Source organism: Mesoplodon densirostris, chromosome 10 (genome assembly GCF_025265405.1).
Source record: "Mesoplodon densirostris isolate mMesDen1 chromosome 10, mMesDen1 primary haplotype, whole genome shotgun sequence".
NCBI lineage: Eukaryota > Metazoa > Chordata > Mammalia > Artiodactyla > Ziphiidae > Mesoplodon > Mesoplodon densirostris.
In genome coordinates this window covers 65537024-65607443 of record NC_082670.1, presented here as the reverse complement: position 1 = coordinate 65607443, position 70420 = coordinate 65537024, and the positions used below count along the sequence as shown (strand labels likewise).

At 44.9% G+C, this 70420-nt stretch overlaps 4 protein-coding genes across 7 annotated transcripts in view; all 4 read left to right on the top strand.

The window, feature by feature from the left end:
* RPL14 (ribosomal protein L14) overlaps positions 1–2161 on the top strand; it is a 3708-nt gene extending 1547 nt beyond the window's left edge. Inside the window, exons 4-6 of the mRNA XM_060109574.1 lie at positions 1367–1466; positions 1558–1611; positions 1825–2161. Of these exons, the coding sequence (XP_059965557.1) occupies positions 1367–1466; positions 1558–1611; positions 1825–2106 (436 nt within the window). The 3' untranslated portion in view covers positions 2107–2161. The remainder of the gene's footprint in view (positions 1–1366; positions 1467–1557; positions 1612–1824) is intronic.
* Positions 2162–5486: 3325 nt separating this feature from the next.
* Positions 5487–16819, top strand: ZNF619 (zinc finger protein 619). Its single transcript, XM_060110184.1, is given in 6 exon segments — positions 5487–5688; positions 6240–6322; positions 10191–10317; positions 11277–11390; positions 15239–15889; positions 15892–16819. Coding segments are annotated over 5 exon segments (1764 nt in total). The 5' UTR covers positions 5487–5688; positions 6240–6241; the 3' UTR covers positions 16683–16819.
* Positions 16820–21289: 4470 nt separating this feature from the next.
* On the top strand, positions 21290–32194 carry ZNF620 (zinc finger protein 620). The gene is given in 5 exon segments (XM_060111063.1): positions 21290–21777; positions 22455–22539; positions 26336–26462; positions 26935–27048; positions 29297–32194. Coding segments are annotated over 4 exon segments (1269 nt in total). The 5' UTR covers positions 21290–21777; positions 22455–22515; the 3' UTR covers positions 30301–32194.
* A 3058-nt stretch (positions 32195–35252) lies between these two features.
* On the top strand, positions 35253–53961 carry ZNF621 (zinc finger protein 621). 4 transcript variants are annotated; one of them, XM_060110837.1, is made up of 5 exons: positions 35253–35393; positions 36093–36178; positions 48311–48437; positions 49017–49124; positions 50673–53961. In XM_060110837.1, exons 2-5 carry the CDS (start codon positions 36155–36157, stop codon positions 51728–51730), a joined length of 1317 nt encoding a protein of 438 aa, XP_059966820.1. In that variant the 5' UTR covers positions 35253–35393; positions 36093–36154; the 3' UTR covers positions 51731–53961. The 4 variants fall into 4 exon arrangements, with proteins under 4 accessions (XP_059966820.1, XP_059966821.1, XP_059966819.1 ...); XM_060110838.1 differs by having other exon boundaries at positions 35253–35627; XM_060110836.1 differs by having other exon boundaries at positions 35253–36178; positions 49020–49124.
* The last annotated feature ends 16459 nt before the right edge of the window (positions 53962–70420 follow it).

Sequence of the window (70420 nt, the reverse complement as noted above, 5' to 3'; positions counted from 1 at the left end):
AAGTGGACAGGCATTATTTACTTCTAAAATTCCCTGCGGTCCAGTAGTTCTCTGGCTTTCCCTTTATCCAGATTTCCCATCCTTTTTCTCTTGTTCCCCTTTCTTTGAGGTTTTACACAACAAAAGCCTCCCTATATATGTGGTTCCCACAACATATGTTAGTCCATTTTAGCTTCAGAACAAAACTACCGATTGTCTCTTGGAACTCTATCATTAGTTGAGCTTTTCATATGTGTCGGCTATTAAATATTTAATATACATCATCTCCTTATGACAGCCACAAAGAGGTTCTATTCCCAGTTTATAAGGGATTAAGGCAGTCATTCTGTGATTCTTGACATGATTTAGGTTATAGAAGTTAAACACTATGGTGTGTTGCTGTGCAGTGACAGTTGTTTGCAATGGAACATGCGCTGTGACATATTACTAGTTTATTTTCTAAGCATACTGGGTTTTGATATTTGAAAGGAATTTCAAAATGATTATAATTCCATTTTATATGGTGTTTGAACACATCTTTATAAGCGTTATTGTACAAAATAAAGGCATAAGGCATAAGGATTTACTTTATGTCATTTATGAAAAGGAAAATGCTTTCTACACATCCACTATTTGAGTGATATTGTATACATGATCAGGTGATTTTTAAACCCAGAAAGTGGAATGGTTTGCATATTTTTATTAAAATTGTGTGGGGCTTCCCTGGTGGCGCAGTGGTTGAGAGTCCGCCTGCCGATGCAGGGGACACGGGTTTGTGCCCCGGTCCGGGAAGATCCCACGTGCCGCGGAGCGGCTGGGCCTGTGAGCCATGGTCACTGAGCCTGTGTGTCTGGAGCCTGCGCGTCCGGAGCCTGTGCTCCGCAACGGGAGAGGCCACAACAGTGAAAGGCCCACGTACCGCAAAATAAATAAATAAATAAAATTTAAAAATAAATAAATAAAAGTGTGTGTTTGAGATTATAAGACATCCTGGCTTAGTGAACACCGTTCAAACAAGTAAAAGATATTGATACATTGTGCCAGGTGGTGTGTTTTCTATGGAGACAACTAGAGCTGGAAGTAGAAAAAATGAGAAGGGTTCTTCTGGCATTTTCCTTATGCTTTTTTAATTTGAGGGGTATAAATTGTGCTTTTTCAGAGGATGAAAAGCTGTCCTTGGATCTATGTGGCTTCAAAGATGATATCTGTTTGTTTATTTATTTTTTGGCTATACCAGGTGTTAGCTGTGGCATGCGTGTGGGATCTAGTTCCCTGAGCAGGAATCGAACCTGGGCCCCCCTGCATTGGGAGCACGGAGACTTAGCCACTGGGCCACCAGGAATGTCCCAAAGATGGTTTCTTAATCTGTGGTCTTGGCTCTTTCTAGTGCCCGCCAGAAGTATGTCCGAAAAGCCTGGGAGAAGGCAGATATCAATGCAAAGTGGGCAGCCACAAGGTGGGCCAAGAAGATTGAAGCCAGAGAAAAGGTAATGATTTAGAGTCATTTGAATTTGGACCTTTTCTGGGGAGGATTAGAAGGTGGTATGACAGAGGTTGTTTTATTTATTTTTTAAACAGAAAGCCAAGATGACAGATTTTGATCGTTATAAAGTCATGAAGGCAAGGAAAATGGTAAGTTTTTAATTAATTCAGGATTGTTGTATTCCAACCCTAAACTTGTTTGTCTGGTTAATTCTGCTTGCCTAAGCTTATAGACCAAAGTTGACTTCATAGGAGTCTTAGACATCATAAGGGTTGTCTTCTGTACATATATATTCCATACATATAAGATAGACATGTGTTTTGTATGCATATATGATAAACATTTCTATTGAAATTTTTCAGAGGAACAGACTAATCAAGCTTGAAGTTAAGAAACTTCAAAAGGCAGCTCTCCTGAAGGCTTCTCCCAAGAAAGCACTTGCTACTAAGGGGGCAGCTACAGCAGCTGCTGCAAAGGTTCCAGCAAAAAAGATGACTGCTACGGGTAAGAAGGCTCCAGCCCAGAAGGTTCCTGCCCAGAAAGCTGCAGGCCAGAAGGCAGCACCTCCTCCAAAGGCTCAGAAGGGTCAGAAAGCTCCAGCCCAGAAAGCACCTGCTCCAAAGGCATCTGGCAAGAAAGCATGAGAGCATAAGAGGCTGTTATAAACAGAATAAAGGTTCTTTTTGACATGCTGGCAAATCTGTTTAATGTATGGATTAAAGTCTTACTGGGGGGCCTCCCTGGTGGCGCAAGTGGTTGAGAGTCCGCCTGCCGATGCAGGGGATACGGGTTCGTGCCCCGGTCTGGGAGGATCCCATATGCCGCGGAGCGGCTGGGCCCGTGAGCCATGGCCGCTGAGCCTGCGCGTCCGGAGCCTGTGCTCCGCAACGGGGGAGGCCACAACAGTGAGAGGCCCGCATACCGCAAAAAAAAAAAAAAAAAAAAAAAAAAGTCTTACTGGGGCCGGGATTATGAGGCAGATGATGGTAGGGCTGTTAATGTTGTCATTGGAGAATCAGTTCCTTAGTCCCACTCTGCCCAGACTCAGAGTCATCACACAAAAGTTGTAAGTAATGTTCTCATGGGAAATCATGATAATTAGACCACTGGGTTAATTTTTTTTTCCCTTGTACAAATATATTTCCCATAAATAAGTAAAATCCCAGCTGCTTTTGATGCTCGAGTTTAGTAAATTTTCTTATAAAAATAAACTAGGAAAACAAATACATTATACATTGGTTCCTTAAAGTTTCTGGTCCACAATCATTTCTAATCAAAAGCTGGCTTCTGGGCTTCCCTGGTGGCGCAGTGGTTGAGAGTCTGTCTGCTGATGCAGGGGACACGGGTTCATGACCCGGTCCGGGAAGATCCCACATGCTGCGGAGCAACTGGGCCCGTGAGCCATGGCCGCTGAGCCTGCATGTCCGGAGCCTGTGCTCCGCAACGGGAGAGGCCACAACAGTGAGAGGCCCGCGTACCGCAAAAAAAAAAAAAAAGGCTGGCTTCTGAGCCTCACTGGGACAAGGAGGACAACTCATTTTTGCTTGGTATTAATAGGCAGGTGATACAGTGTAATAGTTTCTGTGATAGAGGAAATGCAGGCAATTTTGGGTTACCTGCCCTTGTCTGAGGGGTTTTTCTAAAGTGGAATCTTCAGCTTCCACCCAAAAGAAAGATTGTGTAAGGAGAAGGGTGGTATGAACCTCAGGAATATAGAGGACTGGCCAGAGACCACTGGACCCAGAAGCCAGTTGTTGGGTCTGTGTTGGGCAGGTGGGGTGTAAGAAGCCATAGGGTGTTTTTAAATGGAGTGATACCTGAGATTCAGATCGTGTGCTGTTGAACTGAATGAAACGAGGGAACAAGAGTGGGAAGGTCAGATGGTGTCAAGCTTGGCCGTATTCCTTACCTTGACAAGAGTCCAAAACAAAGTGGCAGTGGTGATGCCATTTGGTAGTCTTGATAATTAAATAAGTGATGTCTTCTACTAGTCTCTTGGTTTACCACTGGTGCTTCTGTCCCACCTTTTCTTCTTGGATTGATTTTTTTTTTTTTTAAGTTTCATGAACTGCATTCTCTAGTATTCCAGGTAGCGTTCATGAGTAATAAACTTTTGAATTCTTGTCAAAGTTTTTTTTTTTTTTTTTGCGGTACGTGGGCCTCTCACTGTTGTGGCCTCTCCCGTTGTGGAGCACAGGCTCCGGATGCGCAGGCCCAGCGGCCATGGCTCACGGGCCCAGCCGCTCCGCGGCATGTGGGATCCTCCTGGACCGGGACACGAACCCGTGTCGCCTGCATCGGCGGGCGGACTCTCAACCACTACGCCACCAGGGAAGCCCCCAAAGTATTTTTATTGTGTGCTTACGAGTTTTTACAGCACATCTGAGAGTGAATGTATGGGGTTTTTTTGTTTTGTTTTTTCCCCCACACTATTTCTGTAACTCTCCATGCTTCAGTTAAATTCTGGCCCTTAACTACCCAGGTGAGCCTCAGGTTAAGGGGTCTGCCCAGACTTCAGACGTCAATTGCAAGTCCCAGGCCTCCTGTACTTCTCACTGTGCAGCTGAAAATTGGAGTTCCCATGACTCCTTCCTTAGGTTTAACAGTTTATTAGAGCTAAGGCTCATTGCAGAACTGGGAAATACTTTGTTACCAGTTTGTCACGAAAGATAAAACTAGGGAACAGCCAAGTGAAGTGTATGGGTCAAGATGTGGGGGGAGGGGGCATACAGCTTCCGTGTCCTCACTAGCTTACCACCCTGCCAGCACCTTCATGTATTCATCCTGGAAGCTCTCTGAGCCCCCCATCCCTTGAGAGTTTTTATGGAGGGTCATTAGGTAGGCATGTTTGTTAAAATATTGGCCATTGGTGATTAGCTGGATCTCCAACCCCTCTCTCCTCCAGGCGGTGGGGGTTAGCATTCAAGCCACGTGGTCCCAATCCCCTTGTGGATTCCTCTGGTGATGAGGCCCCCCCCAACTGTCACCCCCGAAGTTAGGAGCCCCCAGCTGCTGACTTATCAGAAAACACAAAGTCAGTCTCACTACTACGGAGACTCCAAGGATTTTAGAAACTTTTGTCAGAAAGAAGTGAAGACCAAACTTTTTTTTTTTAATTTGTTTAATTTTTAAATTTTTTGTCCGCGTGGCATGTATTTTAGTTCCCCAACCAGGGATGAACCTGCGCCCCCTGCAGTGGAAGCGAGGAGTCGTAACCACTGGACCACCAGGGAATTCCCCAAATATGTATTTCTTTTTTTTTTTTTTTTTTTTTGCTGTACGCGGGCCTCTCACTGCTGTGGCCTCCCCCATTGCGGAGCACAGGCTCCGGACGCACAGGCCCAGCGGCCATGGCTCACGGGCCCAGCCTCTTCGCGGCATGTGGGATCCTCCCAGACCGGGGCACGAACCCGTATCCCCTGCATCGGCAGGCGGACTCCCAACCACTGCGCCACCAGGGAAGCCCCAAATATGTATTTCTTAATTCACAGTATTACAGCCTGTATCTGTGTGATAGTTTAGAATCAGAAGTTGTTATAAGTGCTTTGCATGAATTGACTTGAGTCAGTTAATCCATTGAATTTATGAGTTTGAAACTATTACCATTCTCAACTGAAAAACTGAGGAAAAGGTTGGTAATTAGCACAAGGCCATACAGTGAATAAATGGTGGAGACAGGATTTGAACCTGGATAGTCAGACCCCTGACTTCATGATTTTAGGTCACGGTCCAGGCCATCAGCCACTAAGCGGGAGAATGGGGCTTTATATTCATTAGGTTAAGTTGCTGCTAGCAAACCTTAGCGCCAGAACTCGAAGCATCACAAGAAGTATAACGTGGTAACTGTCCTTGAGGAAGTGATCGTCAACTTGGGGTGAGCAGCCATAGGGAAGAGCCGGTGCGGGAGCAGTAGTCTGGCTTGGGGGAACCATGGAGAAGGGCCAGCCTCCCGGCTTCCTAGAGAGGCGCCCAGGGCGCCGGCCGGGAGCGCTTCCGCCTTGTTCGGCTGGGCTGCCGGCACTCAGGGAGCGGCTGGGGATTCCGCGACCCTGCTCCCCAGTGGCCCACCCCTCCCCATCCGGAGCTCGGGCGTCAGGGCCTGGCACTCGCTGCGGAGGGGCCCTCGGGGCGCCACGAGCCTGGTCCCAGCCTTCTGCCGGCGAAGCGCGAGAGACCTTCCTGCCTCGAAGAGCCGGCCGGATCTCCTCTGATTCGCGGTACTCAAGGTGGGGTCAGGTGACGTTTGGGGCCGCCTACTTCCCAGGGTTGAGTGTTCAGATGTGGATGTGGTCTCCGGTCCGCATCGCCCACTGGGACGTTGAGCGTCTTACCTTTTCCTCCCGGGGTCAGAACACCCCTTGCATTTTTTTCTGCAGCCGGTGCAGAGGTCCATGGACCCCTTTTACCCTACTTTCTCTCGAGAAGCTTGTTTAGAGTCTGCCATTCATGATCAGTAGAAGCATTCAGTGCAGACTACTTAGTAATGCATTCACAGTGGGTCAGGGATTTTCTTAAAAACCACGAATACACTGCAGTCCTTGACTCTTGCTTCAGAGATTCTTTCTAGGAATTTACATCCTCACCAGGCACATTTGTAGAGTGTACAAAGGAGCAGTTGCAGCACACAATGAATCCCTAGCGAGGGTGCAGTGAGGCCATCCACAGTGTCCTAAGAGTATGTTTCCAAGGATAGTGGCGAGGAGACTGATGGAGGAAGAGCTGGCAAGTGTGGGAAACAAGACAGGGTCAGTCTCATTGTGGTTCTTTCTCCTCTTAGCTATGAAGGTTGTTGCTTTTCCAAACAAAGAGGGCACCGCGCGAAGCCAGGGGTCATCAGCCATGCTCCAGACATGGTCCCAGGTGAGCTGAGCTTTCTTCCAGCTTTCCATATTCAAAACAGATATGAAAGGGCTTTACAGGACCCGTAGCCTGCCTTGGACAGTCCTGTGCTTAGCTTTGCATCCATCAAAGAGTATGGCAAAGGAGTGTGTTAGGGGAGTTGATGAGGGAGAGTAGGATAAACTTGGGAGGATCAGGTTGGGAAAGAGGGGAGCACCAGCCAATAAATTCTCCTAGAAGCTGAGAATCTATGTCCATGCAAACTGCAAGTACGGTGCACAGATGAGCAGCTTTGGTCTCACTAGGGGGCTCATTAGAAAGGCAGAACCTCAGATCTCCTGAATCAGAAGATACATTTGTACAATATCTGGGGAATTAATGGGCAAGTTAAAATTTGGGGAGTGCTAGTCTGCGTGACAATACACAGAGGAAGGCTGCCACCTAAGATTAAACAGGCACGCCCATAGGAGGAGTTTACTCTGCAGACCACGGAGTCAGGGTACAATGAAGCCCAAACAGGGAGCATTGGAGGGTGTGGATTGATGAAGGAGGTGAATTCTTGGAGAAATGCTGAGTTTGGAGCTGAAGCCAGTGCCTCTAGCCCATTGCAAAGACTGCAGCTTAACCTGTGTAAGAGGCTGTATGCATTGTTGGCACAAATTCATGCAGTATTGGAGGAAGTTTTCCCTCCAGAGTTTTCTTAGTGGTACAGGATAATTTCAGTAAATTTTTCTCCAGAGTCCTACATCATGTAATGAGAAAGCTGGGTATATCATGTAATGGATGTATCATATAATGAGAAAGGTCCATCCCAGAAACTTAAGAGCAATGTGTACTTGGTTCATTTTTCTGGACACTGGACCATGCACTTCTGTTTCAGCACTTAAGCCAACATTAGTTCTGTGTCAGGAAATGTTTAAACATCTTTGGGGACAGTCTGTTCTCTCCAAGTGCTTTGCCTGGACTATAGTAGTCATGGGGGATTATGTTCCACTAAGAGAACCCAAGCGACAGTAGCTTAAACAAGATAGAAGCTTCTCTCTCACAGCAAAGAAGTCTGGGAGAAGCAGCCTAGGGCTAGTGTGGCAGCTCCACTGTCATCACACATCCAGGTCCTTTCTTTTTTTAATAAATTACTTTCGTTTTTAAAATTAATTGTTTATTTATTTTTCGGTTATGTTGGGTCTTCGTTGCTGCGTGCGGGCTTTCTCTAGTTGCAGTGAGCGGGGACTACTCTTTGTTGCGGTGCGCGAGCTTCTCATTGTGGTGGCTTCTCTTGTTGTGGAGCACGGGCTCTAGGCACGTGGGCTTCAGTAGTTGTGGCACGTAGGTTCAGTAGTTGTGGCTCACAGGCTCTAGAGCGCAGGCTCAGTAGTCGTGGCTCACGGGCTTAGTTGCTCCGCAGCAGGTGGGATCTTCCCAGACCAGGGCTCGAGGGCTCGAACCCATGTCCCCTGCATTGGCAGGTGGATTCTTAACCACTGGGCCACCAGGGAAGTCCTCCATGTTCCTTCCGTCTTTCTGCTCCACTGTCCTAGCACTGGCACTCATACCAAAGGTTACTTCATGATCCAAGGTGGCCGCTTGATTTCCAGCTGTCATGTGCATTCCAGCTAGAAGAGATGCTAAAAACTCAAACCTCTCAGCTGAGTTGCTCTCTTTTAGGACCTCTCAGAAGTGAGATAGATAGATAGATAGATAGATATAACTGTCAGCCTTTGCTCCAGTCTCTATGAGGAACTTTTGTTATTTGGAATGTTTTAGGAAGTTCCCCTAATCTCATCTGTGGTTGTAATAAGTGCTGAGATTTATATAACATCATGTGCCAGGTGATGTTTGCTTTACACATATTAATGCATTCCATCCTTACAAGAGCCCCATAAGCTAGGTACTGCTGTTATCCCAGTTTTCCAAATGAAGAAACTGAGGCACAGAAAGTTAAGTGTCTCATCCAAGTTCATACAGCTAATGGCTATAGGGATGGGATTTGAACCTAGGGAGTCTGGCTCTAGAGCTGGGTTTGTCAACCTCAGCACTGTTGACATTTTGGGCCAGGTAACCCTTTGCTGTGGGGGACCCTCCTGTGTCCCCCACAGTAACATCCGTCCCTGGCCTCTACCCACTAGGTGCCAGTATTATCACCACCACTCGACAGTTGTGACAACTAAAACCATCTCCAGGCATTGCTACATATTCCCTGTTGAGCACAGTGTCTCCCCCCGCCCCACCCCCCATTGAGAACCACAGCTCTAAAGTCTGTGCTGTTAGCCATTATGCTGTGCTGCTCTGTTATCTGCTTCCCACATAGAGGAATCTACGACGCTGTTGATTTAATAACGGAGAAGGAGGAAGTACTAGCAAAGGACCAAAGCAGAGTGATGAGAGATGGAGCCGGATGTTGAGAAGCTGAATGTTGCAGAGAACAAAGAACGAAGGACGCATCGATAATTAGAGAGGAGAGGAGGGTGGAAGCCATAATGTGAAGGAGGAAGGTCAGGACCATGGTCTCAGCTGGTGACTCTCAAGGAAGTAAAGACAGAATATTACATTCAGGATCCGCAAAGTGTCTGTTCTCTCCACTGTTCAGTAAGGGAGCCACTAGCTACAGGTGCCTATTTAAATTAAAATTAGAAATCCAGTTCATCAGTCACACTAGCCATGTTTAGATTTCCTGGTCAAGGTGTTATCTGATTTCTTCACTGTATAGTTATTATTTTCCCCTTGCAACTGATAAATCTGTTGGGAAACATTTAAGAGCATGCACATATCCTGCTCCTCATCAAAATTTCCGCCTAGATTTAGCATCCAGCGATGGTTCTTGTCTGAACCAATCTTTACAATGATGGCTACAACCCTCCGATACTTCTTCGGTTATTTCTTCCACCCATAAGGGACTAAGCACAAAGAGACAGTTGTTGACCTGACAGACTGGGATAGGGGACAGTGTGATTCAGGGAGAGATATAGTAGGACTAATTTATGTAAGTGGTCAGTTCATTTTGAAATTTTTGCTTCCTTATTCAACCTTGTAATAAATACTCAGATAAAGAGGTCTCACTTTTGTCTATTGGAAAGTGCTTACTATCACTGATCCCCATCACCTAGAAATGGGAATAATAATTCTTACTTCACAGATGTGTTCTAAGGATTGAGCTAATTGATGTGAAAGTAACTGACACGGTACAAGGCACAATGGCCTAAACAAACTATGACTTTCCTTCTCCCTTGGGAAGGTGGAAACGGCCCCAGTGGGAGGCAGGAAGAGACACACCTGGTGAAGAGGACAGTGTTGGCAGGTCAGACAGAGCTTAGGTGATCAGGGACAGGTCCATGTTGAAGAATGGAGACTGCCTTTCTGTCTCTGGAGTCAGATGTGTTAGGAAAGGAGGAGGTGACATTGCCTTCATAGGACAAACAGCTTTCTGATAAGGCAAGATGTTGGGAAGAGGAAGAATCGCCCCTCTGTCTACACTAAAAGATATGGAGGGGGCTGTCCAGAGAGGAGCTGAGTGGGAGGCCCTGATGGGGACTTCAGAATGGGTGGAGCCTGGACAAAAGATACCTGCTGTGGTCATTTTAGAAAACATGCCAGAAAGATGGACCCAGCCCATGGAACCAGACCCAGGGTTGCTGTGATCACCAGGCAGACAACAGTAGGTGCTGCACTGTGTGCTTGGGATGACGGTAGTGGGGCCCCAGAGGCAAGCACATTGAAAATGGGGATGCTGGCTGAGGGCTGTGCCTGACTGGGGTGCTGTGTGGCTCTTCTTTCCAGTACACACCCTCCCTGGGGCTCAGAGCCATGGACTCCAGGAGATTCCTCCCTTTCCTGGAGTTCAAGCCGCTCCCTCTGCCCCATCCAGGGCTTGAGCAGGAACCTGTTGTTTCAGGAATCAGTGAGCTTTGAGGACATGGCCATGTACTTCACCCAGAACCAATGGGCCAGCCTGGACTCTGCTCAGAGGACCCTGTATAGGGAGGTGATGCTGGAGAATTATGCAAACGTAACTTCCTTGGGTGAGTCCTCCTTCCTTCCTAAAACTCGGCTTTTGCCATTGTGAGCTCCTGGTTTCCTCCTTAATGGATCTGGGATCTCTAATACTACCAGGATTGATGCTCCATGAGCTGAGCTCCCCAATCCCGAGTTGCAGGAGTAGCTGCTGGAGAAAGATCTGGGTTTGCTTTGTTTTTTGTTTTTTGTTTTTTTTAAATTATTATTTATTTGTCTGTGCCAGGTCTTAGTTGCGGCGTGCGAGATCTTCAGTTGTGGCATGCAGGATCTTTAGTTGCAGCATGCGTGATCTCTAGTTGCATGTGAAATCTTTAGTTGTGGCACGTGAACTCTTAGTTACAGCACGTGGGATCTAGTTCCCTGAGCAGGGACTGAACCCGGGCCCCCTGCATTGGGAGCGTGGAGTCTTAGCTACTGGACCACCAGGGAAGTCGCCACTTTGGTTTTAAACGAGACTTCTCGGGAATTCCCTGGCGGTCCAGTGGTTAGGACTCCACGCTTTTACTGTCGAGGGCACGGGTTCAGCCCCTGGTCAGGGAACTAAGATTTCCACAAGCTGCAAGGTGTGGCCAAAAAAAGCCTTCCCCTCTTTCCCTGTGGGAACTCACCTGGGAGGGGCTTTGCTCTGGGCACAGAGCACTGAGAAGGTTCCATGTTTGTTCCTTCACTCTTTCAATTCCCTGGAGGAGACTCTGGCCCCATCTCCTCTGTGTGAGAGTCTCCTGGGGCTCCCCCATACACACTTCCAATGACAGTGGGAACTTTCTTTGTTCTCAGAGCCAGAATAAACTTCCTCCTGAGCAAAACAGTTTGAGCCCTCCTTACACCCCAGAGTCTCTCCATTCTGGCCTCACTTCATCTCCTAGGACATCACTTCTTTTTCCACCTGGCAAAGCAGAGGGTGGGCTGAGAGGGGTCAGAGGAGACTCTCCTCAGCTTCCTGTTCCTTTTCTTTCTCCTTCAGTATCATTTCCATTCCCCAAACCAGATCTGATATTCCAGCTAGAGCGAGGGGAAGCACCAAGGGTCCTGGATCCCTGGACACCCATCAGGAGAGAGGTGAGAGGTGTCTGCACAGGTAAGCAGGAGAACCTACCATGTTCCTCTTCAGCTTTCCCTCCTTTGGTCTTTTAATGATTTAACATGAAAAAGGTTCCCTTGCTGGAGCTTCAGACCCAAACTGGAAAAGACGAGTCCAAACATTTCATTTTCTGTCATTTTTCTTTGTAAAACTAAAGGATTTCAAACCTTTTGTAGTGAAAATAGATTTCTGTTGGTCAACTTAAGAATATAGACAGAATATAGTAAGAACTTTTTTCTGTAAGAATATTTTATATGGGTGTGTGTGAAACTGTACAGGAGAACGGAATGTTTATGAATTCCTGAACACTAATTTATAAATTAGCTTTTGGAAGAAACCCTGTTTATTTTGGGGAGTGTTTTTTCTACTTCTGTAAAAAATGCTTTTGGCATCTTGTTAGGGATTGCATTGAGTCTATAGATGACTTTTGGTAGTATTGACATTTTAACAATATTAGTTCTTCCAATTCATGAACACGGGATATCTTTCCATTTATTTGTGTCTTCTTTGATTTTTTTTTCCCTCAATATCTTGTAGTTTTCCGAGTAGATATCTTTCACTCCCTTGGTTAAATTTGTTCCTAAGTATTTTATTGTTTTTGATGCTGTTGTAAATGGGATCAATTTCATTATTTCTCAGAAAACTCATTGTTAGTGTATAGAAAGTGTTCAGATTTTTGTATGTTAATTTTATATCCTGCAACTTTACTGAATTCATTGATTAGATCTAACAGTTTTTTGTTGAGTCTTTAGAATTTTCTATATATAAAATCATGTTATCTGCAAATAGAGACAATTTTATTTTTTCCTTTCCGTTTCTGGTACCTTTTATTTCTTTTTCTTGCCTGTTTTCTCTAGCTAGGATTTCCAGTATTGTATTGAATAGGAGTGGTGAGAGTGGGCACCCTTGTCTTGTTCCTGATCTTAGAGGAAAAGCTTTCAACGTTTCACCCTTGAGTATGATGTTAGCTGTGGGCATGTCATTTATGGCATTTATTATGTTGAGATATGTTCTTTCTATGCCTAATTTGTTAAGAGTTTTTATCGTGTATGGATGTTGAATTTTGCGAAATGCTTTTTCTGTATCTATTGAGATGATCATACAATTCTCTTCTTTCATTCTATTAATGTGAAGTATTGGTTGGTTTGCAGAAAGCATGATTGGGAATGAGTGGTTTCCTTTTTTGAAAGATATTGAATTGAAGTAAATGTAAAGAACCATCCAGAGATTTGGTGTATAGCCTTTCTCATTTAATTGGCCCTGTTCTTATACTCTCTGGATCGCTAATGCTATTCAGAACCTCTGTAAACCAAATACCCCTTTATTATTCACCTACACTCTGTTTTCATCGGTACCTTTAGGTTGGCTCCAGTACTTCAGGTCACCTTGATGAAACCCTTTCCCAGGGACCCACCTGCAATTGTCAGTGTCTCCCTTTGCCACAGCTACACATTGTTTAGTTAGCCTGCCAACAGCTTTAAACCAGCATTGTCCAGTAAAGCTTTCTACAGTGATGGAAGTGTTACATATCTGCACTCTCCAATATGGTAGCCATTAGCCACATGAGCACCTGAAATATGGCTAATGCAGCTGAGGAACTGAATTTTTAATTTCGTTCCATTTTAATTAATTTAAATTTAGATAGCCACATGTGGCTAGTGACCACCTAATCAGACAGTGCAGCCTAAAACCATGAAAAAACAGCCTCCAACTGCCTCTTTTAGTTTCTAGATCAGTGGGTTTCAAACCCTAGTGTGCATCAGAATCACTTGCAGGGCTTGTTAAAACACAGACTGCTGGACACCACCTCCAGAGAGCCTAATTTGGCAGATTGGGGTAGGGCCTGAGAATCTGAATTTCTAACAAGCTCCCAGATAATGATGGTCCTGGAACCACACTTTGAGGACCACTGTTCTTGAGAATCTTGAACTGTGTTTTTAAAATTCTGGGTTGCAACTCCTCAATGAGTTGTGCTCAGCATTTAAAAATTAGACTAGACTGTGCTAGGCTTAAATAAAATAGACCAAACTTGTATAAAATCTGTCATATGTTCATCACTCTTATTAAGGGTATCATTCTGTGAAACTTTTGTTTCCGTTTCAGTTTTGTATGAGTGTATACGTTTTTGTGTGGAAGCATGTGTGTACTGAGTGAGTCATGGTCAAAATAACTCAAGAAAAACTAAGCTAGAAATTTCACTTTTGGTGCCTGAAAAGGCAAAAACGGCTTCCCTGTTGTCGTGCCACCAGTGAGAGTGTGGGTCCCCCTTGCCCGCCAGTTGCCATCTCCAGTCCTAGAAGGGTCTTGACTAGCCATGTCTTTTTTCCTTTCGTGGGTAAGTCTCTCTCCCAGGGGACAGCCATAGGTTTTGAAATTGAGGTCCTTTTATGAACCCCTCATAACCGGCAGTGTTACAAACCATTTTTTCCCCAGTCAGACTTGCTATAGAGCACATCTCTTTAAAGATTACAGAATACTCTAAAGCATTTGGACAGTTTCTTGCCTTGACATGGCCTTGAGATCCACTGTTGCGGACAGCATCTCCCAGCCCTCTGGACGCTGTGTGACATGAGAGCTGCTTACCTAGCTCTCTTTGCTGTAGTTCAGAGATCTCCTTCCTCTACCTCAGCTCCCTCTGCTTTCCCCTTTTTTTTTTTTTTGGCTGCTCTGTGTGGCTTGCAGGATCTTAGTTCCCCAACCAGGGATTGAACCCAGGCCCACAGCAGTGAAAGCGCTGAGTCCTAACTACTGAACCACCAGGGAATTCCCTCCCTCTACTCTTCTTAATTCCTTTCCATTCCAGCAATTTCTCCACCCCATACCCATTTTTCTTCTTCCATTTGTCTCCATTAACAGTTTCTGCTGCCTGCACTGGTTTTGTTTTCTTAATGGCATTGCTTTCCTTCTCCACCTCCAGTATTTTTAACTGTTCCTTCAGGGCACCATCAGGAGGCTATGTCTCCCTCCAAAAAGTACATATGTCCCGGGCAAGCTAGTACTGCTTAATCCCTTTCTCCTTCTAGCATAAATAGGTGACTGTTATGTTTTCTTTTTTCTTTTCCTTTTTTTTTTCTTTGATACCTTTATCTTTATGTAATGCCCTTCTTTGTTTTTTTTGTTACAGTCTTTGTTTTAAACTATATTCTGGGGCTTCCATGGTGGCGCAGTGGTTGAGAGTCCGCCTGCCGATGCAGGGGACACGGGTTCGTGCCCCGATCCCGGAAGATCCCACATGCCGCGGAGCGGCTGGGCCCGCGAGCCATGGCCGCGGGGCCTGTGTGTCCGGAGCCTGTGCTCCGCAACGGGAGAGGCCACAGCAGTGAGAGGCCCGCGTACAGCAAAAATAAATAAATAAATAAATAAATAAACTATATTCTGTCTGGTATGAGTATTGCTACTCCAGCTGGTATGAGTATTGCTACTCCAGCTTTCTTTTTGTTTCCATTTGCATGGAATATCTTTTTTTTTTTTTTTTTTTTTTTTTTGCGGTATGCGGGCCTCTCACTGTTGTGGCCTCCCCCGTTGCGGAGCACAGGCTCCGGACGCGCAGGCTCAGCGGCCATGGCTCACGGGCCCAGCCGCTCCGCGGCATATGGGATCCTCCCAGACCGGGGCACGAACCCGTATCCCCTGCATCGGCAGGCGGACTCTCAACCACTTGCGCCGCCAGGGAGGCCCTGCATGGAATATCTTTTTCTGTCCCTTCACTTTCTCTGTGTGTGTGTGTGTTTATTTATTTTAATTTTTACTTTATATTGAAGTATAGTTGATTAACAATGTTGTGTTAGTTTCAGGTGTACAGCAATGTGATTCAGTTATATTGTGTTTTCTTTTCATCATGCTAGGTGGTAAAACCAAGACTGAGAGTGGAGGGCAAACTCCAGAGCTGAGCATTTCTAAAGGACCAGAGTCACGCAGACCGATAATGGAGGTACTGCTGGTGGACATTCTCCAGCACCCTCACTTTGAGAACAGCTTAGCGAAGCTGAACCTGTATGACATGGGGAAGAAAACAAACTCAAAGAATGGCGATTTCACAGATTTGCCAGTCCAGGATCATACATCTTCCACCATTGAAAGAGAAGAGATAGCTAGACAACTGGAAGGAAGATGTGGTGTCCACACACATCTCATTGCAAAGCAGGGCCTCCCTAGAGAACAGGTATTTTGTAAATGTGGTGAGTGTGGCAGATATTTCAACCAACATTCAGACCTTCACCAGCATCAGAGAATTCACACGGATGAGAAGCCCTACATATGTAAAGAATGTGGGAAAGCCTTCAGATATAACTCAAAACTGTCACGGCACCAGAAAATCCACACTGGGGAGAAACCGTACCCGTGCCAGGAATGTGGACAAGCCTTCAGTCAAAACTCCCACCTTCTTCAGCATCAGAAACTCCATGGGGGAGAGAAACCCTATGAATGTAGGGACTGTGGGAAAACCTTCAGCTACAACTCAAAACTTATCCGGCATCATCGAATCCACACTGGGGAGAACCCCTTAAATGTAAGGAATGTGGGAGGGCCTTTCAGTGTAGCTATGACTGCGTCATCCATAAGCGAATCCACACTGGGGAGAAGCCATACAAATGTAAGGAGTGTGGGAAAAGCTTCAGCTCGAATTCAGTCCTGATTCAGCATCAGAGAATCCACACTGGGGAGAAACCTTACGAGTGTAAAGAGTGCGGCAAGGCTTTCTGCCGGAGTTCAGTATTTCTCCAGCACCAGAGGTTCCACACTGGGGAAAAACTCTATAAGTGTCATGAATGTTGGAAAACTTTCAGTTGTAGCTCATGCTTTATAATACATCAGAGAATCCACACCGGGGAGAAACCTTATGAATGCCAGGAGTCTGGGAAGGCGTTCAATCAGAAAATCACCCTGGTTCAGCACCAGCGAGTACACACTGGGGAGAAACCTTACGAGTGTAAGGTGTGCAGGAAATCATTCAAATAGAGCACAGGTTTCATTCAGCATCAGAAACTGCATACTAGGAAGAAATCTGCCCAAGTTACAGGGCCGTCCCTGGTTAAGCCCCACTGCCCCACTTCAGTGCTCTCCCCTCCGCCTCCCCAACATGTGAGCCCTGCCCCAGCCATGCCAGGGTCTCCCCCATCTTCTCCACATGCAGTGCTGCTTCCCGCCTCTGTGCCTCTCTTCGTGCTGCTCCCCTCATCTGAAATGGCCAAGTCTTCACCTGTCCAAATCATGCATTTCTTTCAGGATCTTGCTTCTCCTGGGAAGTCATCCCCTCATAGCCTGAACCCTTTATCTCATTCCCCATGAGCTCCCTCACGTTCTCAACTCCATTGTCCCTAGGGTAGCAGACTTTCTTCTGGTCTCCTGGTCATGTCTTTAATGATACTCTTCTGGTCTTCCATAAGTAAATCATTATTGTTTTTCCAGCTCCATTTAAGTTTCACGCTTAAGGACCGTGTTTGATTACCCTCTTCTATCCCCCGGGTAGCAAACGGTAGTATTTTTTTGGGGGGGGGCCATGCCTCGCAGTTTTCAGGATCTCAGTTCCCTGACCAGGGATTGAACCCGGGCCACAGCAGTGAAAGCCGGGAATCCTAACCACTAGCCCACCAGGGAACTCCCTGTAGTATTTGCTCTTTATCATGCCCAGTTTTGGCCTACCATCAGTCTGCTCCTGCCTTCTGGGGCTACTAGAGTTGGAAGAGTTGGCAGAACATTTTGGGCTTTAGGGCGATGGCATTACAATGAGATGGGCCATAGTAATTCAACAAGTAGGGAAAACGCGAAGTCTGTGGGAGGAAGTAATCAGAAAAAGTATTCAATGATTACCTTCAGGATTTAAGGAGGGCCATTTGGTGGGGCCAGTAGCAAATTTCATCGTGGGGAATCTGAGCCTTGGATTTTCTATTACCTTGATAATGACCATTATGAGGATCTTGTGTAACTAAGCTATAGTGCAAGGAAATAATCAGTGATAAGAATATGATTGAAAGGGGATATGCTTTTTCTGTTTGGGTTTCTTTGCTGTTCCCATCCATATCATTGTTTACTTTTAGTGCCCACTCAACTATGTAAGTACAAAAAGTGACTTGGGCTTGTGCAGTTGAGGGCAGATGCCTGGGTGTATATCTAAATTATACATGGGGTGATGCTGTTGGCATCACACTGGGGAACACCAGAGGGAAGGAGAAGAGAAACCCAACAGTGACTTGCTGTAGCTCCTGCCTTAGAAGAGAGCTCATTCCTGATCAGTTACCATACGTGCCTCAGCCTGTTATCACACCTACTCCATGTCCCCTATCATTCATTTGTGAGGGGTGGTGCGTTTGAATTAATTTCCTAATGAACGACTTTGGTAACACCAAAGAGGAGAGCTTAAAGGACGCTAATCTTACCAGATGTTATGATCTCACTGGCTTGGCCACACTGTCCATCCAGTGGTTAGAGGCCCTGACCTTTCTCAGAATCACTGCTTCAGGACAGTGTAGTGACATGGAAGGGTACTTTAAATAATTACATGGGGATAAGTACTAAGAAAAGGATACATATATTGTCATTATAACACCATAAAATTGTCTGTAAGGGAAGGCAAAGAAAGGTGGTTTGGTTTTGTTTTTCGTCAGGCTTATTGAGATATACTTTATAGACAGTAAAATTCACCCTTTTAAAGTATACAGTTTGGTGAGTTTTGACAAATGAATACATTTGTGTAACCAAGATACAGAAAAGTTCTATTACCCCAAAAAGCTCCCTCAGCACAGGGAGAAATTTAAAAGGTTGGCAGGATGTTAAGGATATTTTCTTTATTTTCATTCTTTGATAAAGTTTGTGCAATACATAGAATTCAGGGGACTAAAAGGCAGAAACCAAACTTACTTACCCAGCTGTGGTCAGAGCTTCCAGAATATGCAAAGATGCCTCATCCAAAATCATTGTTAAGAAAAGCAGTCAAAATACAGGAAAATGACAATAACTGGTTTCTTTATCATACATATTTCTGACACATGCACACCTATATATGTGTGTGTCAAAAACTATATATATGTAATATGTGTGTATCTATATATATGTGTGTGTATATATATGTAACTATATAAATTTTGTCCTATGTATTTTCCTAAAACACCATTAAAGAGGAAGGGGCTCAGGGCACCTGGGAGGATTATAGCAAGGAAGGGTGGGGGTGAGAGACTCTAAACTAGCCAGACTTCAGAAAAGGGGAACTTCTAAATATAGTTTGGAAGGGAGCAGATTATACCATGAGAAGAAAGCAAGGAGTGAGGGAAAAGTAAACAGATCTACTCTGGGCTGAAAGTGGCTCTTGAGTGCTCACAACCAAGAGATTTATGGGTTTCTGACTTTGGTGACTTTTATTTTCTCATTTATTTCTTCCTTTATTCATTAATTCAACAGGCATTTAGAGTTTTTTCCTGTTGTTAATTGAATGTTATTACACAGCCTCCACAGCACCTACTAGGTGCTGAAAGGTGAGCGACGTGCCATCCTTTCTGATGCAGGGGCCAGCATTGCCAGGTGTCTGGCACTTAATTAGACACTTAAGAGCTTTTTTGAAAAGGGCCATAATGTAGCTCACAGAAGGGACACGTGTAAAAATAAACTCACACATAACTTAGTGTTCTGGGGCTTCCCTGGTGGTGCAGTGGTTAAGAATCCGCCTGCCAATGCAGGGGACACAGGTTCGAGCCCTGGTCCGGGAAGATCCCACATGCCGCGGAGCAACTAAGCCCGTGCACCACAGCTACTGAGGCTGTGTGCCTAGAGCCCATGCTCCACAAGAGAAGTCACCGCACTGAGAAACCCGCACAGCGCAACGAAAAGTAGACCCCCTCACTGCAACTAGAGAAAGCCCATGTGCAGCAATGAAGACCCAATGCAGCCAAAAGTAAATTAAATAAATAAAATAACAGTGTTCTTTCAGAAGTTTCTATTTTCTCTGAAAGTGAAATAACAATATAACCAGCTGATCGCCCCTCGCCCCCCAATTTGCATGAGGACTGCCTGCTTCCCTCTGGAAAGGTATGTGGGTGTCATTTAACCTGAGTTATTCAGTTTTGAGACTTTTGCCTTTACCAGTGACTTGGCTTAGTACATTATGTAGGACTCTGTTTCAGAAGAGCAGAGACCTACTTGAATTAACTAACATATACTTAATTTATTATAAGGACTCCTGTGTGCATCCTGACGCCCAAGGGCAAGATTGCAGCCGGGAGGTCTGGAGGCTGGAAACCCAAGCAATCAGAACCACAGGCGGCACAGTCGGGCTCAGTATCAGCAGGCTCCTCGCTTCCCATCTCCTCTCCCCTCTTTGAATTCCTGTTTTCTTCATCCCCAGGCACAAGGCAGAAGTTGCCACAGGTCCCCCAGTTTACAACTCCACTCCAGGGACCAGCCCGAATTGAGACTCTCCCAGACTTAATTCCAAATTCCTAGGAGAGAGAGTCTGAATTGCCCAGTTTTGGTGTTCACTCCTGGCCTACTCTCCTCTGGTGGGGGGTTGGGGGGTGGTTCATACAGTGTAATGAGGCTGCTGGGGCCCCACCCTGTGGTAAGGGGGCAAATATCCAAAAGATATCTGTTGCTGACTTCTTCGATTACAATCTTTTCCCTCATTTCTATTGCTCCATGTCTCCTGGCAACGAAGATAACTTCAGGATATTTTTCTCCCTACTGCCTGGAAACTTTGGGCAATTTATCTTTGATAGTCTTCCATTGGATGTGTTGATCATCCTCCATTAACGTTTCCTGGCTCACAGTAAGCTCGGTCTGTGCATTCAGACTTTCGTTTGTTGTTGGCTTGTGACTGGCTGGTTTGGGGGTAGATTTGCTGGTGGGGTTATGTGAAGTGATAACCCCTCTGATTTCCTCTGTGCTCTGTGTTTGGGGTAGACAGGTACTCCTGGCCATGGGTTGAGTGAGGGTGAATCTCTGTGGCTCTTGGGCCTTTTCCTTTGGGGTGTATGTGTGTAGTTGACCCAGCAGTGGCAAGCCTGGATCCCTGGTTATAGCTCTCCATCTAGTTCATTTCTGGTTATAGTTCTCCCACTTCTCCTTCTCTGTTCACAGTCACTCCAAAGTGGAAGCTGGGTTGTTGATGAGAAAAACAATGTGGCTGCATGATTTCTCCCTTAATCTAGCTGCCACTGCCACACCTCCTGAAGGAATAAGCCTCCAGCAGGGTATTCCCTGCATCTCCCTTAACTGCCCCCGCCCCTGCCCTCATCCCGCCAAGCTGAGACTTCTAAGCAGCACCTTCAGGGAGATCTCATTCTGTGCACTCCCTGTACCCTACACATAACAGAGATTAGGCAAGCTGTGAGGCAGACTTCTGTCTGCTCCTACCGTTCAGTTTAAATTGTAATGCGCTCCGCTGACAGTCCTCAGCATTTACTAGTGTGAAATCGAGCTAATTCTCTAGTTTCTAGCCTTCTCCGGGAAAGTTAGCACTTAGTATGTGAAATTTTGCCTTGTTAACACGTTTGAAGGAACAGCGATTGAGCCAACTTCCGACTGTTAGGTTAATCTTTACCAGTCCACCCTTGGACTCTGTCCCAGGAATAGGGAGGGATTAAGAAGAGATACAAACATTTGTTTCCATATATGATGTCACATCCTGGAGGTCAAGAATCCCCGCTTTTCGATCAAAGTTGCACCAGCCCTGCTGCGGCCCCATCTGCAGCCAGCGGCTGAGATCTAGGTAGGCAGGGTTGCCACAAAACCGTCGCTGCCGCCACTGGCCATCTCCAACTTGCGGAGATACGGCCCGGCGAAGCGGGAGGGTCACGTGAGCGCCCTGGACCGGCACCACCGAGAGGAAACCTCCGGGCTTCCTAGAGCGGACGGTGAGCTTCCGCCATCCTTCCGGCTCGGCGCTGGCTGAGGGAGCCCGCCCTCCGGCGGCAGAGTGGAACGTTGTGTTGGCCGGCCACTGGGGTGAGCCCGGCCTCGGAGGCGAGGTGGCTCGGCGCATTCGTGGTCTTGGCTGGCTTGAGAGCCTTGACCTGGAAGAGCCTGGCCGAGGAGGCCCGCTCCCCTGCCCGCGGTGGCGGGTCCGTTCGTCTTCCTCCGAAGGGCTTTCTGTGCCCGCTTTCTTTGTTGGCGTCTGGAGATGTCGGCGTCGCCTGCTTCCCGCCGCTCCGAGCGGGCGTGCGCCCAGCACCACCCACCGGTCCACTTGAGCATCTCTTTTTCCTGTTTTGACCCGCTGCCAAGCCTCCACCTGCATTTTGTGCTGTAGCCCCTCTCGGTCCAGGCGCCCTCTTTCTCTCCAGAGGAGACCTGTCTTGGTCATCGTGTCAAAGTGTCCAGGGTGAACTGAACTCAGCTTCGACTTGTACAGAGGTGACCCGGTCTTTGAAAGGGAGAATGAGAGAGTAGAGAGAGGGTGAGTGGAGACTCAGTAAAGCAGGGAAGTCAAGTGAAACCCATCTGGGTTTGCTAACTGGCGCTTATGGAAGTTAGGCTCCTACCCCCTCCCACAGAGACTGGGAGACAGAGGCCCTATCTTCAGGAGTTGGGTGGAACAAGCACTACATTCTTTAGACAACCTTGAATTTTCTCAAGCAGACCCTCTAAGAGGGGGTAGGGTCATCCTAGGGATGTGGCCTTGAACTGTTAGAGATGATGTTAATGTCTTGTTCATGTCTTCATAAGCCAGGGTTTGAAGGCCTAGCTGAGAAAGGGCTCAGGGGAGCCTGCCAAGAGTCTGGTCAAGGACAGAATCTTTGTCACTGGTCAGGGTCACAGGACATACTCAGTAAAAATTTTCTGTTCCAACCCAAGCAGTCACTGAGGCCAGGATTCTCCTCTAGCCGAGACTCAGTTCTGGATAATGTAGTGTTGTGGCATATTTTGAGAAGCCTTGTGCCTTGCCAGCAAGGGGATGGAGCAGTTATAACTCTGTGGGTGAGGGGAGGGGCCGGGCTGCCATGGAGTGGTAGGGCAGTCATTGTCCTAAGAGTTAAGGGAGTCCAGGGATGGTGGTGAGAGATGTGAAGGGGAGTAATGCACATACGGGCTGCGAGAGAGGGGCAGTTTCACTTGGAGCTCTTTTCTCCTTAGATCTGAGACTCTTCCTCTTCCCAAATCAGAGAGCAGTGCAGGAAGCCAGGGGACGGCAGCCATGCTTCAGACAACATGGTCCCAGGTGAGCTGGCTTCCTGACAGCTTTTCTTAGATCAGCTCTCAGAGAAGTCTACGCAGACTCGGGCGTGACTTGGGTTCCCCTTTGCCAGGCAGCTGTGGATGTGTGTCTATGCGGGTGAGGGTGTGTTCGGGGAAAAGTGGTTTGAGGTGAGATGAGATTATCCCCAGTGGGAGATACCTTTGTCTACAGAGAGGACATGATTTTCAGAAGATCCATATAATTGCATGAGGTGGAAGCACTACCAGTAAAATTTTCTGGGAGCTAGAAATCCACTTCAGTTTCTACAGATGAAGTCTACCAAGAGGCAGGTCTCCTGTGCCAGTAGTTTGCACCTGTCCTTGGAGGCCATGGAACTTAGAAGAATTTGGAAGACACCCTCGGGATGCTAGATGAGTAAAGCATGAATCTAGGAGAGGCAGGAGGAGGACTGCAAAACCAATGACATTAGGCAGTTCAGACAATTATTGGGGAAATACAGGAGGACTGAGTAGTGCAGCAGAGGCTGTGGGGTGTGGAGCCAGAGAATTCTGTGTCATGTTTCCATGGTGTTTAAAATGCTTCCCAGCTCCCAGGAGAAACTGCACGGGTATTGGTTAATGGTCTTTCCTAGCTGTGTGGCCTCGGATTACTTCTAAACCTCTTTGGCTTCAGTTTCCTCAGTTGTAAAATGAGGAACGTAACAGTACCAATCTCAGAAGTGAAAATGAAAATTGATGATGCTTATGAAGCCTTAGCACAGTTTCTAGCACCTATTAAGCTCCCATAAATCTTAGCTATTATATAAAGACCATTCAAGTGACTAGTGCAAGGAAGTTTAATTAATGAATATGAATTGATTGCAACAAAGTAATACACTTGTTTAATGTATTTTAAAAAATATGAGTTCTTCCTTTTGGATTGCGGTTGCGGTCTAGATGATTCTGTTTGGTTTCAATATCTATTTATATGTGTAGTTACAAAAGGGAGCTGGGCTGGAGCAATATGCAGCAGATGCCTAAGTACAGGAGACTGGTTACACGGTGCGTGAAAGGCCCCCATCATTGGGCATTGAGACAGCAGAGGAAAAGTCTCTGGATACTGTAGCACCTGTGGTCACTGAAGAGAAGCCATTCCTGTTACTGTGCAGGCCCTCTGTCATGTAGTTGAACTAACTGAAGATGCCTTTGTAATTAAAACCTTTCTGGGTAGAAGCACTGAATTTCTCCAGGTTGGGCCTGGAACACATCCGGGTATACGGTGGGAAAGGGCTCTAAGGCTAAATGTTAATAGCTGTTTCCCTACACTGTGTCACACATTGGAGCCCAAGCAGCACTTGTATCTCTAAAAACAACACAAACTTGTAAGCACTTATTACATGCCAGGCACTACTGTAAACACTTTGCCAATCCATGAATTCATTTAATTATTATCCTTCAACAGCCCTTTGTGGTTGGTACCACCATCATACCCATTTAACAATGAAACAGGCAAGGCAACTTGCTGCTGGTTCCACAGCCAGTAAGTGGTACAGCAGCCAGGTTTTTGGACCAGGTGCTCTATGCTCTCAACCCATACACATCTGGCGGTTGAAGTGATGGGCTCCACTCTTCCAATTTCCAATCCTCCCACATTGGTGTAGCCACAGAACCCAGGCCTCTTGGGCACATGTGGAGCAATGGTCCCCTCAGTACCTGGAAGGGCAATCAGAAGTAGTGAACGCCAGAGAACCCTGGGTAATTCCCAGGATTGAAACCATTCTGTGGCTTGAGCCAGCCGGCCTACATCCCCCGGCGGACCTACCGAGTGGGGGCGCTGCGGGACCCGACCCTCCGGCCAGCAGCTCTGTCCTTTGCCGTGTCCCAAAGTAGGGACAGGACGGCTGCGGCTGCGATAGGGAACCACAGAGATGGGAAACATCCCAGGTTCCTAGAGAGGAGGAGAGACCGTTAACGCACTTGCCACTGAACCTGCTGGAAGCTTTCCCAGAGGCTGGCTGCAGTCCCATGCTTTCTCTTCGCTTGCACCGCGCGGGGTTAGTGGCTTCCTGGGATGCGGGTGCCGGTGTCCGGGTAACAGATTCGCTTTCCCCGGGTGTAGTACCGGGTTCTCCAAACCCTTTGCCTTTGAGGTGAGGGGGTAGCGGAATGGAAAGGGGCCAAGGAGGACAGAAGGTATTTGCAGGGTGCGAGCCAGCATCACTCTTACGCGTGCCTCTGTAGTTTCCTTTCGGTGTCACATCTCAGGACCTGGGGGGCAGTGTGCGAAGCAGAGACGCCTGCCATGCTCCAGAGCACCTGGCGCCCGGTGAGCGAGCATCCTTTCAGCCTCTGTGGCTCCCCTTCCCTGCCCTCGAGAGCAGGTGTCCGCTCTGCATCCAGATCCAGGTCCAGGCCTGTGGCTTCCGTTGTGCATCTGTCATTGTCGGGTGTGTTTGGGGAAGGGGAGGAGTTAAGGGGAGTGGAGAAATGAGAATTCCCAAACTAAGACGTAATCAGGATGGAAAAAACAAGTGAGTGTGGGGGATTGATTGGGATAGATTTGGCAGTTTGGGCTGAAAAATGGAAATGCACTAAAAAGTGGAAATCTGCATCACAGCATACAAGGAAGACCCTTTTCACTTCTGTCCACAAGATTGAAAAAGTCTTTACTTGGATAAAGCAATTCTAGTAGTGTTTTTTGTAGAATCCCAGGGCTTACCTCTCTGCTTCCCATCTCTCAGGAATTGGTGTCCTTCATTGCCTGATACCCAGTATCTAGAAAACCATTGTTTTATGTAACTTGTCTTATTTTGGTTCAGGCAGGAGGATAAATCTGTTCCCTTTGACTCCATCTAGATAAGAAGTGCAAGTTTTTCCTCAGCATTTAAAAAACATGACTCCTTTTACTTTGCCATCACGACTCCCAAGTCTTCATGTGTGTGTTGTTTTCCTTCTCTGAAAGCCTTTAGGATCTTGTTTTAAGTCTCTTTTTCTGAGGCTTCTCAGTGATGTGCTTTTGTGTAGGTATTTTTCATTCATTCCCTATATACTCTGGGGGTCCTCTCTCCTCCCTGGTGCTTTGAAACCAAATGTGTTACCAAGTTATAAATCAACTATACTTCAATCAGAAAACATAAAAACCCCAAAAACAAAAAAACAAACTTCCTTTTAAATAAATAAAAACTCAAAAAAAGAGAGAATATTTTACCAAGTTACAAAAAGCAGTTCACACTTTAAAAATATCCAGAGCTCATCCTTTGTTCTGTGGTGTGAATCAGGCTCCTTTTTGTTTGCTTCCTCCTCCACCAGCAGTTAAGATTCAGCTTTCCCTTCTCTTCTGTGTCAGTTACGATTTATCCTTTTTCTGCCTTTCAAAATTCTGTTAATACCTCTAGTCTGATTTGACTCTTCTCCTGTTGGGCCTTTGTGTTCCAGTGACCTAAGCGGGATTAGAGAGGGAGTAGAGATCAGTACAAAAGTTCTGTGGGCTGTGTTTATACAGATTTCCCTTGTGCATGTTCACACAAAACCCACGTAGGGGACAGTAGCCAGAGGGACCCATAGGCACACGGAGCAGGACACAGCAGAGTCGACACAGAGATCAGCAGGTGAAGGAAGGGCTGTTTGCTGGGGATGACCACAAAGGATGCAGTGAGTCTGGGGCTCCCCTATTGATGAGGGCAATGCTGGCTGAGGGCTGGCCCCTGCAGAGAGGGGTGTAGGGGGCTTGAGCACTGGATAGCTGTCCTCGGCAATAACACCAGCCCCAGTGAGTCTCTGCCCTTTACTTAGGCTCCTCTGCCCTCACACAGGGCTGGAGCAAGAACCTCTTGTTTCAGGAGCCAGTGACCTTTGAGGATGTGGCTGTGTACTTCACCCAGAATGAATGGGTCATCCTGGATCCTGCGCAGAGGGCCTTGTACAGGGAGGTGATGCTGGAGGATTATGCAAATGTGGCTTCCCTGGGTGAGATATCTTTTCTCCCTGCTCTTGTCTGCCTCTGCCCTTTGAGCATCCTGGCTTCTTTCTTCCTTTGACTTTGTGGGGTCTCTAATAACCCTTGTGGGCAGTTGCTCTGGAGGCTGAGCTCCCCAGAGGCTACTGGGTTGGGAGAGCCCTGGGTTCCCAGGTTTTGAAATCACTGTCCTCTAACCCTGGGAGGGATTCTGCCCCATGCATGGAGGGAAATGAAGAGCTGTCAGGAGCTCACCAGAGCCTTTGCCTCTGTCTTCAAGTTCTCTGAATATTTGGCACTTGAGTAGAGGATTATTCCAAGACTCTGCCCTGCCTTGTGGGAATTTTCTGTCCTCTAAGATGCACAGGCTGACTTCACTTTGTTTCTCCCCACCTGGCTCACTGGAGAAAAAGAGGGCTGAGAGGTGACCCTGCTTCATGATTCCCTCTACCTTTGTTTTCCTGTTTCTTTCTCCCTGGGCAGCTTTTTCGTTCACCAGACCTGTTCTGGTCTCTCAGCTGGAGCGAAGGGAACTGCCATGGGGCCTCGATCCCCGGGAACCTGTGGGCAGGGAGGCCCTCAGAGGAGTCTGTCCAGGCGAGTATGAGACCCTACCTTTTTTGCTTAGCCTGCTTTCTTGTTTTCACATTTCAATATGCGCAGAGTGTTTGTTCTCTTGTGAGACTGTTTTCATTCCTCTGGAATCGTTACATGTGATGCTCTGCATTCATAGTGGTTGCCTCCCTCAAGTGAGGAAGGGCCCTTCTCTTCCAAGAAGGGTGTGGCTGCAAGATTTCTTCGCGTGTTCACATTTGCCTCTCCACCTCACCACCTGCCAAGGGACACTGTCTGAGCAGGTCTTATCATCCCTGTCGTGTGGAAACATTTTATTTTTCCATCAGTTTGTTTTTGCAAAGATGAGGATGTCAGCCACCTTATGAGGAAAATAGATTTCTGGGGGCCTGTCTGGCAATCTACATATGCATAGGGTACATTATTTGTATGGGAAATTGAAGTATGTGTTCCCAAACACTAACTTAACAAATACTAAAAATTTATTTTTATAATGGAAATTTTCACACATATGCAGACACCAGCAGCCAAATGCACCCAGTGTACCCCTCACCTCAACAGTCCACCTATATCCTGCCATTCTTGTTTCATCTTCCCTCCATGGACACTTAAAAATATATGGATACCTCCCTGGTGGTCCAGTGGGTAAGACTCTGCACTCCCAATGCAGGGGGCCTCGGTTAGACCCCTGGTCGGGGAACTAGATCCCGCATGCATGCCGCAACTAAGAGTCCGCATGCCGCAACTAAGAAGTCTGCATGACGCAATGAAGATCCCCCGTGCCGCAACTAAGACCCAATGCTGCCTAAATAAATAAAAATTTTTAAAAATATATGTATATGTATGTATTTTTTAACAGATGAACTTTTGAAACAAAACTTGTAAATGAAAGGTGAATGGCTTCCTCATTTTGAGAGGTATTGATATGAGAATTAGAAATAACAGCATAGTATATATATATATATATATATATATATATATATATATATAATTTTTTTTTTTTGCTTTTGTTATTCTGCTTCACCCATTCTCTGCCTGTTAAAATTTCCTGTGCTCTTCAGACGCTTTACAGAGAATGTCCATTAATAATGCACATTGCAGGACTTCCCTGGTGGTCCAGTGTCTTAGACTTTGTGCTCCCAATGCAGGGGGCCTGGGTTCGATCTCTGCTCAGGGAACTAGATCCCACATGCCGCAACTAATAAGAGTTTGCATGCCACAACTAAACATCCCGCATGCTGCAACTAAAAGATCTTGCACGCCGCAGCCAAGATCCTGCGTGCCACAACTAAGACCTGGTGCTGCCAAATAAATAAATAAATATGTAAAAAAAATAATGCACATCGCTCCCCACCGCCTCCCCACTCCAGCCTCGTGTGCTTTTCTGGATATGACGCCAAGACTTCAGGTTGTCTGGGTTAAAAAATATTTTCTAAACAGTTTGCTTGTAAGCACATGCAGTTTTTCTCTGGCCCAGTGCTGATGATTATATTAGTTTTTCCTTTTTAGTTAGTTTAGGATTTCACATTCCTTACTGTGTGTTAGACCGTATATACATCCTGTATAGAGTTTTAGGAAAAAGGACAACGATCATTACGTGGTTGTCTATAGGACTGATGTCCATTCTTGGAAGCGTTCTTCACATGTCCAGTGCTCTTTTCTTTTAGAGGCAAGCCTGCACGTCTTCCCCTTCCTTCTAGATGCTGTGGTGTTTGCCCTGCGTGGTCCCCTCAGCCACTGCATAGGAGCCTGCTGCTTTACTAGAGCCAACTTGATGACAGAGGTTGGGTCTCTCTCAAAGATTATGACATGGATAACATTTAAAAAAATAAGCAGCTCTTAAGGAATTTCAGCCTGTCGGACCTTTTGTAGGACTTGAGCTGCTCGACTGCCCCTTCTCCACTCTCAGCAGTCTTTCTCTCACCTCGGGCTCTCCATTAGTCACTTCTTTACATCTGCACTGATCCATCCAATCCACTTGGGAGACAGCAATTGGTCCTTCTGCCCTAGTTAACAGACTCTACTGTTTTCCAGTCTTCATGCTCTTTACGGGAATGCTCCTGGCCTCGCTGGCCTCCCTGGCCTCTTTCACAGAGTTCCACTTGTGGGGCTCTGCTGTGTGGTGGTCTTTGATCATTTGGTGTACGTATTGGAAAATATCCCCTTACTCAGGGAAAATTAGAACCACTTGATCCTGTTTCCTCTTTAGCATAAGTATTTTCTTTTTGTGATATTGGGGGCTGACACTTGTATTTTCTTTTCATGATATCAGGCGGGGAGACCAGAACTGACAAGGAAGAAGCAACGCCAAAAGAACACATTTCCAAAGAAGCAGAGTCCCACGGACTGACATTAGGAGGGCTGCCAGGGAATGTTCCCCAGCACCTTGGCTTCAGGAGCCACCTAGAACAGCACAGCCACAGGATGGTTAAGAGGAAAGAGTCAAAGAGGAGAGATTTCACAGATGGGTCAGCCAGGCATCAGGAGGCCTGTGCTGTGGAGAGCGGGGAGAAGTGTGAGAAACTGGGAAAATACTTTAGTGTTAGCACACAACTCACTACGAATCAGACAATTTCTAGCGGTCAGCTATCTTATAAGTGTGGAAAATGTGACGGATGCTTCATTCGGATGGCGGACTTCCACAGACATCAGAGATGTCACACTGGTGAAAAGTCTTTTGAATGCAAAGAATGTGGAAAATACTTCAGATATTAGTCCTTACTTATCCGGCATCAGGTAATCTACATTGGGAAGAAACCATTTAAATGCAAAGAATGTGGGAAAGGTCTCAGTTCAGATATGGCCTTGATTCAGCATCAGAGAATCCACACTGGAGAAAAGCCCTATGAGTGTCGGGAGTGCGGCAAGGCCTTCAGCTGCAGCCCCGTCTTCCTCCAGCACCAGAGGTTCCACACTGGGGAGAAGCTCCATGAGTGCGAGGAATGTTGGAAAACTTCCAGCTGTAGCTCAAGTTTCATCGTCCATCAGCGAATGCACACTGGGGAGAAACCCTACGAATGTAAGAAGTGTGGGAAACGATTAAGCTCCAACACAGGCCTGACTCAGCATCAGTGGATCCACACTGGGGAGAAACCTTTTGAATGTAAGGAACGTGGGAAGGCCTTCAATCAGAAAATCACCCTGGTTCAGCATGAGCATGTCCACACTGGTGAGAAACCTTACGAGTGTAAGGTGTGTGGGAAAACTTATAGCTGGCGTGGAAGGTTCATCCTGCATCAGAAACTCCATGTGCAGAAGACATCTATCCAAGAGTAGCACTCTCCACAGCTAGGCTCACGGTGCCTCTTCTTGTTTCTCCCCATCTTCATGCTTTTGATTAATGTCATCACTGCCTTTTCTGAACTGTGCTAATTCTATTTATTTATTTATTTATTTATGGCTGCGTGGGGTCTTAATTGCAGCACGCAGGATGTTTCATTGTGTTGCGCCAGCTTCTCTCTAATTGTGGCGTGGGCTCCAGAGTGTGCGGGCTCATTAGTTGTAGCTCGCACACTTAGTTGCCCTGTGACATGTGGGATCTTATTTCCCTGACCAGGGATCGAACCCGCATCCCCTGCGTTGGAAGGTGGATTTTTTTTTTTTTTTTTTTTTTTTTTGCGGTACGCGGGCCTCTCGCTGTTGTGGTCTCTCCTGTTGCAGAGCACAGGCTCCGGACGCGCAGGCTCAGCGGCCATGGCTCACGGGCCCAGCCACTCCGCGGCATGTGGGATCTTCCCAGACTGGGGCACTAACCCGTGTCCCCTGCATCGGCAGGCGGACTCTCAACCACTGCGCCACCAGGGAAGCCCTGGAAGGTGTATTCTTAACCACTGGACCACCAAGGAAGTCCCTAACTGTGCTAATTCTTAAGCATCTGCTGCTTCTTTCTGCGTAACTGCAACGCATGCTCCTCTGGCCTGTCCCACTAAGATGTTTAATTCAGGCTCTCAGCTTCCATCATGAAACTTTCTTCAGGTTCTCTTAACCCTTTTTCCCCCAAGATGAACTCTCTTTACAGTTAGAAAAGACAAGAAACAAACCCCCAAACTTAAAAACATCAAAGGAAGGTTTCCAGATTGAAAGGATACACCAAGTGCCCAGCAAGATGGATTGGGGGGAAACCTACATCAAAGACCATCACTGTGAATGATCAAAGCACCAGGTTTAAAGAGGAGATGTTAAAATGTTTCTGGAGAGGGAAAACAAAAGATCAGGAGTAAGAATAGCATTGGATTTCTCAACAGCAACCTTGACAGTCAGATGACATGGTGTATGCCTTTGACATTCTAAGGGAAATGATTTCCGCCAGAATTTTATACCCTCAAGGTAGATTTCAGACCTTGTACCTCTTAAAATTTTATCTCCCCTGCATCCTTTCTCAGATGTGCAACCCTAAACAAGGGTTAAGAAAAAGGCAAGCTATGTAGACCCTCTATTATAATCTGTATATTGGAAGTCTCTTAAACACAAAAATGGAGGGGCCCTGTCTGTGTGGAGCCATCTACATCTTGGAAGGACAGTCCTAATAGAGTGCAGACTTCCGGAGACCTACCTTGGGTACAGTGCCCACCCTCACTACTTCTGACTCTGCAGTGACTCTTCGCTACTCAGTTGTAGTCTATGCCTTTGCAAAAATGGGGTGTTTGTACCCTTTGAATCAGATGCAAGGCCCTATTTGTCCTAAATTTGTCCATCTCATTACTGTTCCAAGTGACCTCCCATCAGCAAACATTCCCTTGCAATTTCATCTAGTTATTTTTTATGATCTGGAAGAAGCCACCATTATTTTCTGTTACCTGCGGTTACAAGAGAAGTAAATATGTTCTATTGTAGCATCCACTCATGCAGACAGCTTGACTTTGCCCACTGCAGGAAGCAGAGGGTAGTGGTTAATCATTCGGAGCTAGGCCAACTTTGGTATGAACCCAGGCGTGTGACCTTGGTTAAGTTATGGAAACTGCACTAATTTCCTTATCTGTAAAATAGGGATGACCGTCTACCTCACAGGATTGTGCTGAGGATTAACTGTATTAATACACATAGAAGCGGTTAGAACAGTGACTGGAGCATAATAAAGTGTTATTTATTATCATAATGTCATTGTTAAGTTTTGACTTATCATGTATATACCAGTGAAACAATCACCACAATCAAGATAATAAACAACCATAACACCCAAAACTTCGCTTATGCCCCTTTGTAATCCCTCCCTCTTGGCTCTCCCCAAGCAACCACTGATCTGCTTTCTGTCACTGTGGGGTTTTTTTGTTTTTGTTTTTTGTTTTGGCTGCACCTTGCAGCTTGTGGGATCTTAGTTCTACGACCAGGGATTGAACTTGGGCCCTTGGCAGTGAAAGCGTGGAGTCCTAACCACCAGACATCCAGGGAATTCCTTCTGTCACTTTGGATTAGCTTTCCTTTTCTAGGATTTTATACAAATGTTAACACCTTGTATGTATTATTATTTTTGGTCTGGTGTCTTTCTCAGCAAAATTTTTTTTTTTTTTTTTTTGCCAAATCCTAACCACTAGACCTTAAGGGAACTCCACTCAGTATAATTATTTTGAGATTCATCCATGTTGCATAATATCAGTGGTTCATTCCTTTCTATTGCTGAGTAGTATTCTACTATTGATATACCACCATCTATTTGTACATTCACCTCTTGATGGGCGTTTGGGTTATTTCCAGTTTTTGGCTATTACAAATAAAGCTGCTGTGAACATTTGTGTTCAAGTCTTTGTAAGGATGCACACTTTTACTTCTCTTCGGTAAACACCAGAAGTGGAACGGCTGAGTCATAAGGTATGTGTATATTTAACTTTTTAAGTATCTTCAGATTGTTCTACCAAGAAGTTGCGCCGCTTTACCTTCCTACCAGCATTGTGTGAGAGTTCCATTTCTAATACATCTTTGCCTACACTTGATATTGTTAGCATTAAAAATTTTAGCTATTATAATAAGTGTGTAATGCTATCTCATTAAGGTTTTAATTTGCTTTCCCTAATGACTTGATGTTGAGCATGTTTTCATGTGCTTACTTGCCTTCCATTATGTCTTTGGTAAAGTCTCTGTTTATATCTTTTGCCTATGTTTTTACTGGCTTTTCTTTTTATTGATCTTTGAGAGGTTTTTATATATTATAGATACAGGTCCTTTTTTGTATATGTGATTTCCAAACATTTTCTCCCAACTTGTGGTCTGTCTTTTCATTCTCTTAACAATATCTTTTGAAGAACAGAAGCTTTTAATATTGATGAGGTCTAATTTATCAGTTTGTTCCTTTGTGGATTGTGCTTTTAGTGGCATTTTAAAGAAATCTTTGCCTTACCCAATTTTACAAAGGCTTTTTCCTATTTTTCCTTCTAGGAGTTTTATAGTTTTAGATTTTACATTTAGTTCTGTCATCTATTTTGAATTAAACTTTGTATAGGGCATGAGGTATGGATCCAAGTTCCTTCCTCCCTCTCTCTCACGTTCCCTTCCTTTTCAAATGGGTAACTTGTTGTAGCACCATTGTCCATATATGTGTGGGTCTAGTTCTAGATTCTGTTTTGTTCCTGTTTGTTGATCTGTTTGTCCATCTTGATGCCATTAACACACTGCATTAATTACTACAGTTTTTCTAAGTATTGAAGTCATATATTGTTAGTCCTCCTACTTTGTTTTTTGTTGTTTTGGCATTTCCAGGTCCTTTGCATTTCCATATGAATGTTAGAATCAGTTTGTCAATTTCTACAAAATATATCCTGGGATTTTGATTGAGATTGTATTGAATCTATAGATCAATTTTGGTATAATTGACATCTTAATTATATAGACTCTTGATTCGTGAACATGGTAAATCTCTCCATTTATTTAGATTTTTATTAATTTCATCAATATCTTGTAATTTTTACTGTATAGTAAGTAACTGCTGGGATAGAGTCATATATACAGATGTCTAGGGTCATTCTGTCTTCTAGCTGTGGGAGGCCAATTTCCCCTTTTAGCTCTGAAGTGCTTGGTGAGTAGGAACCATATATATGGAACTGTGTTCAGTAGACCTATCAGTGGTCAAAGAAAAAGTCTGTTCATGTTGGCAACCACACTGGCAAGAAGTGGTCACTGAAGTAAGTCTACTGTTGACCCATTGATTTTCAGAAGCATCGTCACTGTAGTAAGGCATTTGCTAATTAGCTGTTGTCCAGTGGGTAGTACTGTCATTGATTGGCTAGCTTTCAAGGGCATTTGTCACTGATTGGCTCATGTTCTAAAGTTTGGGGCTGCCATTGGTTTGATAACTCTCAGAAGCATAGTTGCAGGGGTCACCAAAGTGAGACTGTCACTGTCATTGGCTGATTTTCAGAGCATGTGTGTTGACCCGAAGTTGTGTAAATTAAGGGCATTTACTTGTTCTTAAGAGCAATTACTCGTTCGTGGCCTGGAACTTTGGTCAAAGAACAGTCTTTTCCTTTCTTGAATCTGAAAAACAGTCCTTTTAATGTTTCAATTCTCAGCCGCCCCCCCATCCCCCGCCCTTTCCTTTCCTCAGCCCAACCTGCCGAAGAGACTGTGAGGGATTATCCAGATCTTCATTTGTGGAGGTATGATTGTTTTTTTCAGCCAGTGTTGAAATTTAAGTTACTTGCCAGTTAACTAGGTGAAATAGCTGTAAACTACAGAATTTTTGTACTCTATTGAAAAAAGCTAAACTCAGGACATTTAGGGCATCCTGCCAAAGTCAATACAGGACAAAATCATTTAATATAGGACTTGTATATACAGGATGCTTGGCAACCGTAGTCACTGTTATTTTGGTTGTTAAAGGAATCTGCCCTAAAAGGTCCCACACACGCCTAGGTCCTAGGAAGGGAGAGGGCTTTAAAACGGTAGATGGGAACCATGGTTCTCCTAAGGGCTGCCCAGCCTAGGACCCAAGCAGGATGCCTGGCGTGGGCCTCTAGGAGATGACACAACAGAAACCATTCTCCCCACACCTGCACAGCCCAGGCTCCAGGTGACCCAGGGAATAAAGGCGGCCGACAGCTGATGGGGCAATCGGTTAACTGGGGCCCCACCTAGGTCTAGAGGCCGAGATCTGAGTAGAGCAATGTTACGTCAGCGCCCTCACAGCCCGCCCTCAGTGGTTGAAGCACAGGGGCGGAGGCACCCGCAGCTTGCTCGGCGGTGCGGCGCCCGCACATGACGTCATGCGCAAGAGCCTGTCCTATTCCCCGCCCCCTCGGGTCACGTGAGGCCGCGCCGCGGGGACCACCGAGACGGGCCGCCTCCGGGCGGCCTAGAGGGGCGCTCGATGCCCCTGCTTGGTTCTGTGTCGGCTTTCGGAGACTGACCGAGAGGTTCTGAGGGGAACAGGCTCAGTTCAGGCGAGTTCTTCGTGCTAGTCTTGTCCGGCGCCAGCTTCCTCGCTTTCCTTAGCGATTCGTCAGCACCCCGCCCCTGAACTCGCCTCTCTGACCCGGTGCTCGGGTGTCTGGGCCTCGCAGAAGCCGCCGAGGTGGTTGCGGGGCCTCCTAGAGCCCTGGTCCAGTCCCTTGCCCACCGAGGCGTGATCCTCTTTTTTGTCCTAAAGAAGTTGGCCCAACTGCCTCCCGTGCCCGGTACCGAAGTTTCTGATGTTTGAGGTCTCCTGCTTCCTTGGGTGGAGAGCCCGTTGGGGTCTCCTGTCATCATCACCCACTGGAACACTTGAGTATTTTAGCTCAATCCAGATCCAGCCACCCCTGTCTCCCTTCTCCAAAGGCACGCTTTTTGGGGTCAATGTCATGATCCCTCTAAGCGCTTTTTTAGGTTTTTGTTTGTTCAGACCCAGCACTGTAGGGACAGGATTCGTCTTGGATCCCTAGGTCCGCTCAATGTGAATGGGCCCCGGGACGCTCTTGGGCAGAGCAGGCAGGTGGTGGATTGTCCCGAGGACCAGGCAGTGCAATTCATGAGGAGTTTGGGGCGATCAGCCAGAGCGGGGCTGATGGAGTCTCCCGCCAGTGCTCGAAAGGAAAAGACGGAAGGCGGCTGTGGGTGATGTAGCACAGGGACTATTGCACTCATGGCTCTTCTTCTCTTAGCTTTTAAGGTTCTTGCTCTTCCAAACCCAGAAGACAGTGCACGGAGCCAGGGAACATCAGCCATGCTCCAAACCACTTGGCCTCAGGTGAGCTGAGCTTCTTTTCAGTCTTTTAAAAATCACATGAGCTATCAGGTAATCAGGAAAGGACCAAGAAGGCCTAACTAACTTGGCCAGGCTATGGTTTCCCTCTTGAGTCCATCCCCAGGGCTATGGCTGTAAATACGTGGTGGAGGAAATAAGAGTCTTGTGTGTACAGAGTGATGAGTTTGGATGAATAGGTTTAAGTGGAAAAAGGGGGACCCAAGCCAAGAAATTCCCCCTAAATGTGGAAATCCAGATCATATTCTACAAATAAAAGTTGCCAGCACAGATATAGAAAACAGCCTTACCAAAGGGGAAATGAGTTGGGGGGATAAATTAGGAATGTGGGATTTAAAAAAAAAAAAAAGGTTGCCTGCCGAGATAAGAGAAATTCTTTTTTTTTAAAAAAAAATAAATAAATAATTTATTTTTGGCTGCGTTGGGTCTTCGTTGCTGTGTGCGGGCTTTCTTTAGTTGCGTTGAGCGGGGGCTACTCTTCGTTGCGGTGCGCGGGCTTCTCATTGTGGTGGCTTCTCTTGTTGCGGAGTGTGGGCTCTAAGTGCGTGGGCTTCAGTAGTTGTGGCACGCGGGCTCAGTAGTTGTGGCTCACAGGCTCTAGAGCGCAGGCTCAGTAGTTGTGGTGCACGGGCTCAGCTGCTCTGCGGCATGTGGGATCTTCCCGGACCAGGGCTCGAACCCGTGTCCCCTGCATTGGCAGGCGGATTCTTAACCACTGTGCCACCAGGGAAGCCCCAGAGAAATTCTTTATTGAAGGGATTGCTCCACAAGTAGTAGATGTATCCCAGAGAGACCAGCATTGTTTTTTCCATATGTGCTTTCTAAATGCTAGGTGCATAGTACTGAATAATGCAGACAGGTTCCCTTTTCTCATGGAGGGTACTTTTACCAAAAACAAATAAGTTACCATAATTACCTGTTGCTAAAGTACAGCGCTTCGTAAAAGTGTGGTCCATACGTGGGCAGCATCAGGATCACCTGGGTGCTCATTAGAATTGCAAATTGTTAGTCCCACCCTAGACGCGGAGTCAGATTGGGGAGGAGGGTAAGTGGGGTCAGCAATCTGTTGTAACAGGCTCTCCAGGTGATTCTTACACACCTTCTCAAATTTGAGAAGCCCCAACGAAGCTACCTTTGAAGGTAGTGGTCAGGGAAGCCCTCATGGAGGTGGTCACATGACGTTGAGACCTCAAGGATGAGGTAGAAATAGTCTTGAAAACTACTGGAGAAAGAAGTAAAGAAGAGCTTTCCAGAGAGGACAGCAGATGCATCGACCCTGGGCTGGGAGAGAAAGCTGGGTGTACTCTGGAGACAGGGAGAGGTCGGAGGAAGTAGTTCATTGTGAGGTGGGGCAACTAGGCACATGGCTTGGAGGTCACTGTGAAGACTTTGGTTTCTATTCTGGGTTCAGTAGGAAGACACTAAAGGATTTTAAGCAGGGGAGTTGAAAGGGTTGGATTTATATATTAAAAAGGTTTTCAGCCCGTAGTGGTGCATTGGTTGCAGAAGAGTGTGAGTCAGGATGATATTGCAGTCCAGGTAAGAGATTAAGTATTGCTCTCCCTGCCCCTTTCCCTTTCTTTTTTAGTAGACTTAATTTTTTTAGAGAAGTTTTAGGTTCATAGCAAAATTGAGCAAAAAGCACAGAGTCCCCATATGCTTCCTGGCTCCACACATGTAGAGCCTCCGTCATTATCAGAGTGGTACATTAGTTACAATTGATGATCCTACATTGACACATCATAGTCACATAAAGTCCGTAGCTTGCATTAGGGTTCACTCTTTGTTTCTTTAGTAGATTTAGTTTATTTATTTAGTTTATTTTTTGGCTGCGTTGGGTCTTCGTTGCTGCACGCGGGCTTTCTCTAGTTGCAGCGAGCAGAGGCTACTCTTTGTTGCAGTGCAAGGCCTTCTCATTGCAGTGGCTTCTCTTGTTTTGGAGCACAGGCTCTAGGAGCACAGGCTTCAGTAGTTGTGGCACGCGGCCTTCAGTACATGTGGCTCGTGGACTCTAGAGCGTAGGCTCAGTAGTTGTGGTGCATGGGCTTAGTTGCTCTGTGGCATGCGGGATCTTCCTGGCCAGGGCTCGAACCCATGTCCCCTACATTGGCAGGTGGATTCTTAACCACTGTGCTACCAGGGAAGCCCAGGTTTCACTCTTGTTGTTGTACATTCTATGGTTTACAAATGTGTAATGATATGTATCTATTATTGTAGTATCATACAGAGCCTCTTCACAGGCTCTAAAAATCCTCTGTGTTCTCCCCTCCCTTCCTGGCAACTATTGATCTTTTTGCCTTTTCCAGAATGTTGTGTAGTTGGTATCATACCTTTTCATATTGGTTTTGTTCACTTAGCAGTATTCATTTAAGGTCTTGTGTGACTTTTCATGGCTTGATAGCTTATTTCTTTTTAGTGCTGAGTAATATTCCATTGACTGATTGTACCACAGTTTATTTCTCCATTCACCTACTGAAGGACATCTTGGTTGCTTCCAAGTTTTGGCAATTATGAATAAAGCTGCTATAAACATCCTTGTGCAGGTTTTTGTGTGGACGTAAGTTTTCAACTCATTGGGAAGATACCGAGGAGCATGATTGCTGGATCATATGGTAAGAGTATGTTTAGTTTTGTAAGAAGCTGTTAAACGTCTTCCAGAGTGGCCACACCGGTTTGTATTCCTGCCAGCAATGAATGAGCGTTTGTGTTGCTCCACATCCTTGCCAGCATTTGGTATTGTCAGTGTTTTGGATTTTGGCCATTCTAATGGATGTGTAGTGGTATCTCATTGATTTAATTTGCATTTGCCTGAAGACATATGTTGTAGAGCAGGGGTCCCCAACCCCGAGGCCAACGACCGGTACTGGACTGGTCCTGTTAGGAACCAGGCTGCACAGAAGAAGGTAAGCGGCGAGCAAGTGAAGCTTCATTGGCCGCTCCCCATCCCTCGCATTACCACCTGAACCACCCCCCAACACCCCCGTCCAGTCCGTGGAAAAATTGTCTTCCACGAAACTGGTCCCTGGTGCCAAAAATGTTAGGGACCGCTGTTGTATAGCATCTTTTCATATACCTGTTTGCCATCTGTATAACTTCTTTGATGAGGTATCTGTTCAGGTCTTTTGCCGATTTTTTGAATCGGGTTATTCATTTTCTTATTGAGTTTTAAGAGTTCTCTATATACTTGGGATAATAGTCCTTTATTATGTCTTTTAAAATATTTTCTCACAATCTATGGCTTGTAGTCTCATTTTCTTGAAGTATTATCCTTTTAAGGTAGGGTTTAATTCCCCCTCATTATTTCTTTCAAAAATGTATTTCCTTCAAAACCTTCTCAGCTAGTTTTTCACACTTACTTTTTCCAGATTACTCTAAATGATCCCCTACCCCTGTATAAATCTCATTGATTTTTTGGTGGGGGAGTGGATTTTTTTGAATTCATAGGCAAAATTGGGGTAATTGACTTCTTTACAAGTTTGATTCTTCCCATTCAGAAACACTGTATATTTCAATTTATTCAGTTTCTCTTTTATTTATTTTAATAAACATTTAGTTTTCTTGTCTTGGTTTTGCAGGTTTTTGTTAGGTCGGTTCTTAGCTATTTTCATATGAATGGCATCTTATTTTCTCTTTTTTTGTCTTCTAATTGTTTATGGTGGTATTTAGGAAAGCTAATCATTTTTGTTCACTTATCCTATATCTAGCTAACTTAATGAATTATTTTGTCAGTTTTAAATGTTTTTTGTTTATTCTCCTGCGTCTTGGATATTTTTTAGGCAGATAGCTATTTCCTCTGCAAGCAAAGATGTTTATGTTTCTTTCCTACATTTATGCTCTTCCAGTCTTTCACAGAAAGTAGAACTCAGTGCGTGGTAAATTATCAACCATTAACTTTAATGGATGTGCTCTGGCACTTCACTGTTAAGGTGGTATTTGCTATTGTTTTCTGACCTTCATAAATGTAAAAATTTTTATTGGTGATCAAACCATTTTTGAAATGAATTCTTTCAGCAAATTCATATTAATCATCTTGCATCTGCCAGGCCAATGTACTGTGCACTAGTAAACCAATAATGAACAAAACAGAATCCTTCCCTCATGACTTACAACCTGGTGGGGAGAGATAGACAATAAAAGTATAATTTGTCAGATGATGAAAAATACTGTGGAGAAAAATAAAATAAGTTGATGTACATAGTGACCATCCATAGGAGGAAGAAGAATGTATCAACAACCTACCTGTCTTGAAAAAGTAAGTTCTCCTTTAATAATAGGCATTTTTTTGGACTCATGATACCTGCGGTTATTTGACAGCAGGTGGGAAGAACAATTTGGGGAGGAAGATGGTACTGGGTGGAGAAAGTTGTGAGAATAGCTCTGAAGATGTCAGGGAGTGAGGTTTGACTTGCTGCACGCAGAGGTGAACTTTGGTTTACCTGTGAGCCTGTGGTCACTGTCATCAGAAGCCCTTTAATGCCTTGTTGTTGAAGCAGTGATTACTCACAGGACATCATGGTTCTATCTGATGTTTGGATTTGGGGCTCAAGCTATTTGGGGGGCCCTTTGAGCCTCGTCATTGCCCAGCTTAAGGGCCAACTCTCCCTTTGAGAAGTTTCTAAATTCGTTCTTCTCTCAATGTCTCCTTTTGAACTGAGTTCCCTAGTTCTTGTTTGCAAAGGACCCCCTCAGAAGGACCTGAGTGTAGTGCCAGTAGAGTGGCTGGGAGCAGTTTAACTTGCCAGCATTTATGCTTGGGGTATGTTTCTTCCCTGCTTCCCCCAGGAGCAGTTGTGAGAGCATTCCCTTCTCCCTGTCCCCTCTGCTGACTCCAGTGCACAGGCTGCCAGGAGAGACTGGGACACTCAAAGAGTAAGGGGCTTAGCTGAGCCCCTGTGGGTAGGTGTCTTCCTTTTCATTGGGCTGAAAAGAACAAGGCTGACTGCATAGGGTGGTGAGAATCTCCTAGGAGACGGAATCATCTGTGGGGTCATGAAGGTGAGAAGGTGCAGAAGGCAGGAGACCCCTCCAGGCTGAGCCCAGTCTCTGTGGTCTGCACTGTGCTGTCTATAGAAGCAGAGAAGGTAGTCAGTGGACACCATTAGAAACTGCTCCTACATCTCATGGAAGATGCAGAGGCTCTGGCTCCTAGGATGGTGTGTGCGGTTTTGAAATAGCTGATCCCTCAGTGTAGATTGGGGGAGGGCCCCCACGTGGCCTGGAGGGAGCACAGTAAAGATGGCTTGATACGTAATTTTGGAAGTTGGGTTTGAAAAGATGTTCTCCAAAGATGGGGCAACACCAGGTTATGATGAGGTTCAGGGGTTAGCTATGTGTTTGGAGAAGTTCATGAGCCCCCTGTCGGAGGCAGCACGCTATGTGGGAAGAGCCCAGGTTTGCTGTTTGACAGGTTTGTGTTGCAGTCCCAGCTGTGTCACTTCCTGGCTGTGTGATCTTGAGCAAAGTAATCAATTTTTCTGAATCTTAGTTTCATCCTTTGAAAAATGGGAGTAACAACTATGACTTCCTATATATGTTGTAAAAAGTAAATGAAAGACAAGAATTTTTTGATGTGGACCATTTTTAAAGTGTTTATTGAATTTGTTACAATATTGCTTCTGTTTTATGTTTTTGGTTTTTTGGCCACGAGGCATGTTGGATTTTAGCTCCCTGACCAGGGGTTGAACCCACACCCACTGCATTATAAGGTGAAGTCTTAACCACTAGACCACCAGGGAAGTCCCAAAGACAAGATTTAAAAGTACCCACCCAATGGGGCTTCCCGGTGGTGCAGTGATTAAGAATCCGCCTGCCAGTGCAGGGGACACGGGTTCGAGCCCTGGTCCGGGAAAATCCCACATGCCGCGGAGCACCTAACCCCATGCGCCACAACTACTGAGCCTGCACTCTAGAGCCCGCAAGCCACAACTACTGAGCCCACATGCCACAACTACTAAAGCCCGTGTGCCTAGAGCCTGTGCTCCACAACAAGAGAAGCCACCACAATGAGAAGCCCGTGCACCACAACAAAGAGTAGCCCCCACTCACCGCAACTAGAGAAAGCCTGCATGCAGCAACCCGATGCAGCCAAAAATAAATAAATAAATGAATGAATTAATTAATAAAGTAAAATAGATATATTAAAAACACAAAAAAGTACTCACCCAGGAGCCTGATGCCTAGGGGCTAATCCACAAATATGAGTTCCCTTCACTCTTCAGAAGATGGAGGTGGCCCAAGGGAGACAGAGGGGGCACACTTTGGCAGGTGGGATGGAGCTCAAGACAGGGGGACATGCCTGTGCCCAGAGATAAGCACATGGCCAGCCTTCTTTGAAGACAAGTAGTTTGGAGGAGAGGCCACAATGGGCAGGCTGCAGGTTTCCTTCAAGAGAGCTAGCTTTCTGATAAGGTAAGAAGGTATAAAAAGAAATTTGTAAAATACTGGGACTATTTTTTTTTTTTTTTGCCGTACACAGGCCTCTCACTGCTGTGGCCTCTCCCGTTGCGGAGCACAGGCTCCAGACACGCAGGCTCAGCGGCCATGGCTCACGGGCCCAGCCGCTCCGCGGCATGTGGGATCCTCCCAGACTGGGGCGCAAACCCGCGTCCCCTGCATCGGCAGGCAGACTCTCAACCACTGTGCCACCGGGGAAGCCCTATTTTTTTTAAATATATCTTTATTGGAGTATAATTGCTTCACAGTACTGTGTTAGTTTCTGTTGTACAACAAAGTGAATCAGCCGTATGCATACATATATCCCCATATCCCCTCCCTCTTGAGCCTCCCTTCCACCCTCCCTATCCCACCCTTCTAGGTTATCGAAAAGCACTGAGCAGATCTCCCTGTGCTATGTGGCTGCTTCCCACTAGCTATCTATTTTACGTTTGGTAGTGTATATATGTCCGTGCTACTCTCTCACTTCGTCCCAGCTTCCCCCTCCCCTGCCGTGTCCTCAAGTCCATTCTCTATGTCTATGTCTTTATTGTGCCCTGCCACTAGGTTCATCAGTACCTTTTTTTTTTTAGATCCATATATATGTGTTAGCATACGGTATTTGTTTTTCTCTTTCTGACTTACTTCACTCTGTATGACAGCCTCTAGGTCCATCTGTCTCACTACAAATAACTCAATTTTGTTCCTTTTTATGGCTGAGTAATATTCCATTTATATATATGTGCCATATCCTCTTTATCCACTCATCTGTTGATGTACATTTAGGTTGGTTCCATGTCCTGGCTATTGTAAATAGTGCTGCAGTGAACATTGTGATACATGTCTCTTTTTGAATTGTGGTTTTCTCAGGGTATATGCCCAGTAGTGGGATTGCTGGTTCATATGGTAGTTCTATTTTTAGTTTTATAAGGAACCTCCATACTGTTCTCCATATGTATGATATTGATATTATAAATGTATCAATTTACATTCCCACCAACAGTGAAGGAGGGTTCTCTTCACCACATCCTTTCCAGCATTTATTGTTTCTAGATTTTTTGATAATGGCCATTCTGACCAGTGTGAGGTGATACCTCATTGGAGTTTTGATTTGCATTTCTCTAATAATTAGTGATGCTGAGCATCTTTTCATGTGTCTCTAGGCCATCTGTATGTCTTCTTTGGTGAAATATCTACTTAGGTCTTCTGCCCATTTTTTAATTGAATTGTTTGTTTTTTTGTTATTGAGCTCCATGAGCTGTTTGTATATTTTGGAGCTTAATCCTTTGTCCATTGTTTCATTTGAAAATATTTTCTCCCATTCGGAGGGTTGTCTTTTCATCTTGTTTATGGTTTCCTTTGCTGTGCAAAACCTTTTAAGTTTAATTAGGTCCCGTTTTGTTTATTTTTGTTTTTCTTTCCATTACTCTAGGAGGTGGGTCAAAAAAGATCTTGCTGTGGTTTATGTCAGAGTGTTTCTCCTATGTTTTCCTCTAAGAGTTTTATAGTGTCTGGTCTTACATTTAGGTCTTTAATCCATTTGGAGTTTATTGTTGCGTATGGTGCTAGGGAGTGTTCTAATTTCATTCTTTTACATGTACCTGTCCAGTTTTCCCAGCACCACTTATTGAAGAGGCTGTCTTTTCTTCATTGTATGTTCTTGCCTCCTTTGTCATAAATTAGGTGACCATATGTGTGTGGGCTTAACTCTGGGCTTTCTATCCTGTGGGTCTTTTTCTTCTCTTGTGTTTCCCGCCTAGAGAAGTTTCTTTAGCATTTGTTGTAAAGCTGGTTTGGTGGTACTGAATTCTCTTAGCTTTTGCTTGTCTGAAAAACTTTTGATTTCTCTGTCGAATCTGAATGAGTTCCTTGCTGGGTAGAGTAATTTTGCTTGTAGATTTTTCTCTTTCATCACTTTAAGTTTATCGTGCCACTCTCTTCTGGTCTGCAGAGTTTCTGCTGAAAAATCAGTTGATAACCTTATGGGGATTCCCTTGTATGTTATTTGTTGCTTTTCCCTTGCCGCTTTTAATTTTTTTCTCTTTGAATTTAATTTTTGTTAGTTTGATTAATATGTGTCTTGGTGTATTTTTCCTAGGGTTTATCCTGTATGGGACTCTGTGCTTCCTGGACTTGGGTGACTATTTCCTTTCCCATGTTAGGGAAGTTTTCCACTATAATCTCTTCGAATATTTTCTCAGACCTTTTCTTTTCCTCTTCTTCTGGGACCCCTATAATTCAAATGTTGGTGTGTTTAGTGTTGTCCCAGAGGTCTCTGAGATTGTCTTCAATTCTTTTCATTCTTTTTTCTTTATTCTGCTCCTCTGCAGTTTATTTCTACTATTTTGTCTTCCAGCTCACTTATTCATTCTTCTGCCTCAGTTATTCTGTTATTGATTCCTTCTAGTGTATTTTTCATTTCAGTTATTGTGTTGTTCATCTCTGTTTGTTCTTTAGTTGTTCTAGATCTTTGTTAAACATTTCTTGTATTTTCTCAGTCCTTGCCTCCATTCTATTTCCGAGATTCTGGATCATCTTTACTATCATTACTCTGAATTCTTTTTCAGGTAGATTGCCTATTTCCTCTTCATTTATTTGGTCTTGTAGGTTTTTACCTTGTTCCTTCATGTGTGACATATTATTTTGCCATCTCCTTTTTTTTTTTTTTCCTTTTTTTTTTGTGAGTGGGATTGTGTTCCTGTCTCACTGGTTGTTTGGCCTGAGGCTTCCAACACTGGAGTTTGTAGGATGTTGGGTAGAGCTGGGTCTTGGTGCCAAGATGAGGACCTCTGGGAGACCTCACTGCGATGACTCTTCCCTGGGGTCTGAGGTTCTGTGTTAGTCCAGTGGTTCAGACTCAGAGCTCCCACCGCAAGAGCTTCAGCCCGACGGCCAGCTCATGAACCAAGATCCTGCAAGCCACACAAGGTGGTGCAAAAAAAAAAAAAGAAAAAAGAAAAAGGAGAACTGTAACAAAGTAAAAAATAAAATTAAACTAGGAAACTAACAGATATGTTAGAAAAAATATAAAAATAAAAATATAGATGAAGCAACAACCAGAAGGTAAAACAGAACCACAATAGTAAAAACAAGGAGTAGAAAAAAAAAAAAGGTGGAAAAGGCCTTGGCTCTGGAAGGCACGGCCTAAGCAGGGGCAAGGTTTGGGTGGGGGGCAGGGCCTATGCTTAGGACCCACAGGGCTGGAAAAGGCCCTGATGGGTGTGGGGGGTGGGGCTTAGGCTCAACAGAACAGAAGGGGCCCAGGCGTACCTCCCACCTCTGGTTTCAGAGGGTGGGTGACCCTACTTGGGAGCTCAGCAGGCATCCTGGGCCCGAGTGGGCAGAGCAAACACCCTCGCTCCTCTCCTGCTCCTCCAGTCCCGGAGGGCCCCTCCCGCCTGCCTCTCCTGTTCTCCCCGGTCTCCCTCCCCAGGACCCATGCAGCCTGGAGTGGGCTTTGGAGGGCTGGGGAATCAGCCTGGGAGCTTAGCAGTCTCTGTGGGCCTGAGTGGGTGGTGCATACGCCCTCTGCTCCTCTCCTGCTCCTCTGGTCCTGGAGATTGGGCAGGGGAAACACTGCGTGTGCTCCCCATGATCCGAGCCCCTGAGGGTCTCACCAGTCATGGGAACCCCTCCCCCCTCTCAGCCACCCTTCAGGGCCGCCAGTCCTATCCAGCCTCCACTTCTCCTTCCCCCTCAGTCCCCCCACGTCCTACCGGTTCACTTGGGGCTTATACCCATCTCCTTGGGCATCGGGGTCCCCCACCAGTGTCTGGCAGGTGCCCTAGTTGTAGGGAGAGGCAAACTCTGCGTCTTCCCACACCACCATCTTCCTGATGCTTCCTAATTTTTATTTTATTACGGAGTATAGTTGATTAACCATGTTGTGTTAGCTTCAGGTGTACAGCAAAGTGATTCTGTTATACATATACAAGTATCTTTTCCTTTTCAAATTCTTTACCCATTTAGGTTATTACAGAATGTTGAGCAGAGTTCCCTGTGCTATACATTGGGTCCTTGTTGGATATCTGTTTTAAATATAGCAGTGTGTACATGTCAATCCCAAACTCCCAATCCATCCCTTCCCCCCACTGCCAGTCCCCTGGTAACCATAAGTTCATTCTCTAAGTCTGTGAGTCTGTTTCTGTTTTGTAAATAAGTTAATTTGTATCTTTTTTTTTTAGATTCTGCATATAAGCAATATCATATGGTATTTGGCTTTCTCTAACTTACTTCACTTAGTATGATAATCTCCAGGTCCATCCATGTTGCTGCAAATGGCACTATTTCATTCTTTTTAATGGCTGAGTAATATTCCATTGTATATATGTACCACATCTTCTTTATTCATTCTTCTCTCAATGGACATTTAGGTTGCTTCCATGTCTTGGCTATTGTAAACAGTGCTGCAGTGAACATTGGGGTGCATGTGTCCTTTCAAAACATGTTTTTCTCCAGATATATGCCCAGGAGTGGGATTGCTGGATCATATGGTAGCTCTATTTTTAGGTTTTTAAGGAACCTCCGTACTGTTCTCCATAGTGGCTGTTACCAATTTACATTCCCACCAACAGTGTAGTGGGTTCCTTTCTGTCCACACCCTCTCCAGCATTTATTGTTAGATTTTTTGTTAATGGCCATTCTGATTGGTGTGAGGTGAATCTCATTGTGGTATTGATTTGCGTTTCTCTAATAATCAGAGATGCTGAGCATCTTTTCATGTGCCTCTTGGCCATTTGTATGCCTTCTTTGGAGAAATGTCTATTTAGGTCTTTTGCCCATTTTTGGATTGGATTGTTTGTTTTTTTAATATTGAGTTTCATGAGCTGTTTGTAAATTTTGGAGATTAATCCCTTGTTGGTCACATCGTTTGCAAATATTTTCTCCCATTCTGTGGGTTGTCTTTTTGTTTTGTTTATGGTTTCCTTTGCTGTGCAAAAGCTTTTGAGTTTAGTTAGGTCTCATTTGTTTATTTTTGTTTTTATTTCCATTACTTTAGGAGATGATCAGAAAAGATCGTGCTGTGATTTATGTCAAAGAGTGTTATGCCTATGTATTCCTCTAAGAGTTTTATAGTATCTGGTCTTACATTTAGGTCTTTAATCCATTTTGAGTTTATTTTTGTGTATGGTGTTAAAGAATGTTCTAACTTCACTTTTTTACATGTAGCTGCACTGGGACTATTCCTAAGGAGTGGCTCCTCTGTGCATAGTGGAAGCTGTTGGGGAAGGCCAGGAGAAGCTGGGGCAGGGAGTACAAGTGGCCGTGCATATGTACTTCGGCTGAGTGGAGACAGAGAGAGTGGTTGGTGTACAGAAAATTAGGTGACAGGTTAAGAGTACATGAGGGCAGCAGGTGCTAGAGGGACAGATCCATGGAGAAATGAACAAAGGGGTTGATGCAGTTACCAGGCAGGAGAGCCCCAGATGCCAAGTTATGAGGTTAGGATGACAGTTTGGAGCCCCAGAGCTGAGTAGGTGGGAGAGCATTGGCGTACTGAGTCTGGAGGTGGGAACACTGGCTGAGGACTGGCCTCTGGCTGGGGTGCTGAATGCTCTTGTCCATAGAGCAAACCTTCCACGAGGCTCAGAGTCACAGACCCTGGCAGGTCCATCTCTTCCCTGCAGCTCAGACTGCCCCCTTCTGGCCCTCGCTCAAGGCTTCAGCAGGAACCTGTTGTTTCAGGAGCCAGTGACCTTTGAGGATGTGGCTGTGTACTTTACCCAGAACCAGTGGGCCAGCCTGGAGCCTGTGCAGAAGGCCCTGTACAGGGAGGTGATGCTGGAGAATTATGCAAATGTGGCTTCCCTGGGTAAGGTCTCTCTCAGTGGCCCTCTGTGATAGTTTCATGTCTTCTCAGATGTCTTGGGGATTCTAGTAGTCCTTAGGTTTGATGGCTCCAGAGGGGAGTTCTGTACTCATCAGCCTTTGGAGATGCTGGGTGGGGAAATCCCAGGTTCCCTTTGGCTTTGAAATTGGACTTCATTACTTCCCAGGGAAGAGCATGGTTCTGGACCCTGAGGGAGAGGATTCTCCTGGGTACCCCCAGGAGACCTCTGTTCCTCCATCTTTCCAGTGTTGTGGGATATGGGCCCTCTCCTGTGTGGAGGAGCCTCCCAGGATATCAGTACATACATCCTTCCTGAAGGGATTTCCTTTCTTCTGAGTCAGGGTGAGCTTTCACTTTCTCCTTGAGGAGAATCACTATCTCCCTGGCCCTACCTTGGAGCACAGTTTGGACCCCTTCCTCAGAACCCCTGGTGGCCCATTGGTCCCCTGGGCAGTCCACTTCTCCCCTCCTCAACTAGCCCACGATGGGGTGGGCAGAGAGATCTCAGGAACAGCTCTGGATGTCTCCCCTCAACTTGTCTCTCTCTCTTTCTTGCTGGAGAAGCACTTCCATTCCCCACACCTGTTCTGATCTCCCAGCTGGAGAGAGGGGAAGCACCATGGGGCCCAGATCCCTGGGAAGCAGAGATTTTGAGAGGCGTCTGTCCAGGTGAGTAAGAGGACCTAGTGCTTTCTGGTTTGCCTTCCTGGTTTACTAGAAATATTTCTCCTGCAGCAGAGAACAAAGCTCCCTGTAGTTTTTATAAGGTAGTACTCAGTACACTCTCTGACCTCTTTCGAGTTCCCGCACTGAGCCCGGAAGGACCATTCCCTAGGAGTGCATAGCTGCACGCTGTCCATATCCACATGGCTATCCTCCCACGGAAAAGCTGTGACCCACTACCTCTGAAACCACCTCTTTTCTCACTTACCAGCGAAAATATTTAATTTTATGCCAATTTTCATGGCAAAGAAGCAGGGTTTTAGCCATACTTTTAAGTAAAATATTATTCTGTGGGTCAAACTGATTTATCTGTGCCATAGCTATGATTTTATTTGCCTCTTTAGTGTTTAAATCATGTTTAGTATTTAAAAGTTCCTGATGTCATAATCTTGAGGTTTACGATGTATTTGTTTTCTATAGGGCTATAGAGGAAAGGGCAAGAATATTCCCCCAATACAACACCCAACACACCCACCCACCCTAAAATTTCCCAGAGACTGCTTACCAGTCCTGGGAGCTTTTGTTTACTTGGGTTTTCTTTCTTTTAGGAAGAAAGCTTCCAGGCCTCATTTCTCACACATACTGCGACGTTGTAAATAGTGGTTCCTTTAGTAGTAATACCACTGTGGCCTACAGCTCTCCGATCGACTTGTGTTCTGGCTGACTTTCTGAACGAACTAATGTTTTATCCCAGAATATTATGTGGATTTTTTTTGTTTGTTTTTTGGCCGTGCTGTGCGGCTTGTGGGATCTTAGTTCCCCGACCAGGGATTGAAGCTGGGCCCTCAGCAGTGAGAACACGGAGTCCTAACCACTGGAATACCTATGTGGAATATTTAAAAGTAGAATTGTCAGGCCATTATTTAGAATTCGGAATATGGGGTGGTTTCCTGGCTTCCAGGTGGGGCACTGGGATCCATTGTTTCTCTGTGTGTGTTACCGCGCTGCTCAGCTACTCATCTCACGGGTGTCTTTTCCCTTCTTCGAGGTCTCCCTCTCTCTCTTTTTAAAACCTGTTTCCATTGCTTGCTGATTCCTCTCACCTCTCCCACTTTTTTTTCTTTTTTTCCCCTCCTGCCTCTTTTCCTTACCCCCCTCCCCTTTTTTAACTGGCTGTGCCGCATCGCTTGCGAGACCTTAGTTCCCCAACCAGGGATTGAACCTGAGCCTCCTGCAGTGGAAGCATGGCGTCCTAACCACTGGACCGCCAGGAAGGTCCCCTTCCCATTCTCATTCTGCACATTTCACCTGCCCTGGTTCATTCCCCAGCCCTTCCTTATAAGAGGCACTCCCTGGACTGGTTCCAGTGTCGTCACTTCTCCAGTTATATGTTATTGTTTTTCTTTTTCTCTCTCATCCTCCTTTATGGATGCTTGTAGCCATCTTATGGGTATATTTTTAAAAAATCACTTCCTACGAGAGAAAATCAGGACCACTGGATCCTGTTTCCCTTCCAGTTCAGTAACGAGGAACACTTGTGGTTTCTTTGGTCAGGTGGTGAGTCCTGGACTAAGACAGAAGAGCCAGTGGTAAAGCAGGAAGCCCCTGAAGAAACAGAGGTGCACAGCATGCCGGTGGGAGGGCTTTTCAGAAACGTGTCTCAGCACTTTGATTTTAAAAGCAAGGCACCATGGCAGACTTTCAGTCTGAATCCCAATCTAATACTTCGAGGTGGAATGAAGTTCTACGAGTGTAAAGAATGTGGGAAGATCTTCAGATATAACTCAAAGCTCATTCGGCATCAGATGAGCCACACTGGGGAGAAGCCCTTCAAATGTAAGGAATGTGGCAAAGCTTTCAAGTCCAGCTATGACTGTATCGTACACGAGAAAAATCACATCGGCGCAGGACCCTACGAATGTAAGGAGTGTGGCAAAGGTCTGAGCTCCAACACAGCCTTGACCCAGCATCAGCGCATACACACGGGCGAGAAGCCCTATGAGTGTAAGGAGTGCGGCAAGGCCTTCCGTCGGAGCGCAGCCTACCTTCAGCATCACAGGCTACACACTGGGGAGAAACTCTATAAATGTAAGGAATGTTGGAAAGCTTTTGGGTGTAGGTCACTCTTTATCGCCCACCAGAGAATTCATACCGGGGAGAAACCCTACCAGTGTAAGGAGTGTGGCAAGGCGTTCACCCAGAAGATTGCTTCCATTCAGCATCAGAGAGTTCACACCGGAGAGAAGCCTTATGAGTGTCAGGCATGTGGGAAAGCCTTCAAGTGGTACGGCAGCTTTGTTCAGCATCAGAAACTGCACCCCGTGGAGAAGAAGCCTGGCAAGGCTCTCGGGCCGTCCGTGCTGTGTCCCCAGGGCCCCTCTTCAGCCTTAGCTGCCATGCCTTTCCAGGGCCCCTGCTCTGCTCCGGCTGTGGCCATGCCTTCACTGGCCTTGCCACACACTGTCCTCATTCCTGCCTCCGGGCCCGTGTTAATGCTGCTGCCCACCTCTGGAGTCCCTTCTTCTGTCCAGATTGTACGAGTCTTCCAGGGTCTTCCTCCCACTGTGAAGCCTTCCCCAGTTATTCTGACCCCTTCTCCTCACCCCTCGTGACCTCTGTCTTGGCACTTCTCTGGCTGTTACACACAGCAGATCTCCAACCTAACTTAGGCTTGATTTGTGGCTTTTACACTGTACATGTGTTACAGCTGTTGCGGCATAAACGCCATTGTAATCGAGATATATTTAAAGACTGTGTTTGTATGATATATTCTGTTTTTTTCTGGGTAGAAAATGGAAATACTTGACCTTCATATTGGTCCCTTTCAGGCTTGAACAGTAACGGTCATGTCTGCATTGTGGGGCTGCTGGTGGTCGAAGTGCTAATAGGACGCTTTGGTGAATTAGGGACGTTTGAGAGAGAGGACATCCCCGTATTAGGCCCCTGTGATTAGAGAGAAGCAGCCTGGGAGAAACAGAGGAGGCATTTAAGACCTGTCAGAGTTGAGAATTGGAATGAGCTTCCAACCATGGCCTTTAGAAATGAATGCAGATTGTTCAGTGGGTGAAGGTGTGGTGTATTCATGCAGTTGAAGTTGGGTTGCTATTGACACAGATCATTGAGGATCTTGTACGTCTCTGCAAAAGATCATTTGAAATAACCAATTTTTTAAAAAAGAAAACATACAGTGATAACAATCATTTATATGATGAATAGCAGTCATGTCTTTAAACATGAAGTTGTTTTTTTTTAATCTTTAGCTTTGCTTTTGATATCTAGATGTTTCCTTTGGTTTCCTAAGTAAATATACACCAAGACATTCATCTTTGCTCCATCTGTTGCATAAATTTTTCTTGGTGTGCATTCTGGTTTCCTGTTTGCAAGCACTGGTTTCTACATTGACTTTTCTCCAAATTGTAAACATGAACTTTGGCAAATTACTAAAGAAATAGGAGCAACTGATTTGGGGGAAATCTGAATATGCCTGCAGAATTGTATTTTAGGAATAAAGAGGGCTATGTATCGGGTCAGTGGTTAAGCTTATGTGACAGGTTAGTGAAGTGGAATTTTGGATTGCTCTTGCTTTTGACCTTAGGTGAGAATCTTTTATAACTGTGCAAAGGACTGTGTGAAGTAATTCCTGGAAAAAGAACTTGAGTTATGCGTTACAGGCACACCTTGTTTTATTGTGCTTCACTTTTTCCATTTCACAGATACTGTTTTTTTACAAATTGAAGGTTTGTGACAGAGCTGCATTGTTGGATAATGGTTAAGATTTTTTAGCAATGAAGTATTTTTTAATTAAGGTATGTTCTTTTTTTTAGACAATGCTATTACATACTTCATAGACTATAGTGTAAACAACTTTTATATGCACTGGGAAACCAAAAAATTCGTGTGGCTTGCTTTCTTGCTATATTTGCTTTATTGTGGTGGTCTGGAACTGAACCAGAAGTATCTCTGAGGTCTGCCTGTATTAGCACTAATATAAAGTAAACCCTTAAATGTTGATGGAAGGGACCATAACATTTTTTTAAAGTTGCTTTTGCTGTCTACATGTGTCTCCATTGCAGTTAACAGAAAAACCTTTACATTAGTGTTTCTTAAACTTTACCATGTGTCTGAATAAGCTGGTATAAAAAGAGTAATTTTCTGGCCTAACTCTCAGAGATTCTGATTTTGGATATCCATGGTGATGCCCAGACCTTTAGTGTGGACCACACTTTGAGAGAGGTGCCTTGAGCAGCAAATGCCTGGGGAGTGTACCTTGATAAAGGGCTTACCCTATTTCACAGTGATCTTCAGGAGAGAAACCTCTAAAAGTAGCTTAGGTGGTATCAGTTTAGAAGAAAAGAGAAAAGTAAGTGAAATTTGGTCTGTAGGGAAAAAAAGAAAGGGGCAAAGAGGACTGATGTAGCTTATGAAGAGTTCTTGAGGTCTCCAATGCCAGAAGGTTCGTGGGGTTGACATTGGTTACCTTTTGCTGTTTTTGTGGTTTATTTGCATGTTCGATGAAAGAATGAGGAAATTTTTTTTCTTATATTAAGTTAGTACACTTCAAACTAGCTCTTGGGTTAAAGAGAGCGCAAAGTGAAAGCTGCAGATGATTTAGAATTGAACAACAGTAAGAATAGATCATAGCAGGGTCTAGGGGATGTGGCGAAAGGTGGTACTTGGAGCAATGTTTACAGTCTTGGATGCATTCTTTAGAAAATGAGTTTGAAGGCTTGCAATTCAGAAGGTTGGGGTAGGGGGTGGGATGGTGGTGGGAAACAAAAAAATTAACCAAAAACTAAAAACCAAACAAACAGACCACCAGCCCCCTTCCCAATAAACTTAGAAATAAGATACACAACAGAGTTTGGTGTTTATTTATTTATTTATTTACTTAATTTATTTTTGGCTGCATTGGGTCTTAGTTGTGCCACGCAGGATCTTCATTGAGGCAGGCGGGATCTTTCATTGTGGCACGGGCTTCTCTCTTGTTGTGGCATGTGGGTTTTCTCTTCTCTAGTTGTGGTGTGCAGGCTCCAGGGCGCGTGAGCTCTGTAGTTGTGGTGCACAGGGTCCAGAGCGTGTGGGCTCTCTAGTTGAGGCGCACGAGCTCAATAGTTGTGGCACATGGGCTTAGTTGCTCCGCGGCATGTGGGATCTTAGTTCCCTGACCAGGGATTGAACCTGCATCCCCTGCATTGTAAGGCGGATTCTTTCCCACTGGACCACCAGGGAAGTCCCCAGGGTTTCGTGAAGATGGCAGTTGAACATGTTAGCATTTCACCCTCCTGAAACTCCACTAAGATAGTAAAGAGATTAAAAATTAAAAAGCATAAACTCAGAAGAACAATGAAAATAAGCTGATGACAACATTTTGGAAGCTCAAAATCAGGTGAAAGAGTTGTGACTTTTAGCAGAGCTGAGAAAGGTAAGTCCTAAGCCACATTGCAGGAAGCTGAGCAGCAACCCATGTGGCAGAATTCCCAGAAAGGCTTAGGAGCTGAAGATTCAGAAACCTCTGGAAGAAGGGGATGCTGGAACAGGAAAATTGGCTAAAAGTCTTTAAGAAGCACTTAGATTCCTGGTCACTTCCCCACCTCTCTCTTCTCTGGAGCAGTGTAGCAGGAATTTTGAATGTTGGGGAACCACACTGAATGTTAGGTCCTTCTCTGTCACCCCCTCACCTTCTACTCCTGGTTCTATCCAGAACCTGCTAATAGACTTGTGCACCTTCTAGGCTGGAAATCAGAACTTTCTTTGGGAGATCTGATCAAGTCAAGTGAAGAGACCAGTGATTCCTCAGTAAAATAGCTCCACACAGAAGTGCCAACTGTGCACGCAGAGCTTCTCACCAGCTTTTTCACACTCCATTTTTTTAAAATATTAATGAATTTATTTATTTTTGGCTGCATTGGGTCTTCATTGCCGTGTGTGGGCTTTTCTCTGGTTGCGGTGAGCAGGGGCTACTCTTTGTTGCGGCATGCTGGCTTCTCATTGCGGTGGCTTCTCTTGTTGCAGAGCACGGGCTCCAGGCGCACAGGCTTCAGTAGCTGTGGCACGTGAGCTCAGTAGTTGTGGCTCGCGGGCTCTAGAGCGCAGGCTCAGTAGCTGTGGCGCACAGGCTTAGTTGCTCCGCGGCATGTGGGATCTTCCCAGACCAGGGCTCGAACCCGTGTCCCCTGCATTGGCAGGCGGATTCTTAACCACTGTGCCACCAGGGAAGTCCTCCATTTTTAAATATAAAAAAAAAAAAGCCAAGGATGTGATAAAGGCTGAAGCAGAGGGGGAATAAAAGCCCAATTGAAACAGACTATGCAGGAAGAAGAAAATTTAGCATCCTAAGGTTACAGAAGATGTTTGCAACTAACCCTGAGACAATAGATTGCTGTAAAAAAGGAAAATTCATAGAACAAAAAAGAACTCTTGAAAACTGAAAGTTGATATCAGAAATGAGACACTCAGTGTCAGCATTGGAAAATAAAGTCAAGGGAATCACCCAGAAAGTATAACAAGAAGAGGTGAAAGTGGTAAAAAGAGGTCCAGGATAGGTGATCTAATAGTTAAGTGGGCAGTAAAGAGAGGAATAGAGACATGGGAGAGGAGGAAGTCATAAAAGAAATATCAGTACTTCAAGGAGATTTCCGAGAATTGAAGTCTAGGGCTTTGTGCCTTCATTAGCCCGTATTAAGAGGAGGCCCCAAGTATTGGAGTAAGACTACCCTGTCCTCAGGCCTCAGGCGACAGGAATGAAGTAAGAGCCTCGCTCCCTAGGGGTCCAGACCCCCCCACCATCCTGCAGTCTCAGCCTTCCCATTGTTAACAGTCCTGAGACTGTCAGAACATTCTCAGCACGAACTATGTGTTTATCTCAGTCACCACAAGGAACCCGGAACTCGAGGGTAACCTCCACCTCTTGCAAATGTAATCCTCTACATCTCTGCAATTCCCCTTTTTGTCTTCGTGTGCTACCTTTCTCCAGCTCCTGAAGACTTCACTTTCTGAAGCTGGCGACCCATTGGTAGTGAAGGTCCCTTCTTGCTCAGCATCCCTGAACATTGCCTTTACCTTCTCGCTGTAATCAAAACCTCATCCCTTGAGGGTGCTGTTTCTTCCCAGGTACCCTCTGAAATGGTTGTTATATTGCTTCCACATTCCTAATATCACATAGCTTGGGTCCTCCTCTTTCTCTGTGCCAGTTTCAGGCCATTCTTCACCTCTCCCTTTTCCCCAAAACCTCTACCTTTGAATCTTATGTCATCAGGCTGGAACCTCTGGGTCACATGCCCTCGTTCCTTGAAGATGTTAGCTTGTGGCCTGCTGTCACTGTTCAACATTAATCCTTTTCTTTTTTTGTCCTTACCATGTGGTTTGTGGGATCTTAGTTTCCCCAACCAGGGATTGAACTCAGCCCCATAGCAGTGAAAGCACGGAGTCCTAGCCACTGGACCACCAGGGAGTTCCCCAGAATCCATTTTAACACGTTTAAGCAGAAAGGGATTTCCTACCTACCACTAGGTAGCTTATAGAATTTCCAAAAAGGAAAACAAGGTGGGATGCCACATAGACAGATGCCAAGAAAAATGACCAAGGACAGTACCAAGAGGCTCCAGTGGAAACCCAGCAGCTGCTGGTGCCTGCTACTAGACTGCCACCCCACCCCACTGAAGAGAGAGGCTAGACATCCCGGAGGTTTGCTACATATTCTGAGAAAACGCAAGTACACCCACAACCATTTTGGTAGGATACTGACTGTATGGTCTCATGACCTTTATTTCCATCTTCTGAGAAGCTGTACCTGCTCAGTGGAAACTGGTTGTATGTGTACATCTAAGTAGCAAGGGCTTCTGGGAAATAGTTTTTGGATTCTACCTGGGAAAGTGAGATTTATAATGTGGAGAAGTCCTAAAACGGGGAAAGGATTTTCAAAATAGTTTGGGCAGCTATAAAATAGCAGATATTCATCACAGGCATAGAAAATGACCGAAATCTCTGAAGAATGCACTATATTCGTGGGTAGAGAAGGTCAATATCAAGATTACAATTTTTGCCAAGTGAATTTATACGTTAAAAGCAGTTCCAATCAAAATTACTAGGGGGTTTGTGTGTGTGTGTGTGTGTGTGTGTGTGTGTGTGTGTGTCTGTGTGCACGTGCACATGCAACCTTACAAATTGATTCTAAAATTTATACAGAAGAGTAAAGGACAGTAGCTAAGACAATTTTGAAGAAGGTGGGAGATTTTGTGCTACCAGATATTAAATATATTGATCTTCAAAACAACAAAACAAAGCAAAAACAAAGCAAAATCCCCCAGAACCTAAGATACACTGTAAAATGATTTATATGAATTAAAGCAACAATATACTGTTTAGAAATAAACACATTTTATGCAAAGTTATACACATTTATACAAAATACAGAACTATAGAGAAATATAGTGTAGTGTGATCAAGCATCAGTGGCACAGGCTGAGAAAATATACTTCTATTCCTCTTCCCTCCTTCCTCCTTCATTCTCCTCTTACTGCTTCTCTCATTCTGTCCCAGATTCCAGGAACTCAGTCCCAAATGCTGCCCCCCAGTGGTCCAGCACCCCCTGCCTTTGCCCTATCTCTTTTCTGAAAACAATAGTAGATATTTTGTTTCTAAAATATCTTGAATTAATGATTCTCAAAGTACTTTACAAAATGTGTTCTCTTAACACCCTTATAAGTAGATCAGTACAAATATTTCATGGCTGTCCAGAGAGAACTTATGTGATTTGCTGTAACCTAAATACATTGTTTTAAAAGCTAGATAATATAGTAAAGAATATATTGCTTAAAGAAAACATTTGAAACTTTTATTACATGAAGCCCAATTATAAGGCTGGCTCATATTTCTCATAAATGGATCAGTAATGAATGTTATTTCATTTCTACCAATCTACCTACTAGTTACAATAGATTTGTGGTATTATAGGACATTTCGGTTGGTCAGGATTTTCAATTCACACCTTTGCCACCTTCTCAAGGACACCTTTTATTTTACTAATGATAGAAGTATATACTTTCCCCATGCTGTTTACCGTGCAATATTAAAGCACAATGCACTGCAAGTTAGATTTTCTTTTTTTTTAAATTTATTTATTTTTGGCTGTGTTGGGTCTTTGTTGCTGCTCACAGGGTTTCTCTAGTTGCCGCGAGCGGGGGCTACTCTTCATTGTGGTGCGCAGGCTTCTCATTGCGGTGGCTTGTTGCAGAGCACGGGCTCTAGGCACACGGGCTTCAGTAGTTGTGGTGCACGGGCTTAGTTGCTCCACGGCATGTGGGATCTTCCTGGACCAGGGATTGAACCCATGTCCCCTGCATTGGCAGGCAGATTCTGAACCACTGCACCACCAGGGAAGTCCCCAAATTAGATTTTCTATCTCAGGTTTGTATAAAAAGAAACTCCAGAGATGGTAAATGATCTTGCTTAAGGGACACGGTGGCTAGAGACAGAACTGAAGCATTTCGATGCCCCCTTTCAGCTCTGATTTTAACTTTCTAAGAAAAACAGTCTCAAGTATAGCAGTAGTTTTCAGTGTATCAAGTAATTACTTACATGGGATAGATTATTTTTTTCTTGCCATTGTTTTGCAGGCAGTCTTAGCAGCTTAGTTGCAATTTGTTCTTCAGTGACTACTAGAAAATTGGTTAATTATGGAAGGAGTGATGTCCATTAGATTGCAAAAGTGCAAATAGTGAGTCTCAAATGTATACGTAGCAGAAATGTGAAGCCAAATTGTGTCCATTCCTGAGAAGGAGGTTCTCTTTATAGCCACTGCTGTGCTGGGACAGGGCAGTTTTCTTGTACCTTCTCAGCTCTCTCATTTTCCATAAACAAGATGTCTGATTATTTTATAAGCAGTTGAGAAGAGGTGTCTACATTATTTCCACTTTTAATCTCTTGATCATATAAAATGGCTTTTAAATTAAAAAAAATTTTTTTTCTTTCTAATTAGAAATACATGTTTTGAGTAAAAATCTTGCCTAGAGAAGTATCTAGGCCTGAATTTCACCACTTTTAATACTTTGGTGAACATACAAACACACACTCACACACAATGAATGTACATTCTGTAATATGCATATTCTATCATAGACTCCTTTTTCAGTTAACAGAATACCATGCACATGTTCTAGTCGACAAATGGTCTATAATGTCATGTTTAATAGCTACATAATATTGCACTGCATGGATTTCTTCATGGAACTAGTCTCTTATTAATGAACATTTAGGATATTTCCATTTTGAATCGCTTTAATTACTTTGAAGAACACCTAGTACATACATGGTTGACACAGTCATGATTTATTATTTTTTAGCTGATGTCTACATTTTTTTTAATAAGAGAAATAGAACATTTCTCATAAACTAAGGGTTCCTTTGATACCGAGTCCAAGCTCGTCCAGCTCGCTGCACAACAGGCCAATAAATCGGGAGATGAGTTGTTGATGCAAGGAATAATGGCTTTAATGGGAAAGCTAGCAGACTGGGAAGATGGCAGACTAGTGTGAAAAAGAACCATCTTCCTTCAGTCAGAATTCGGGCTCCTTTTACACAGAGGAGGGGGAGGGGGCCCCTGCGATGCCAACCAATGGCCGAGCGGGACCGCTAACGGATGCTCGCTAACGGCCCTGCACTAACAGCCATGTGCCCACCCTGCCCCTTTTATACGTTTTGTTCTATTTCGCTCTTTTATTATTTTTCCAGAGCTAATCTATAAATAGTAAATGGCACTACTTTTCACATTTGAAAAAGTTGACGTCGGTGCTGTTGTCCCAGAGATGCAGGAGACAGTTATGCCGTGTGCAGTCATGTATGCTAGTTCTCTCTTCGTCTCTGTGGGTTATTAGTCTATCCCGTTTTTCAGCAACACCGCAACGAAGAGTAGCCCCCGCTCACCGCAACTAGAGAAAGCCTGCGCACAGTAACAAAGACCCAATGCAGCCAAAAATAAATAAATAAATAAAAATTTTAAAATATTAAATTTACTAAAGATAACAGTATTGTTATTATGTAAGAGAATATTCTGAGGAAATATACCCACTGAAGTACTTATGGATAAAGGGCCACAATGTATGCAACTTACTCTTAAATATTTCAGAAAAAAATGATCATCTATCTCTGTCCATCCATCCATCCACCCACCCACCCATGAGAGAGAGAGAGAGAGAGAAGGAGGGAGAGAAAGAAAAAGCAAATACTAAAGAAAATGGAGCAAAATGTTAATAGTAGGTGAAAGTGGGTAAAAGGTAACAGGTTTCATGTACTATTCTTATTCTTACAACCATTCTATAAGTTTGAAATATAAAAAAAGTAATATAAATGTATTTTTGGATATTCAAGGACTAAATAATTTAACCATCATGTTACAAGAATATGTGTGCTTCAGAAAAATGAGAAAGTAATGTAGAAATAGTACAGAAGATCTAGGAAATTGGAAATCCAGCACAGGAGAAGGAGAAAGGAAGCCCGAAGAAGGCAACAGTAACCAGTCCAGACTGGAATAGAAGGACAAAGCATTGTGGGAGAGAGAGGTGAAAAACAAACAAACAACAAACAAACAAAAAAGGGACTGATAGGGACTTCCCTGGCAGTCTAGTGGCTAAGACTCTGTGCTTCCACTTCAGGGAAAACGGGTTTATTCCATGCTCGGGGAACTAAGATGCTGCATGAGGCATGGCATGGCCAGGAAAAAAAAAAAGGAATGAATAGATTACTTGAAGTGTTTGAGTGTTCAGAAAAAATATTGTTTCACAGATCTGTGGGAGAATTTGGAAAAAAATAATAAGGGGTAATACAAAACAAAGCAAATTACAAAAGAAAAAAAAAATCCAGGCAACTGTGAAGTACAGGAAAAGCAAAAAGTTGAGTAAGAAAATGTAGTCATAAATCATAAAACACACTTTGGCTTATCAAATAACAATATTTATAGTCATGATAAATAAGCAGTACAATTTTTTTTTTTTTTTGCTGTACGCGGGCCTCTCACTGTTGTGGCCTCTCCCGTTGCGGAGCCCAGGCTCCGGATACGCAGGCTCAGCGGCCATGGCTCACGGACCCAGCTGCTCTGCGGCATGTGGGATCTTCCTGGACCGGGGCACGAACCCATGTCCCCTGCATCGGCAGGCGGACTCTCAACCACTGCGCCACCAGGGAAGCCCTACAATTTTTAAAACCAAAATTTGTGTTATAATTATATTGGGAGAATGATGGAATATAATGAGGTGTAAAACATTACATCCTCAGTGAACACAACCAGATAGAGCTCAACAGATTCTATCTAAAATTAATAACTCTGTGAAGAGCAGTATAAACATATGTGGCAGCTACTGTTGGGTGCCTACAAAACAGCCAATCCCTTTCTTCCTTCTCCCCAGATTTTGTTCAGCATTCCCTACTTCCACTGGCCACATGTAGCAGGGGGCATCTCCAAGGAGTAAACGCTGCTTGGTACAAGTTGATCATGCTGGGCCCATACCCTTTTTTTTTTTTACCAGCCAGGGCATGCAATGTGCTGTAATTCTAGCTGATGATTTTTTAATATACGTATGTATGTATGAGTATGTATACAGGTCCTTGCTCACAGTTTTTTAAACCCCCAATGGAATTATACTATAGACCAGTTCTTCTCAAACTTGAACGTGTTAAAAATGATCCAGAGGGGGCTTCCCTGGTGGTGCAGTGGTTGAGAGTCCGCCTGCCGATGCAGGGGACACGGGTTCACGCCCCGGTCCGGGAACATCCCACATGCCATGGAGCGGCTAGGCCCGTGAGCCATGGCCGCTGAGCCTGCATGTCCGGAGCCTATGCTCCGCAACGGGAGAGACCACGACAGTGAGAGGCCCGCGTACCACCAAAAAAAAAAAAAAAAAAAGATCCAGAGGACTTCGTAAACACAGATTACCTTGTGCCATCCCCAGAGATTGCCACACTGCAGGGCTTACGGCTCAGTCCTCCCAAGGACCAGTGGACAAACTCACCTGCAGTCCTGCCACCTCAGACCCTCTGAATATGCACGACTCATGTCCCCATCCCTACCATTTCTCTTTCCAATCCTGGGGGAACAATTATCTTCATTCTAGATTTCCCTCCCAACCAGAAAAGCACAAACCCTGCATTGCATCCTCTCCCCAGTCTAGTTAACGACCTCAACAAATTTATGCTTTTAACAGCAAATGCCTATTTTTTAGTTACTGTTTTCATGCTAAACTCCCAATTTGCAGGGTTTTTTCTCTTTTTTTCCTTTTTTTTTTTTTAAGAAAAACACTTATTAACTGCCCCCATAAGGAGAGAAAAATCCAGATTTTAGTTTGTGAGATACCTGGCTACTCTCCTGGGAGAGGAAAAACAATTATCATCACTTCTTGATGATTGACAGCAGCAGAACAACAAAACTAAAAAAACCCCAAATCACAAGCCGCTTTCTTAATCACCCTCCCACATCCACAATATGCCAAGATGCCACAGTAAGCTCTGATAAGTCATTGGATGAGCCTTTGCATCCTGTTTTCTGCCTTGTCCTTGACTAATTTACCCTGTTCTTTACAACATATATCCCCCCAGAAAGATGACATGCTCATTCTATTTGATTTTTCTACCTACCCCCAAGCCTAGGTCTGTTATGGAGAGACATTGAGAAACAAGCTGGCAGAGACCTCCAGGGAACATCAACTGACCCGAACCTAAAACGCTAGCTGTTTCTTAGAAACCTCAACACACTTTGATGCAGAAGAGCCCCCAGGTGGTGCTGGCCTCCTTCCTGCTCCCGCTCTTGGGACTGGGGAGCAGGAGAGGAACAGCTTCCATTTATTCCATGTCTGCTTTAAGCAGGTCCAGGGCAGGTTTATTTTCTCCTCCTTATGAGATCACAAGTAAGAGTGCTGATCCTGACTGGTGTGGGCCTGGAGGCGGCCCATCTCCAGGTGTCTCCAGCACCACCTTCTTCCTGCCTGGATTCCTCTTCTTGGTCCCAGGAATCTAATATGTGCGTCATCTACTGTGCCATCAAGGGCCCTACTTGTGGAGGTAAGCCACTGGTGGGATGGCCGGGCAAGGCCATCAGACAGGATCCAGTGTCCTCATGTTCACAGCGGGCCCTTTTTGGACCCACACCTTGCTCCATTTCCCTCATCTCAAAAGGAAAAGCCCCTCCAGCATCCTTGAACTCCCAGTCCCCTTGGGAGTTTGCTCAGGAAGTTTGTGCCACGCAGGCCTGGGGCGCCATACCTGGGCCTGGGAAAACCATTCCTTGCCTGTCTGTGTCTTAACTTATTCTTGGGCCCTGGGGCTGCTGGGTTGGTTTTTCTTGTGCTAATACAAGGGTAGTTAATTTAAAAACACATTGTCTTGTAAAATGTCCCCCAGTCTTGATTTGTATGGTTACTTCCTCTGGGAATTGACTTGTTCCTCTCTTCTCTATTTCCTGTATCCCAGAAGTTTGTCTAGAGGTTTGATTAGGTTCTGGCAAACATTTCTGGCAAAAACTTGTGATGGTGATGTTGTGTCTTTCATACTGCATTTCAGGAGGCACTAAATGCCAAGTCTCCCTACTATGAATGACCCTAAGTTTGACCATTTGATTAAGGTGGTGACCACTAGGTCTTTCCATTGTAAAGTACCTTTCTTGTTGAAATCACTATATAATTTATGGCATGATACTTCAGCATCATGCTAATTTCTTATTCCCCAACAAACTTTTGTATAATCGTTTTAGAATCCATTAATGATTTTTTTTCCTGTATCGGTCACTGGGGATTTCAAGAGAGTACTTTTCCAGTTCTATCATTTCTTCTATGTTTATTAGCCAGTATTCTTCTGTAAAGAAGATCTTTTTAGGGAATTCCCTGGCAGTCCAGTACTTAGGACTCCACACTTTCACTGCCATGGCCCAGGTTCGTTTCTTGGTAGGGGAACTAAGATCCTGCAAGCCACGCAGTGTGGCCAAAAAAAAAGAAAAAAGATCTTTTTATCCCCTTTTACTCTAAGTATCACTGTGGACCCATGCTTTTTTACAAAATTATCATTCAATGTATTATAATCAGTTATAGTTCTTCCTCTTATTATTCTTAAATTATCCCACATTTGGCCACTGGGAACCCTTTCAATCTGGCTTTTGTGTCCTCTGGCCATGTCCTAATTAGTCTTTGATCATTTTTGTGTTTTCTGGCTGATAATTCCCATTCCCAGCCCTGAAATCAACCATTTCTCCAAGGAGCCCTGGTTTGGGGAAGATTATTTAGAAACTGAGAGCTGGGAGCTACTGTGTTAGCTTGACCATGAATTGTACAAGGCTGGGATTTGATATATTTAGTCTAGTTCTTGGCTGTGGGGCTGTTGGACTTTTTTCTGGCTTTCCAACTCACTCTTCACATGGAAACCCAAACTGAATGATAAGTAGATCTCTGTGAACCTGGTGCTGAAAGGTGGTGATCAGGAGGCATCAATTGTTGTTTCTCATTTGAACTTGCAGCCATTGTGGTGGTTTTTTGTTTTGTTTTGTTTTGTTTTTAGTATAAGAAAAGTAAATAATCCGTGATTGGATGACATGTCTAACTCATACAGCTATCTCATTCCAAATAACTGACAGAGTGCCTGACATGTTGAAGGCTTTCAATAAGTGCTTTTTTTTTTTAGATAAAGGATTTTTTAAATTTAATTAATTAATTTATTTGTGGCTGCGTTGGGTCTTCATTGCTGCACGTGGACTTTCTCTAGTTGTGGTGAGTGGGGCTACTGTTTGTTGTGGTGTGCGGGCTTCTTATTGCAGTGGCTTCTCTTGTTGCACAGCATGGGCTCTAGGCGTGCAGGCTACAGTAGTTGTGGCATGAGGGCTCAGTAGTTGTGGCTTGTGGGCTCTAGAGCGCAGGCTCAGTAGTTGTGGCGCACGGGCTTAGTTGTTCCGCGGCATGTGGGATCTTCCCGGACCAGTGATCGAACCCGTGTCCCCTGCATTGGCAGGCAGATTTTTAACCACTGCGCCACCAGGGAAGTCCCTCGATAAGTACTTTATGAAGAAATAAATTACTAAAGCATCTTTGTGTAAGTAGTTATTACCCTCATCCTAATTCAAGCTGTAACTTAATGTCACCAGAAGACCAAGCAGTAAATATATAGAGATTCATGAGCTATAAATTGTAAAACAGCCCTCAGTACATATTGAAATACAAATAATATCTACAGATCCTAGTTTGTTTATAAATTGAACAAACTGCTCCCACAATGATAGGATTACTATAAGGACATGCAGAAAAGATTATCTTAAAACATTAAGCAGGGACTTCCCTGGTGGTGCAGTGGTTGAGAATCTGCCTGCCAATGCAGAGGACATGGGTTTTAGAGCCCTGGTCCAGGAAGATCCCACATGCTGCGGAGGAACTAAGCCCATGCACCAAAACTACTGAACCTGCACACCACAACTACTGAAGCCCATGTGCCCACAGCCTGTGCTCTGCACCAAGAGAAGCCACAGCAATGAGAAGCCTGCACACCGCAACGAAGAGTAGCCTCTGCTCACCGCAACTAGAGAGCCTGTGTGCAGCAATGAAGACCCAACACAGCCAAAAAAAAAAAACAAATGTATATTAGTAGATGAGTGCTTGTTATAAGCAAAAGGGAAATGAACAAGGTGAGAAGCAGCACATTCAATCTTTCCTTATTGATGAGGAAGGGAGCAAAATTTGGCATTGTTTACAACTTTATTTTACTTGTGCCTAGATTTTAAGCATGTGACATTTCTAAGAAAAAAGTGGTACTGTTATGTGAGAGAGCACATTAACCATGGAAACAAAGGGAAAAAAATGAAGGTGATCTGAATCATTTTAGGTCCTCTAGCTGGACACACATAGACCCCAAAACCAGTTCAATTTGTTCCTATTGGGATCAACTGAGAATTCGTCTGACTTTTTCTGGTATGAGAGTGATCCAGAGAGGGGATGAGCCTTGTTCAGATCTCCACCCTCATTTTTACCCTATTTGAAAAAAGATTCACACAGATTCACCAATTATGTATTAACAGTTTCCGTATTTGGTTTATCATCCTCTCTCTCCATATATGTGTGTGTGTGTGTGTGTGTGTATACATACATGTGTACACACACTTTTTTTTCTGAACCATTTGTGAGTAAATTGAAGGCCTCCTGTCCCTTAAACACTGCCATGGGAATATCCAAGAGCAAGAATATTTTCTTATGTAACCTCAACATAGTTGTCAAATTCAGGAAATTTAACATTGATCCAATACTATTTTCCAATTTGTGGTCTACATTCCAGTATTGCCAATTATCCCATTAATGTTGTTTATAGCTTTTTTTTTTTTTTTCCTTGCTGTACGCGGGCCTCTCACTGTTGTGGCCTCTCCCGTTGTGGAGCACAGGCTCCGGACGCGCAGGCTCAGTGGCCATGGCTCACAGGCCTAGCCGCTCCGCGGCATGTGGGATCTTCCCGGACCAGGGCATGAACCTATGTCCCCTGCATTGGCAGGCGGACTCTCAACCACTGCGCCACCAGGGAAGCCCCGTTTATAGCTATTTTTATTCTAATCCAGGATCATACATTGCATTTAGTTTTCATGTCTCTCAGGGGTCCTTTAATTTGGAACATTTCCTCAGCCTTTCTTTGTCGTTCATGACTTTGACATTATATAACTTGGGTTTCTATGACGTTTCCTCGTTACTAGATTCAGATTATGCATTTTGGCCAAGAATATCCCAGAGGTGATATTGTGTCCTTCTCAGTGTATCTTATGAGGCATACATTGTGGGTTGATTTCATTATTGATGCTATGAATGTTGATCATTTGGTTAAGGTGGTGTCCATCAGATTTTTCCACCATTAAATTCCCGTTTTTCCTTTTGTAGTTAATATGTACTTTTGTGGGAGATATTTTGGGTTTATGTAAATATCCTGTTCCCTTCTTGCCTGAATCGTCTCCCTAATCTTTAATCTCTCTCTCTATGTATAATCTGTGGAGCACAAGACAGAATGTGAATCAAGTTTTATAATTCTACTGAATTATCCTCAGCAGGTGAAATGGCTGCAGAATGCCAGCAAACTTCAGTAGACTGAATTAATTCAGTAGACTGACGAAAACGCCAATCAGGTGAAAGCTGCCAGATATATTTTTTAAATAAATTTATTTATTTATTTACTTATTTTTGGTTGTGTTGGGTATTCGTTGCTGCGCGTGAGCTTTCTTTAGTTGCGGCGAGTGGGGGCTACTCTTCGTTGCGGTGCACAGGCTTCTCATTGTGGTGGCTTCTCTTGTTGTGGAGTACGGGCTCTGGGCATGTGGGCTTCAGTAGTTGTGGCACACGGGCTCAGTAGTTGTGGCTCATGAGCTCTAGAGCACAGGCTCAGTAGTTGTGGATCACAGGCTCTGTTGCTCCACGGCATGTGGGATCTTCCTGGACCAGGGCTCGAACCCGTGTCCCCTGCATTAGTAAGTAGATTCTCAACCACTGCGCCACCAGGGAAGTCCCAACTGCCAGGTATTTTAAAACTATAAACAACACTAGGGGAAGAAGGAATAAATTCAGGCTGAGACCGGAGCTTCTAGGTCTTCAGTCTGCTACTCAGAGCCAGGCTAATCTTGACTAAGGTGACCCTCTAGGTGATCCAACATTATTCTTAGGACTGGGAAGATCCTCTTTTCTCTCTATTGAGTTACTGAATGTTTATTTTCAAAATGTGCTTAGCTTCCAAGGCTCAAGTTCATTCCTGGGGAACAGCTTCACTTCTTCATGAAGAACCCTTAGACTTGTGAGGGGTGTGTGTGGGTCACCTCCACCCTAATGCCCTCCAGTGCCTGACAGTGAAGGGCAGAGAGGTCCCTGGCTTCACCTAGACAGCTGGGTTTGGGCTTTCTCTGGGTCACTGCATATGGTGCATTTTGGCCTCTCAAATGAGAACATTCATTTTATACTTTTGGTCCTGTGTGGTATGGATCATTGACATACCTCATAAGAAAAAGTGGTAATTCAGAATGAAGATCCCTAATTGGGTGATTTGTTAGTGACAAACTCCTGCTGGGTTTTTCTAAATTTCTCTGGCTCTAGGAGAGAATTATTCTCATAGCTAAATAACAGTACAGTTATTTTCATTCATTTCTTCACTGGTAAGGAAAATTAATGCCTGTGCGCTTGCACAGAGATTTACGTACAAAGAGAATGTCCCTAGCATTAGTCATGAAGAAAACCGATGGCCAGAGTAAGTGTTCTTTAAGCTAAAAAATAACTATTATGATAGCAAGAGACTAAAACCTACTTTTATTGAAATATAATTAGTATATAATGAAAAACACATATCTTGAGCACTTGATGAGTTTTGACAATTATCTACACCTGTGTACCATCAGCAAGACAAGATGTAGAACATTTCAATCATCCCAGAAAGTTCCCTCCTGTCCCCTTCCAGTCAATACCCACCACCCAGAAGTAGGTACTATTCTGATTTCTATCACCATCACTCCCTGCAAGGCATTCTTTTTTTTTTTAACATCTTTATTGGAGTATAATTGCTTTACAATGGTGTGTTAGTTTCTGCCTTATAACAAAGTGAATCAGTTATACATATACATATGTTCCCATATCTCCTCCCTCTTGCGTCTCCCTCCCTCCCACCCTCCCTATCCCACCCCTCTAGGTGGTCACAAAGCACCGAGCTGATCTCCCTGTGCTATGCGGCTGCTTCCCACCAGCTATCTGTTTTATGTTTGGTAGTGTATATATGTCCATGCCACTCTCTCACTTTGTCACAGCTTACCCTTCCCCCTCCCCATATCCTCAAGTCCATTCTCTAGTAGGTCTGTGTCTTTATTCCCATCTCCTGCAAGGCATTCTAACCACTATTCTAACTTGTTTCTCAAAAGGTTGGTTTTGCCTGTTTTTGATCTTCTTCTAAAGGTAATCATACTCTTTTGGGGTGTAGTTTCTTTTTTTCTTTTTTTTTTTTTTTGCTGTACGCGGGCCTCTCACTGTTGTGGCCTCTCCCGTTGCGGAGCACAGGCTCCGGACGCGCAGGCTCAGCGGCCATGGCTCACGGGCCCAGCCGCTCCGCGGCATATGGGATCCTCCCAGACCGGGGCACGAACCCGTATCCCCTGCATCGGCAGGCGGACTCTCAACCACTGCGCCACCAGGGAGGCCCTGGGGTGTAGTTTCTTGACTCAACATTGTCCGTGAAATTCATCCATTTGTTTGTTTGTTTTTAAAAATTGCTATGTAATATTATCCAAAATTATTTTGAAGCAAATTCCAAATATATCATTCCATTAATAAATATTTCAGTAGGGAACTCTAAAAGATAAGTAGTTTAAAAAGACCCTATATTATCACTTCTAAAAGAAATCAACACAAATGCTCTGACATACTTCTGATCCTCTATCTTGGGGGGCATGTTGGGGGTTGTGGTTCAGGCTGGGTCAGGAACACAGGGGGTTGGGCGCTTGCCCAAGGCAGAGGGGTACAGAGTGGAAGGAAAGCATTTATGAACCCTTAGTGAGGTGCTGGGGAAGAAAAGGCACAACGAATGAGATAGGGAGGGTGACATCATCCCGTGGTCCAAGTTGGGTCATGAACGCCAGGGGCTTGGGGCTTGCTAAATGTACATGGAATAAATGAGTGACAACATCAGTGACCTGGGATGGCAAAAATGCCCTGTTTCTACTCCTTCTGCCTTCTATTCTTGGGCTTCCAGCCGCTGAACCATATACGTACGTTAAGAAGCATTTATTCTCCTTATGTGTGTTTATTATGCTTAAAGATTCAACGAGCCTGCCTTAGGACACACGGTATCTCTCAACTCCAAATACCTTTTCTTCTCTTTGTTTAAAATGGGTCTTTAGGACTTCCCTGGTGGCGCAGTGTTTAAGAATCCACCTGCCAATTCAGGGGACACGGGTTCGATCCCTGGCCCAGGGAAATCCTACATGCATGCCGTGGAGCAACAAAGCTTGTGCGCCACAACTACTAAGCCCGGGCGCTGCAACTACAGAAGCCCACGTGCTCTAGAGCCCGCGAGCCACAACTACTGAGCCCACGCCCCCTGCGCCTAGAGCCAGTGCTCCACAACAAGAGAAGCCACTGCAGTGAGAAGCCCGTGCCCCACAACAAAGAGTAGCCCCTGCTTGCCGCAACTAGAGAAAGCCTGCGCGTAGCAACGAACACCCAACGCAGCCAAAAATAAAAAATAAAATTAAAAAGAAATAAATAAAATGGGTCTTTATTCACATACCCACCCCCTCTTTTTGTGGGGATTTAATTTTGGCTGGAAGAGATTGGCCCCGT

Bases quoted from the DNA above. Each gene is read 5' to 3' on its own strand.
- ZNF621 (XM_060110835.1), top strand. From the start codon at position 36,074: ATGGCTCTTCTTCTCTTAGCTTTTAAGGTTCTTGCTCTTCCAAACCCA. The intron at 36,179-48,310 runs GTGAGCTGAGCT...CTGTTGTTTCAG, and splicing joins TCCAAACCACTTGGCCTCAG to GAGCCAGTGACCTTTGAGGA. The intron at 48,438-49,016 runs GTAAGGTCTCTC...TTCTTGCTGGAG, and splicing joins TGCAAATGTGGCTTCCCTGG to AAGCACTTCCATTCCCCACA.